This window comes from Gadus macrocephalus, chromosome 4 (assembly GCF_031168955.1).
Source record: "Gadus macrocephalus chromosome 4, ASM3116895v1".
Classification (NCBI taxonomy): Eukaryota; Metazoa; Chordata; class Actinopteri; order Gadiformes; family Gadidae; genus Gadus; species Gadus macrocephalus.
Genome location: NC_082385.1, coordinates 28,711,513 through 28,782,845, shown reverse-complemented (window position 1 = coordinate 28,782,845; position 71,333 = coordinate 28,711,513). Strand labels below are relative to the sequence as shown.

General features: G+C 43.9%; 4 protein-coding genes, 2 long non-coding RNA genes and 1 pseudogene across 7 annotated transcripts; 5 read left to right on the top strand and 2 right to left on the bottom strand.

Moving 5' to 3' along the window:
* The first annotated feature begins 2,009 nt into the window (after positions 1-2,009).
* Positions 2,010-5,149, top strand: LOC132455220 (tripartite motif-containing protein 16-like). The gene is made up of 3 exons (XM_060049045.1): positions 2,010-2,168; positions 2,258-3,327; positions 4,274-5,149. Exons 2-3 carry the CDS (start codon positions 2,259-2,261, stop codon positions 4,831-4,833), a joined length of 1,629 nt encoding a protein of 542 aa, XP_059905028.1. The 5' UTR covers positions 2,010-2,168; position 2,258; the 3' UTR covers positions 4,834-5,149.
* Positions 5,150-13,472: 8,323 nt separating this feature from the next.
* LOC132455299 (zinc finger protein 431-like) lies at positions 13,473-23,362 on the bottom strand. Its single transcript, XM_060049147.1, has 2 exons — positions 22,056-23,362; positions 13,473-14,283 (listed from the first exon to the last, which is right to left on the bottom strand). Exons 1-2 carry the CDS (start codon positions 23,269-23,271, stop codon positions 13,523-13,525), a joined length of 1,977 nt encoding a protein of 658 aa, XP_059905130.1. The 5' UTR covers positions 23,272-23,362; the 3' UTR covers positions 13,473-13,522.
* Positions 23,363-34,837: 11,475 nt separating this feature from the next.
* Positions 34,838-37,538, bottom strand: LOC132455481 (zinc finger protein 239-like; annotated as a pseudogene).
* Positions 37,539-38,415: 877 nt separating this feature from the next.
* Positions 38,416-40,704, top strand: LOC132455260 (E3 SUMO-protein ligase ZBED1-like). The gene is made up of 3 exons (XM_060049091.1): positions 38,416-39,265; positions 39,518-39,635; positions 39,941-40,704. The coding sequence occupies exons 1-3, from the start codon at positions 38,570-38,572 to the stop codon at positions 40,321-40,323; spliced, it is 1,197 nt and encodes a 398-aa protein (XP_059905074.1). The 5' UTR covers positions 38,416-38,569; the 3' UTR covers positions 40,324-40,704.
* A 3,999-nt stretch (positions 40,705-44,703) lies between these two features.
* Positions 44,704-45,558, top strand: LOC132455303 (uncharacterized). Its single transcript, XR_009525155.1, has 2 exons — positions 44,704-45,106; positions 45,182-45,558. It is a non-coding gene; the product is annotated as an uncharacterized LOC132455303 (long non-coding RNA).
* A 6,496-nt stretch (positions 45,559-52,054) lies between these two features.
* On the top strand, positions 52,055-56,314 carry LOC132455321 (uncharacterized). Of its 2 annotated transcripts, none has more exons than XR_009525186.1 (6): positions 52,055-52,343; positions 53,494-53,594; positions 53,929-54,060; positions 54,215-54,278; positions 55,279-55,389; positions 55,612-56,314. It is a non-coding gene; the product is annotated as an uncharacterized LOC132455321 (long non-coding RNA). The 2 variants fall into 2 exon arrangements; XR_009525185.1 differs by lacking the exons at positions 55,279-55,389; positions 55,612-56,314 and adding exons at positions 54,370-54,448; positions 54,522-54,596.
* A 3,593-nt stretch (positions 56,315-59,907) lies between these two features.
* LOC132455480 (NLR family CARD domain-containing protein 3-like) lies at positions 59,908-65,883 on the top strand. Its single transcript, XM_060049343.1, has 5 exons — positions 59,908-60,038; positions 60,487-60,553; positions 60,726-60,948; positions 61,724-63,443; positions 65,874-65,883. Exons 1-5 carry the CDS (start codon positions 59,977-59,979, stop codon positions 65,881-65,883), a joined length of 2,082 nt encoding a protein of 693 aa, XP_059905326.1. The 5' UTR covers positions 59,908-59,976.
* The last annotated feature ends 5,450 nt before the right edge of the window (positions 65,884-71,333 follow it).

The following is a 71,333-nucleotide window of genomic DNA, read 5'->3' as shown; positions in this document are numbered from 1 at the left end:
TATTTTAAAAGTGCATCTGAAGAGAGAAGAGAAGTATATGTGACGACTGCATGTTACATTTTAATTAAAAAACAGATGCTTGGTGTGCTATACATGGGACTAATATAGACTAATAATGAAAATGTGATGAGATTCATTCAACTTTATTGTCATTGCAATGCAATTCAGTCTAACCACAGTGCGAAAACCAGTAAAGTGCAGTGAAATGAATATATATGTATAGATAGCCTATGAATGATATGTGAAAGCTAAGGTATGCAATATTAACAGTAATACACTTTAACTGCACTTTAACACTGATGTAAACTTTAACAAACATAAACTGTGACACATAAAACCAAATGCTTACAACCACCCTATTACAAAGGGGATGGACAACTAAAAGCATTTTAACTGACACACAAGCAGGAAAGACACCTTTAAATAACACCTGAACAGGCCTAACGTTAAGTTTCCAAACGTCCCTGATGAATTTAAGGTGGAGTAACATTAACACACGTCGACTCGGCTATTTATTGATCATTAAACAATGTTGCTATCGTCCGAAGTAAGCTAGCAAGCTAACACTCTGCTCCAACAACGGTAACTACGATACATTAAACTATTAATTTCATGCACTTCATCACATTGACATTACTGTACCTCTATCTTTTTCACGTTTTTCCTCCTCTTCTTTCCTTCTTTTCCTTCCTTGGGCGCCGGATGGCTTCAGTCTTTTGGACATAATTCCGATGCAGTGTCATTCATCTTTTTCTTCGTCTCGGGGTCAAGGTCCGGTCAGATTCAGGCGGCTGGCCTCTTGACCCCGCCCCCCTCCCAGAGGGCCGGTACAGAGCAACGAGCCAGGCAGGCACCCAGAAAAAAGGCTTCTCCATTATTTAATAGTCTTTGCTATGACTTTATGTTGCTCTGGGCTTAGATAATATTTCGAAATAATAGTAGTAATGGCACTGGTAAAAAAAAGAAGTCATATATATTGTGGCGACTCCTACCCCCGGGGAGTCGGGGTAGGAGTCGCCACAATATATATGACTTCTTTTTTTTACCAGTGCCATTACTACTATTATTTCGAAATATTATCTAAGCCCAGAGCAACATAAAGTCATAGCAAAGACTATTAAATAATGGAGAAGCCTTTTTTCTGGAGGTTTTATTGTCTTTGGATAACTTGTTCTATTATTAGGTTAAGTGGGGTTAACAGGTTTGGGTTCTTTATTGTTTGTGTGTTTATTGTGTGTAGTGTTGTCGGCAACCGTTACCCGGAGTCGTATGTCCGTCGGTCAGGTGTGCCGTGTTCTCTGTTATGTGTGTGTGTTAATATATATATATATATATATATATATATATATATATATATATATATATATATATATATATACCGGCTCGATGGCGATATGGTTGTTTATATGCAGCGTATCAACCTGCCATTTCCAAACAACCCGGGTAGATCAACGCCGATGATCCCAGTTACAGTTATAGTTTAGTTTAATTTAGTTAGTTTGTTACTGACTATTCTCCCTTCACACAACGGTAAAACAGCTTTTCCAATATGTGCTCCCTTTGTGTGGAACAAACTTCACAGTGTTCTGAACTTGCACTCTTTCTTTATTATCTGAAAACATCTCCAACAGAACAATGTCTTTAACATGCACATAAATTACTTTTAACGCTGATGTTTTATTTGTTCTGTGTTTAAGTTAGCCGTTGTGTGTTAGCTTTTTGTTTTATGTTCAGCCTTTTTTCTGAAAAATTCTATAACAATCATCTTGACCAGGACTCACTGGAAGAAGAGATTTTGTATCTCAATTGGACCTTCCTGGTAAAATGAAGGATACAAATAAATAAAACAGTCGCAAATCCCCAGTAAATCACCACGATGTCTTTCGTTTTGCACCGGTTCTCTTTGAACCCCAGAAAGATGAGAACACACATCAACGCATTTGAAGAGGCCACACAGTGCGCATTAATCCAGTGCACTCGTGTGCCGTGGTGTTAGGGGAGGAGCCAGGTGTTAGGGGAGGAGAGGAGAGGACGTCGTGTATTGCGGAAACAAAACTTAAGGTTCCGACAAACAAAAGCCACCAGACGTGGAAGCAGTTCTCTCTTTCAGAAGAAAATAAATCGAATTTTGGAAAAAAAATAGTCTGAAAGACAGAAACAACGACAAGGTGGGTAATCCAGCACAACTTTGCGGGAATAATTCGGTTATGGAATTATAATTATAATGGAATTGCTTTACCTTGTCTTCTGTGTTTAGGATGGCCTCTGTTAAACCTTCCTGGTCTGAAGAGAACTTTTCATGTCCCATCTGTCTGGATGAGTTCAGTAGCCCAGTCACCACACCATGTGGACACAACTTCTGCAGAACCTGCATTACTAAGTTCTGGGATGAAAACGTCCAGTGCAAATGTCCTGTTTGCAACGAGCTTTTCCATGCAAGACCTGATCTACGTGTCAATATACTCTTATTAGAGCTGGCAGCTCAGATTAAAAAGTCTGTACGAGTAAAAGAGCAGCCTTTTGTTGAATCAGCAGAAGTTCCCTGTGACGTCTGTACTGGGACCAAGCTGAAGGCCGTGAAGTTCTGCCTAGTGTGTTTAACCTCTTACTGCCAAACCCACCTGGAGCCACATCAGAGAGTCGCAGTCCTGAAGAGACATCAGCTGGTCGAGCCTATGGACCGCCTGGAAGAAAGGATGTGTAATAAACATCACCGACTTCTGAAACTCTTCTGCAAGACTGAACAGGAGTGTGTGTGTCAGTCCTGCACAGAGACAGACCACAAGTTCCATGCTGTTGTACCTCTAAAGGAGGCGTATGACGTGAAGACGGCCCAGCTGGGGAAGATAGAGGCTGAAGTTCAGCAGATGGTCCTGAGCAGAATACGAATGATTCAGGGGATTAAAGACACAGTAGAATTTAGCAAAAAAGACGCAGATAGAGAGATAGCCGATGGTGTGCAGGTCTTCACCGCTCTGAAGCGCCACATTGGAAAGTGCCAGGATGATTTCCATCGAGCGGTTAAAGAGAAACTCAATTCCACAGAGAAACAAGCTGAAGACTTCATCAAAGAGCTGGAACAGGAAATAAAAGACTTGACTAATAGAAGCTCAGAGGTGAAGCAGCTCTCACACACTAAAGACCACCTCCACTTCCTCCAGGCCTTCAGATCCCTGAAGAATACTCCACCCACCAGGGACTGGAAGACGGTGGAGGTCCGTCCTCCTTCATACGTAGGGACCTTGAGGAGATGCCTGGATCAGCTGGAGGAGACACTTAACATGGAGATGAAGAAGGTGCCTGACCTGAAACCAGGCATAAAGAAGTGTAAGTGTTTTTTTTTGGTTTGCCAACACACAACTATGGAAAGTCCGTACACAGCAGTAGGTGATTTCATTTAAATCCTACTGTGAGTCGACATCCTTCATCTTAGGTATATTGATATTGTTATCGATCGCAATCACAATTAATCCTACTTATTTTATTCATATTAAACATTTCATTATTTTAATATTTAAATTCTTATAATATGAAACAAGGAAACAAAAAACATGGGGCTATTATTATTATTAATAGCTGTGATGTGTTTTTTTAATTGAAAAATAACCCACATATTTTAATTGTTATTACTAGGCCTATTATAAATGTTTGTAAATAATAATTCGATTTGTCATTGTTTTAGTTTATAAATGATATAATTATGATTATTCATTGCTAACATTATTGTATAATGTTCCTATCATAGTAATTATGTGTATTTTATACTCAAAACATGACATAAAATGTATCTGGTTTATCGTCAAGTTTGCAGTAAATACATGACACATGGCCTGGTGATGTTGTTCATGGATAACTCCTGAGTGAGTGTGGAGATGGTTGGTTTAACCTGTGTCCACTGATAACCCAAAGGGAAAAGGTTCACGTGCAGCCTCACCAAGCCCCAGAGTCCAATCTGACTCTGCCAGGTGAGGCTGCTTAAACCAGCCATCATCCACACACTCCCACAATGTATTATTAGGAGTCCTACGAAAAACGTAGGAGCCCTATTGTATTCTTTAGAATTATTATTTATTTTTCTCGCCCGAAAAATTCGGCCATATCTCAAAAACGACATTGTTAAATAATAGATAAATCAAAATAAACTTGTACTGGTAAAATGGGTTACGGATGGCTGCTATTTCCACAAGGAAAGTGCAATATTCATGAAACTTTGTATACATGCAGGCATTTCTGTGTGGCTCAGCAGCCTAATCATGTCTTTATCTCCCGTCAGATGCTTGTGAACTCACGCTGGACCCGAACACAGCCCACAGACATCTCTCTCTGTCTGAGGATGACAGAGAGGCGACACAGCTTGGACGCAATCAAGGGTATCCTTTTCACCCAGGAAGATTTGACTACCGTAGACAGGTGTTGTGTAGAGAGGGTCTGACTGGCCGCTGTTACTGGGAGGTAGACTGGGAAGAAAGGGTGGATATAGGAGTGACATACAGGGGAATCACAAGGAGAGGAAGGGGGGATGACAGCTTGCTTGGAGAGAACAACATGTCTTGGTGTCTTCAATGTAATGATAATAATGGTGATGATTTTTACTCTGCCTACTTCAATGGTAGTGAAACCAAAATACCTTTTGCCTCTCACTATAACAGAGTAGGAGTGTATCTGGACCGGCCTGCTGGCATTCTGTCCTTCTACGAAGTGTCCCCAGATGTAGGAGGGACCTCAGACACACTGACACACATCCACACCTTCATGCCTACATTCACTCAGGACCTCTACCCTGGGTTTATGTTATATGATTATGGTTCCACAGTGTCTCTGTGTCAGCTATAGTCTCTTCCCTCCTTGCTGCATGGTGGGATTTTGGTCTCTATAGAGTGAGTGACTTTCAAACGGTTGTATCCTTTGTGTCTGTGTCCTTGTCAGTGTGTAAATACAGCGGGTCTAGGGAGTGTTTTGTGATCTTTGCAGCCAGCCAGCAATTGCTGGGCAGCATTTTTGTTTGGTCACAATGACAGAGATGACCAAACTCAGAGGTAGTGGGCCATGGTAGAGAACAGTCTGTCAAAAACATGGAATTGAAAATTAAAGACTATTTTTAAAACAAACAATTGTTTGTTAAGTCAGTAAAGGCCTAATGGGGGTTAAAGAGAAGGGGTCTTCTCTGACCAAGAGATCTACAGGTTGAAGAAAATCAGAGAACTGAATGATGATGGCGGTGAAAAGATAATCTGCATCCTAGTGAATTTTTATGGACGGGAATAACAAAATAAGAAGCAGACAGAAAATCTGTTTGAAAAATAATTTGTGTTCCTAAAACATGTGTATCTAAACATAGATATATCCATTGACATACAATAGCTTTATATTTCTATGTGTGATGAACCAATACCTTATAAAATATTGGCCATCATACATTATTAGATTCCACTATATTCTAAAATGTGTGTTTTCTCAGTTGCTATACAATTGCAAATGGTTGCAGTTAGAGCATGTTTGGAGTAGACCGTGTGGTAGAAATTAATGATTATATTCTATGGTAAACTATGATTATTATTAGGCCTGTATATCTTAATGGTAGAAATCACACGGTGCCTGGGAGTCTGGGGTCAGAGCATATGTTGGAAGGACCCATGATAGGGGCAGGAAGCTGCGGGGTTAATGTTTGCTGACCTCAGACTGGTGTCCTAAATTATTATTTTTGAAACCTTGAACAAAGAAACTGTTGTGTGTGTGTGGATAAAGAAGAAGCTGATCCGTTGACCACGAGTGACTCTGCAGACCCACACGGCTGTTATCGTCGTTGTTCTTCTTCACGATAAAGTCTTCTGTCAATACTTGCTCCGGACCCCTCGATTACTTTTACTCTCTCTCTTAAACTAGTCGAAGTGTTTTATATCTCGGTTAAAATCTACCACAACAGTTGTTTATCATAATAATCTTGACATTACTATAAATTAATATTTCACAATCATATACACTTTTCAGATTTCAATAAAATTTAATAAAAATTAATCTGTGTACCTATTTCTACTATTGTACTATTTCGGTTTGTTTTGCACATATTTGAAGACCTTTAACTCTTATATATATATATATAAGAGTTATAATATATATATATAATATTTATTTATATTTTTTGCTTTTGTGTGTGTGTGTGTGTGTGTGTGTGTGTGTGTGTGTGTGTGTGTGTGTGTGTGTGTGTGTGTGTGTGTGTGTGTGTGTGTGTGTGTGTGTGTGTCCGCATACAGCAGTGTCTGTGTGTGTCTGTGTATATCTATGTTTGCCTGTGTGTCTTTGTGTCCCCTAAGGGGGAGATAGGGTGATAATGTGTGTTCTTTAAAGGGGACATAATATGAAAACAACACTTTTCCTGGGATTTTGGGGGTTGTTTTGGGTCTCTGGTGCTCCCACACTCACACAAAGTGGAGTGGGATATGCATTTCTGAGAGTCCCCCGCCTACAGTTGCCAAACGAGCGAGTCAGTTTCGGCGCCCCCTCCTACGTAGGAAGGGGGCACATTGGAATATCACCTCCCACTTCCCCACCCCCCTCCAATCAGAGCATAGCTAACATTTTGTGGACCAGCGGACGAGCAGCCCCGGCGGGGGGAGCTCGGCAGCTCTGCTCCGGGAGTACAATCCCGAGCTCCCCCCGCCAGACTGCCGGCAGCTCCGGCGGGCGGAGCTCAGCGGCAGTCCGGCAGCTCAGTCCCCCAATTCTTCTCAACCATGGCCGAGATAACCCCCACTACGAGTCTTTACTTGTTGTGGAAGTACCAGAGACGTCAGACGCAGTCTTTATGATTCATAATATCATCCGAGGCGCTGATAGCTTTTGGCCGTGATTAGATATATCTATATATTATATACAATTATGATTATATAATTTAGAAATAGAGCTTCAGGAGTCCGCACACTCGTTGGTCAATGGGCAGCAGCTCATTTGCATTAAAGCTACAGACACCAGAAACAGCGCATTCTGAAGGGACTGAAACAGAGGGCAATAGCGGTAGGAGAGAATGTTTTTTCCCAAAAGCTATTTCTAGCAAACAACTTGAAAAACATGTTTTCTGGAACTCATATACTATGTTTACTTGTTGGGAAAACACCATTATATGTCTCCTTTAACCAAAGCTAGCTCCCTGAATGTGGAACTGAACAGTTTCTTTATTTAGTTCATGTTTCAGCTTTGTTTCTGTATGTTTTGTTTCTCTCACGGGGAACAAGGCACTGAACGGTGGTCACCGTTCCTCTGCATACAGTGTTTCTATTGGCTAATCTTATCCTCCACCTTTCTGTTAGGCATTATCCTTACTTTACCTGTTTTATTAAGTTGAATAAAGGCAAAAACCTATTGACCAACAAGGAATGTTGTCTGTGTATCCCGACGAATGTCCTCTCATGCTTGTGTGGAAGGGAAGGTAACAGTCCATCACTAGGACCCAGGCAAGGGGCGGGAGGCTCACCTGGGCCTCTCTCTGCCCTGAGACTCACCTGAGGGAGCAGCTGAGGCCCTGGTTGGCTGTTTGATTTGACTCTTCGTTTTAGGTGAGGGACTCACACTCGGAGTGATTACAGCCAAGAAGCAAGTCTAGCAAGATTTTAAACAACGTCAATATAAGAACCATCCACTGTTTTCCCCTTATTAGATGTTTGTGTGTCTTTAACTGATAACGAGTATGGGCCACTTTCAGTTATCTTTCTTGTGGGGCTGTCTGCTGTGTTAAAGGGGAGACAGATGGGCAGAATATCCCTCTTGCTTGTGTGATTGATTGTGTGGTTTGTTAGCTTACTGTGAGTAGGTACATTTCAGTGCTGAAGAACAGCGTTGATTTGCTTTGAATTGGTTCCTGTGTAATGGTGGTTTCATTTTGTCTACATATTTTAATGCATAACTACACTAACCTCCCCTGGTAATGCAGTCTAGACCTGTGCTGTTTATTTTCTTTGTCCATTCATCATTGATTTGATTTATGTCCTTACTGTACAATTGACTTCATCCCTCCTTTATTGCGGCCTCCATTCAGGCCTTCTACTGAAACTCCCTTGCTGCCGCCTAGATGAATGGAGTCTTTTATGTCATGCATTGTCAATAGAGCCTCTATACTTCTATCATAGCAGTCTCTGGCTCCAGTTTAATCTGGGTCTTGTCTATTGAACATCACTGGGTGGGTCACACTTGAGACGATGTTCATTATAGTGCTGCTGGTGTTTTTCACAAGTCTAGATAGATAGATAGATAGATAGATAGATAGATAGGACTTTATTGTCATTGCACATGTTACAGAGCAACGAAATTACCAGTTACATTCCGTCCAAGAAACATAAAAGACAGTGTGGGGAGACAGGACGGAGAGACTGTCAGGCGCTCGTTTGATAAGAAACATGCTGCCTTCTTTAGAAAAATAAAAATAAAAAAGCTAAACAAGAGGGTAACGAGGGAAAAAAAAATTAATACCTAAACTATGCTCCTCTAAGGGGGGCACAGTGTAGGGATTAGCAAAAACACCTCAACACATAAGCAATATATCAAAAACATCACAAACACATGTGGGAGGGGGGAAGGATATCGGGGAGGGGAGGTGTCACAGCTCAGACCCCGGGAGGAGGACGCAGCCAACGGGCGCATCGCATCACTCACGGCGTACTGTACTGTAACGAGGGACGGAGAGGGGGAGGGAGTCCAGTAGGCGGTGAGTCCAGGGGGTGTGTGTGTTATCCGTCTTGTGTGTGTGTGTGTGTGTGTGTGTGTGTGTGTGTGTGTGCGAGCCCAAGGACTCCATCTCCACCCAGACTCAACAGTGTCTCTCTCCCGTCTGATGCTGGTGACGAGGACACGACCGTCGCCGTGGAGACGACCACGAAGAGTTCTGAACCAGAGACAAAGTTCACGGGAAGTGGAGGATAGGGAGAGGGGTGGCAGGGCATCTGTCTGCATAACAACCAGGGGAGAGGAGAGATATCAGCCTTCCAAGGCCGAAGTGTGGGAGCCGAATAAAGATAACGATTGCTTTGGGTCAGGCCGACTCTGCAATTTTTCGCCAACCTTAAAGTCTCTCTGATACTCTCTGCAGTAATCCAAACTCCAGAATCCAGAATCCAAAAAGCTGAATTAGTCGAATTTCGGTGGCCCGTTTAAGCCCGATCCAACTTCACCAGAACGGTATCCAACTTGCGATTTTGTTCGCACATCGCATAAGTCTGACATGCTTTGACTGTGTGTGTGTGTGTGTGTGTGTGTGTGTGTGTGTGTGTGTGCGCGCCCAGTGGTGTAGTCTATTTTATTGTAGTGGGTACTATGATGATTCCCTCCAAGCCTCGTACAAACCCGTCCCACCGGTACGTGTACGTGTGTGGCGCTTATGGGGTGTCGCACCACACTCACCAACGCAGGGGTCTACAACCCGCTGATTTAAGAGTATAACAATTATCAACAATCATGGAAGGCTGAATAGGTTTATCAGTTTTAATAACAGTATGAACAAATAGAGCACAAAAATGACAAGTTGTCCTTTGTATATCTAGTAGCAATAGCACACACACACACACACACACACACACACACACACACACACACACACACACACACACACACACACACACACACACACACACACACACACACACACACACCAAACCCAGAGGGTCATCCAGACTGTTTCGCTGTCTGCTGCTCACAGCTCTGCTGCGCGTGTGTGAGCAGCTCGGGGTTGGATAAAAAGTATTCAACAACAATCGCCGGTGGGGAGAAGCCATTTTTCCATTGACTGGAAGCCTGCTTTATTTATTGTAGGTTACAAAAAATAAAGAAAATGGCGGCATTGTTGTTATCGATTTTGTATCAGTTCTCACCACACAACGACGTCTCATCTTTGCTGCTTAAATGTCGGTATGTAATGGTATGGAGTTATTGAAACTTACTACGTGTAAAAAAGACTAGAAATTGAATGTTTATTTTTAAGCCTCGAAAGTTGCACTGGGTGCCTTTAAAGCCAGGCTATATCGCCTCGAAACGTGTGTGCGGCAGCAAAGTCAGATCAGTCATACTAGTCAATAGCACTACAGGACTATTGTCCGCTGTATTAACACAGATATGTATTTTAAGGTGACAAGACATTGAGTTTGTACGGGGATCAACGTCTGATCAGTCATAGGCTACAATAGCACTACAGGACTATTGTCCGTGAGACAATTATCCTTCTTTATGTTTTTAAAACACTGTAATCGAAATTATTTCTGTGTGTCTATTTTATACAATAAAACATGCATTTTCTTACTATGCATTGTTTTCCCAGATTATAGATTTTTGAAGAATTTTTTTGTGTAAGAAACACGACCGACTTCGACCTGAAGGGGCTTTATAATTATTTTCGATTATGAGCAGCTACTTGCCAAACGAAAAAAAACCCTGACTTCACAAGGTGTCTTTTTATAATTTATTTGTTACCATGCGTAGTGTTGATCAGCAGAGAAATAGTTAGCCAAAGACGTTGACGTCGCTTAGCAGCCGAAGAAGCTGGCGTTGTTGTGAAGGTCCCATGCAAGTGAACGGAGCGTTCCACGGCATTGAGAAGAGCTGTGTCATAATAGCCCATATTTATGTCCTATATTCCCCCCCCCCCCCCCCCCCCGTCAAAATTCAGCGCAAGGCCGGTACGGTCTCCCCCCACCGTCAACAACTTTAAGAGACCCCCACAGAGATGGAATCATAACTTGAACCCTGCCTATAGCCAACTTCATCCTGCCCAACAATATGGGCAGGATCCAAGCTCTCCTAATCGGATCAGCAATAGCCGCGTTTGAATGATAATGTATGAATGGAACGTTGCATTTTTAATGTCTACAAATATTCTATACTAGAGAGCCAATCAATGCAAATTAGGCGGAATCAGAAAATCGGCTCTCTTACTGCGCAAAATAGGCCTATATGTTTAAAAAATCAGCACATTAAGATAGATGTAGTTGTCACACAAGCTATTTTGGATTTTTGGTAACATGGAATTAGTTCAGGGGGTGAAATGTCGTGAATAATGTCGTGAATAAATGTATGCATTAGGACTGATATGTCGGCCTAGGCTTAATCAATTGTGTTTTAATATCTTTAGCATTCTTATTATTGCAATCTATTCTTTACGTAGGCTACTCTGCGGTTGGCCTTGATGGGGAGGTATTTTAACCCTTTTTAACCCCATTTTCCTGCGACATTCCTGCGTCTCCCCCTGCGTCATAGCCCATTTCAGAACCATGTCAGTGGACAGGTAGAATCCTACGATCGTCGTGAGTGCAGCGAATGCGCGTTCACGTTAAGAGGAGTTTCTGGGAAACGCTCCAAAGAAATTATTGATGGTTCGAAAGATCCATCGGGAGAATGATCTTACGAGCAAACATCCATCGTTATCGGGAAACGGGGCCCTGGACCCAGTGTTTGAGATGCCAGATATATCAGGCTGAGGTTTGTGGAACCAAAAACAAGTGGGAACAAGGACTAAGAACAACAAAGCAAACATACAGTAAGTGAACAAGAACAGCAAAGTAGAGCCAGGGGGTATCAATAAATAAAACAATGTTAGTCATGTGTGCAACAAGAACAACAAATGTGTAAACAGGTGTGCGTGTATGTCTAACTTGTAAAACAAGAACAAAGTGAAGGAACAGGGAGGAATATTATAACTTATTAATAAACAAAGAAAATCCTCCACAAACATCAGGCTGAGGTTAAGGATAGTAAAGTGCATCAGGTCGAAAGGAAGGACAACAATCACAGCAGTCGCCGCCACCGCCACCACCAACAGCCGTCGCCAGCACAAGCCGCCACCACTAGCAGCAGAAGGCGACACCACCATCCTTCACCACCACCAGCCAGCTCAAGCAGCCATCGCCTCAAGCAGCAGCGACCTGCAGCAGCAGTGTTATCCGGCACCAGCCAGCTCAAGCAGCCATCGCCTCAAGCAGCAGCGACCTGCAGCAGCAGCCACCAGCATCCACCATCATCAGCATCCACCATCAGCAGCATCCACCATCAGCAGCATCCACCATCAGCAGCATTCACCTTCAGCCGCATACACATAACCGCTATGTCTGTGACACAATTAGGCCTAAGCATTTTTTATTTTACAAATTCATACTATAGCCGTGAGAATTGTTCAGAAACATCACCTCCATGGTCGCCCTGGAGTCACAGGCCGACAGTCTCCTGCAAGAATCAGGGAAACCTATTATAGGACATTCTGTCCAGAAATTAAACATTTAGAAGAGTACGTGACACTTTGCTTTGATAGTTATATACCTCTGATTGGAGATTGATTGTCGGCAGCTCCTCCAAACTAATGTTTGTACCTTCAACTAAAAATGACAATTAATTTACACTCAATCATTTCACAACAATTTGATTAGCAAGACCATTATTGATGTCCATTGCCAATACATGAATACATACTCATTACAAAGGCCTTGGAAGTCGAGGCAGTGGGGTCAGAGGACACCCCCCCTTCCACTCCTACCATCATCGGCCGACCTTCGTTATAGGCGAGAGCCAGCTCCTCCGAAGTGGTGAAGGGCGGTGGAGCGGTCCCCCTCCCAGTCGTATTATTGGTTTTATTTTTATTTGCTGCAGGTAATCAACATGTGACTAAAGGTTGGAGCCTAGGCCATTGCAAATCATAGGCTAGATTCACCTGAAATTATTCAAATGGATGCTTACAACTTACCACATTAAATATTATTTTAATATTTATTTTTTGACTTGGCCCCATGTTCGTAGGAGCGTGCTGGCACCACATATATGGGGGTAAAAGGCATGATGATACATGATAATTTTAGACAATATGCAGAATCTTTTCACTTACGAATTAACACGGATGGCTATTTTTTGCCAGCACGCTACCCTAGCCATATTATGGGCAACCGTGTTCCCCTTGGCTGTGATTTGGACTTTGAATTCCTCGTAGGAATTCATAATACACCACGCACGCTCGATTCACTTTGCATAAGGGGGAGTCAAATGACGTGATAAACACACCTTTTATGTGAACGCGCATTGAACCTAAAGCGGAAAACCAGGTTTGACTAATTTAATCTAATGTGAGTGTCGTGGAACCGTTTAACTTCGACTGCGAGTTGCGTCTCTGTCGAACCAGGTTTTCCCAAGAAAGCCTGGGTATGTTCAGCGAGGTTCGTGGTATACTCCCCTCACATGTTTCCTTTGTATTTACCAACGATGTGAACGTCTACTAATATTTTGCTGTAAGAAGAATCAGAGAAATAAGTTCTTAATCACAGACATAAATTACTAAAATGAAAACAAAGCAAAACAAAGCGAATCAAAAGCTGGAAAGTGTTTAATCCTGATGAAAAGAAAAACTAAAAGCAGTAATTTCGACAAATACCGGACAGAGGTCTCAATCAAAGCGCCCCGTTACCCTGTGTGAAAGCACCCCATTGCCCGTGTGCTTGAGCATGTGCACACTCAAATTGGATGGGTCGCTGTAGCTGGCGTTCCAATGCACCAACAGGCAGGGCTTCTAACCGGAGTGAGTCCTCATGTGGATCTTCAGGGCGCCTATCTGACTGAAGCGCATCGTGCATTGGTCACACTTGTAGGGCTTCTCCCCAGAGTGATTCCTCATGTGGATCTTCAGGTGGCCTTTCTGACTGAAGCGCATCGTGAGTTGGTCACACTTGTAGGGCTTCTCCCCAGAGTGAGTCCTCAGGTGGATCTTCAGGTGGCTTGTCCGACTGAAGAGCTTCGTGCATTGGTCACACTTGTAGGGCATCTCGCCGGAGTGAGTCATCATGTGGCTCTTCAGGTGGCTTGTCCGACTGAAGCGCTTCGTGCATTGGTCACACTTGTAGGGCTTCTCCCCGGAGTGAGTCCTCATGTGGATCTTCAGGGTGCCTTTCTGACTGAAGCGCATCGTGCATTGGTCACACTTGTCGGGCTTCTCGCCGGAGTGAGTCCTCATGTGGACGTTCAGGTCGCCATGCCGAGCGAAGCGCTTTTTGCAATGGTCACAGCTGTAGGGTTTCTCCCCGGTGTGAGTCTTCATGAGGCCCTTCAGGTGTTCACTTAGACTGAAGCGCTTCCTGCATTGGTCACACCTGTGGGGTTTCTCGCCGGTGTGGGTCCTCATGTGCATCGTGAGGGTGTAGCTATGACTGTAGTGCTTTGCGCATTGGTCACACCTGTAGGGCTTCTCCCCGGAGTGCGTACTCATGTGGATTTTCAGGTTGCCTTTCTGACTGAAGCTCTTCGTGCATTGGTCACACCCGTACGGCTTCTCGTCTGGTCGGGTCCTCATGTGTACGATCATATTGGCATTGTTGGGAGAAACCTTCCACCAACCATCCACCGCCAGTGGGCCCTCCCCTTGTCCGTAAACGCTCAGGATGCGCAGCTCCCCGTTGTGACTGGCCATGTGGGAGGAGCCAGGGGCGTCCACACGCAGAATCTCCGAGGTGGCGCCGCGCTGCGTGCTGCAGTCTCTAATGTCATTGACGTCTTCTTCAGAAAGGAAACAAAGGGAGAAAGTAATGGTATTAATTAATTATTTGCACATAAGGGATACAGCATCGTACTTTTACACACTGGTGTATTGGAAGAAGTATATTTTTTCTAACATCTTTTTGTTTATTATGCATTTTCCTTGTTCCCCTTGGGGGGGTCAAGGGTCAAAGGCATCAGCTGAGAAGGCACCACTACGTCTCCGCCTTTTAAGGATGTGGGGAGGTCATAAAGACACAACCCAGGTCATCTGTGGTTTCCGATCACCTGCTTTACCAATACTGTAGTTATACTGGGAATAAGAGCGGATTCAGCATTCCTGACATCTGTCATGAAGAAGATTTAAATCATTCTACTATAAACTGTATAGTAGTCCTTGTGTTTTAGCAGGGTGCCGGTCATGATGATTTTCAAAAGAGGACCAGCGCAGTTAGAATCGAGTACATTCTCAGTTGGTAGGTCAGTTTACGTGCATGGATGCAATGTGTATTACTAACCTATAGAGGGCTTGCCTCCACCAATATCCTCTTCAACCTTGATTGAAATGGTGTCTGGGGTCTCCGGCTTTCCACATAAAGAAGGAAACACATTTTCATTTCCTTTCATTTGCACAGAATAGTTGTTAATCCCCAATTACGATAGACTGGGTTCCCCCAACCTGCTCTGACGGCGATTTGAATTCGCCCTTCATAAGGGTCTGGAGAAGAGCAATTCTTATCTTTCTGCTTCCGATACGTTTTTGGAGAAGCTGAGACTGTTTTTTTAAACCAAAATTGTACCGGGGGCGAAACTTGTACCGCCTACGTAATCTGCGTTCGAAATTTCCAAACCTGCCTGGCAACGGACGAACAATGACGTAGGAAGGTTCATGAATATTCACAAACATTCGGGCTCATTCATTGAGCGTCGCAAGACGAAATAACATTAAGCAGATAACACTTATTTTACAAATGACATTTATTAGCGTTGCTAACTTTATAATTGCATTGTTTAATGGCATTTAGCTAGTAAACTGAGTGTATTAACACAAGCTAGCAAGACTATGATACACTTTAAAACACTCAGTTTACTAGCTAAATGCAATACAATACAAATATAAAGTAAAAAAAAGTGTTGTCTGTATTATGTTATTTCTTCTTTGGCAACATGAGCGCAAATGTTTTTTGAAACCTGCCAAGCAACGGACAATCGTGTCGAACGATGACGTAATGTTTCGAACCGAATTACGTATGTGGTACAATTTTCACCCCCGGTACAATTTTGGTGCGATAGCTCCAATCACCAAGTTGGCTTCTCCCTCTGGCACCCTATTGGCTGGTTTAACACAGGGACAGGGAAGCAAGCAGCCATTTGCGTATAGAGTCAGTTGAACTAGGCCCGTTGATCAAGCCTCTTGTGCTGAAGAAAATGACAGCAGCTTCCCTAGACCAACAAGTCTGGAAATAGCCAGGCTACACGTATGACTCATTAAATCCTAGAGGGGTGTGCTTTATAAGGGTGTGTGCTGGAGTTGTAACAGAGGAAGCCTCTCATTTGGATGCTGAATAAGAATTGATTTCCAACCTGCACACTCAGCTCCTCGTGGCAGACCAGCCGCTCGCCGCGCTCCAGGCTCTTGGCCACGCTGTGGTCCGCAGACAGCGAGTTCAGGGCCTCCACTTCTGACGCGGTGAAGAGGGTGTCATGGCCGTCCACCGCCAGTGGGCCCTCCCCTTTACCGTAGACGCTCAGGATCTTCAGCTGCCCGCTGTGACTGGACATGTGGGAGGAGCCAGGGGCGTCCACACCCAGACTCTCCGAGGTGGAGCCATGTCGCGTGCTACGGTCTCCAAAGGCTTCGCAGTCTTCTGCAGAGGGAGGAAAAAAATGGCCAGGGCCACCCCTGAAAGCTCATTGGCCACCCCTGTGGCCACCCCAGATCTGATAGGTAGTTGGTCAAGTTCGTCAACACAAGAAATAAGAGAAATACTGTCAATCAATGATGACAGCTGATCAACTGATTTAGGGTCAGTTTTACATTTTTAACTGACACAGTAATGGTCGTACTGAGGCTGTGAGAGCTGATTTCTGCTCGGCGGACATTTAGCTATGCAGGTCAGGTGACCCATGAGATGAGCGCGCTGCACATGCTGCTGGTCCGTGAAACAGGAGGACGACAACGGTCACAGTGACAACGTGAACAATATAAAAACGATAAAGACGCTGAAATCTGTCGTTGAGAGGTATGGTAATTTAATGTTTAGTTATATCGTAGTTCCCTCTGAATGTGTAGGAAAACTTTATCCAGCACTAAGTAGCAGCTAAAAGACGAACTACACTGCACTAGCTAGCTTAGCAGCCTGCAAACCAAGTTAAGCATGTAACGTTAGTGTTTTGGATACCGCCATGAAATATGAAAAGATGTTTTCTGGACTGAAGACTGATGGTGTTTTTTGCAGATGTGTGTGTTCAATAGAGCTAATGTTATATTTTTGGCCAACCAGTGTGTGAAACATAGTGTGACAGTCTAGATTTAAGTAGCTATAACACAAGAACAAGCTGTGTCTTATTTGTTGCATTCAAATGCCTCAAATGCTTGAGATGCAATATGTGTTAATTGTGTTATTAAAAGTGAGTTGTAAGAGTGGTAGTTATGTAAAAAATAAACCTTTAGATCCTATAAATAGACATAATTAGGCACATTGTTGACACCGCCTTTCTTTTTGACATTTTAATGGAGTCAAAGCTGTTATTTAAGGGGTTCCAAGTTATATTCGGTCTGGTGGCATTGCATTGGACTTTAAGTCTTGTCTTGTGGTCTTATGGCCTATGTGAAAGCATTTTGTAGCAGAATGAGCAAAAGCAAGAACTAGCTACCTCTATTGCACTTTGTTACTATTATTAGAATCCTCTATTGTTCATGAGAGTTTGAAGGTTTACATAACATTACTTTATAGTATATACTTTGGAGTTAAGATTTGTTTGGTTTATGTTACAATTGTTTATGTATATTTATCAAGTTAATTTGTGATTCTAAGGCTTAACTGTTTGATTTAAATAAACTTCATAATTTATGTTGAATCAAAGCCAACGTTTATACCTTCATCAGGGCCCTGGACATGAATACTGTCTGGGTTGAAAACCCACTTTTTGCACATTTTCATACATCACAAGGCATCCTATAGAATAACATTATTCAGTCATCAGGCCATCCTCTGTGTCACCTGTATTGTTACCTATGTTGGCTTTACTAATTTAGGTGCCATCTTGTGGTTAAATAAAAACACACCAAAGCAAAGAACAAACCAAACAAATCGAATTCCAGTATCTCCAACAAATTAGATAAATAATAACGTAAACTAAGCATGTAAAGAACAACAAATATTTCTGTTTTTTTCCTTACAAGCTTAATTTATCCTTTGCTTACAGATACACTTTTTAATAAGGTCTATCTTAAAGCATTTTGGTTTGTTCTGTTGCCTGGATTGCTGTGTTTTATGTAACCACAAGATGGCGCCTCAATTAGTAAAGCAAACCCAGGTAACAATACAGGTGACACAGATGATGAGCTGATTAATGTTATTATATAGGATGAGTTAAGAGCAGTTGAATTTTGCTACTCTAATTTAACTTGTGAAGAGATGAGGACTTTAATCCACTATAAGGAAATGGCTCTTAGAAAATGTGTACCCTATTCTGAACATAATTACTGATTAAAAATAGACATGTTAAAATAACCAGATATACTTGAGGACTGTGATAGGTGGAAATGGAATAAAAAAAGAAAAGTCATTTCACCAGCATAGACACCTTTATTTGACAGTTATGAGACAGGAAATCATGGGAGAGAGAGGGGATGCAACATGCAGCAAAGGACCTGGATTCGAACCGCAGTTGGCTGCGTACGTGTATGTATTAAACTTCTATGGCCACCCCACACTAGCTTTGTGTCCCATCTTGGCCACCCCAGTAAAAATGTCCTGGATACGCCACTGGCTGTAACGATATGCATATCGAAACCGGAATCACGACACTCAAAGCCACAAACCTTTAACGCGGCGCGAGAAGGCAGAAGCGCGATACGCCCTTTCTAACTCTCCGGTCAAATTGTCAGATGGAAATTTGCAAATAACCTGTCTAAATAATAGTCTGCCGACACCGCCCCCTCTTATCGATGCCGTAAGTCTGCGACGAGATGCCGTCTCTATGATGACAGCTCTCCGTGGCTACGGAGGATTGCATTTCTCCCCAGCCTGCGAAGTCCTCATATGCAATATCAACGACATTTATCCAGAGTGGGACGAATGCAAAAAAATTGCCTGTGTGATCCCTGCCTCTAGTGTTTTGTGTGCTTTGAACGGCAGTTGGTCTGCTTATAGGTCGGAATGAAGCGGCCACCGATTATTGACAGGATGGGTACTTTATTCTACCGGACACGTTTGTTTATTCACTAGACACACACACAAACACGGTACCGCTCGCTCTCCTCGCTCGCTGACGAGACACACACACACACACACACACACACACACACACACACACACACACACACACACACACACACACACACACACAGCCTCGTTATTGCGAATCAGAGAAAAAAAGGAAAAAGTAATTGTTTTGGTACATTATTTGCATAAAGGGAGGCATTGTGTATTTGTACACGTGAAAGAAACTCTTTAAATGTATGCAACATTGACGCAGAGGGTTTAAAATGTGTACTGCTGACAAAGATTCACAGTTTCGGGGAAAGACGTCTCCTCCAGCACCCTCCCCCCTAGACTCAAAGCTCAAGTGGTTGGCCAGGTTAAGGACACTCAACGAACACCAGCGCAAAGTGATCTGATCACAACATGGCATGCGAGACAAGCGCAATAATTATATTTTGACACTAAAAAGCAACGTGTCCTTCCCTCTAAGCTGATCAGCTAACATTCATGCATTATGAATTTATTGATGTTTGAGAATGATAAACCAGCTCATGTGGCATCTGTCTTGAAACCCTTCTGGACTCTTGACTGATTCCATCTTTGAAATGCAACTCCCAAGTTTGACTCGTGTTTTAGCAGGGCGCTGGTCATGATGCTTTTCCAAAGAGGACCAGGCCTTTTAGCGCAGGTAGAATCAAGTACATTCTCAGTTGATCATGGTTGTTTTCTTGCATAGATGCAATGTGTATTACTAACCTACGGCGGGCAAGCCTCCACCAATATCCTCTTCAACCTTGATTGAAATGGTGTCTGGGGTCTGCTGCTTTCCACATAAAGAAGGAAACACACACAGGACATATTCTTTCATTTTCACAGAATAGATGTCGAACCCCACTACTGACAGATTCGGCGTTTTTACACTGCTAAGCTGGTTCGGTCGTGGCTTGGCACGCCCTGCAATTTCAATGTCTTGCCTGTGTATTTTTTTTTATGGATTCAAGACCCTCGCATGCAAGAATGAGTTCACATCTGAGTGTAGGTTAAAACGCGATTAACTATTTACAAGTGCAAAAATGCCAAAATATTCTTTATTCTGCTAACCAGTAGTTCCTCGCTGTGACTGGACATGTGGGAGGAGCCAGGGGCGACCACCGCCAGAATCTTTGAGGTGGCGCCACGCTGAGTGCTACGGTCTCCAAAGGCATCGCAGTCTTCTGCAGAGGGAGAAAAAAAGGAAAAAGTAATTGTTTTGATATATTATTTGCATAAAGGGAGGCATTGTGTATCTGTACACAACAACAATAAATAAAACAATGTTAGTCATGTGTGCAACAAGAACAACAAATGTGTAAACAGGTGTGCGCGTAGGTCTAACTTTTAAAACAAGAACAAAGTGAATGAACAGGGAGGAACATTATAAGTTATTTATAAACAAAGAAAATACTCCACAAACATCAGGCTGAGGTTAAGGATAGTAAAGTGCATCAGGTTGAAAGGAAGGACAACAATCGCAGCAGTCGCCGCCGCCACCTCCACCACCACCAGCCGTCGCCAGCACAAGCCGCCACCACTAGCAGCAGAAGGCGACACCAACATCCTTTGCCACCACCAGCCAGCTCAAGCAGCCATCGCCTCAAGCAGCAGCGACCTGCAGCAGCAGCCATCAGCATCCACCTTCAGCAGCATCCACCATCAGCCGCATACACATAACCGCTAAGTCAGTGACACAATTAGGCCTAGGCATTTTTTTTTTTTCATACTATAGCTGTGAGAATTGTTCAGAAAAATCACCTCCACAGTCGTCCTGGAGTCACAGGCCGACAGTCACCTGCAAGAATCAGGGAAACCTTTATAGGACATTCTGTTCAGAAATTAAACATTTAGAAGAGTACGTGACACTTTGCTTTGATAGTTATATACCTCTGATTGGGGATTGATTGTCGGCAGCTCCTCCAAACTAATGTTTGTACCTTCAACTAAAAATGACAATTAATTTACACTCAATCATTTCACAACAATTTGATTAGCAAGACAATTATTGATGTCCATTGCCAATACATGAATACATACTCATTACAAAGGCCTTGGAAGTCGAGGCAGTGGGGGACACCCCCCCCTTCCACTCCTACCATCATCGGCCGACCGTCGTTATTGGCGAGAGCCAGCTCCTCCGAAGTGGTGCAGGGCGGTGGAGCGGTCCTCCTCCCAGTCGTATTATTGGTTTTCTTTATATTTGCTACAGGTAATCAACATGTGACTTAAGGTTGGAGCCTAGGCCATTGCAAATCATAGGCTAGATTCACCTGAAATTATTCAAATGGATGCTTACAACTTACCACTTTGAATATTATTTTAATATTTATTTTTGACTTGGCCCCATGTTAGTAGGTGCGTGCTGGCACCACATCTATGTGGGTAATAGGCTTGATGATACATGATATTTTTTAGACAATATGCAGAATCTTTTCACTTACGAATTAACACGGACGGATATTTTTTGCCAGCACGCTACCCTAGCCATAATATGGGCAACCGTGTTCCCCTTGGCTGTGATTTGGACTTTGAATTCCTCGTAGGACGCACGCACGATTCAATTTGCATAAGGGGGAGTCAAATGACGTGATAAACACACCTTTTATGTGAACGCGCATTGAACCTAAAGCGGAAAACCTGGTTCGACTAATTGAATCTAAAGTGAGTGTCGTGGAACCATTTAACTCTCACTGCGAGTTGCGTCTCTGTCGAACCAGGTTTTCCCAAGAAAGCCTGGGTATGTTCAGCGAGGTTCGTGGTATACTCCCCTCACATGTTTTTTTGTTGTATTTACCAACGATGTGAACGTTTCCTAATATTTTACTGTTAGAAGAGTCAGAGAAATAAGTTCTTTATCACACAGACATAAATTATTAAAATGAAAACAAAGCAAAACAAAGCGAATCAAAAAACTGGAAAGTGTTTAATCCTGATAAAAAGAAAAACTAAAAGCAGTAATTTCAACAAATACCGGACAGAGCTCTCAATCAAAGCGCCCCGTTACCCTGTGTGAAAGCACCCCATTGCCCGTGTGCTTGAGCATGTGCACACTCAAATTGCTTGGGTCGCTGTAGCTGGCGTTGCAATGCACTAACAGGCAGGGCTTCTAACCGGAGTGAGTCCTCATGTGGATCTTCAGGGTGCCTTTCTGACTGAAGCGCATCGTGCATTGGTCACACTTGTGGGGCTTCTCCCCGGTGTGAGTCCTCATGTGGATCTTCAGGTTGCTTGTCCGACTGCAGCGCTTACTGCATTGGTCACACTTGTAGGGCTTCTCCCCGGTGTGAGTCCTCATGTGGATCTTCAGGATGTTATTCTGACTGAAGCGCATCGGGCATTGGTCACACTTGTAGGGCTTCTCGCCGGAGTGAGTCCTCATGTGGATATTTAGGGCATCTCTCCGACTGAAGCACTTCATGCATTGGTCACACCTGTAGGGCTTCTCCCCAGAGTGAAGTCTCATGTGTTTATTCAGGGTGTCTTTCAGACTGAAGCACTTCATGCATTGGTCACACCTGTAGGGCTTCTCCCCAGAGTGAGTTCTCATGTGGATCTTCAGGGCGTAGCTATCACTGAAGCGCTTTGTGCATTGGTCACACTTGTAGGGCTTCTCGCCGGTGTGAGTCTTCATGTGGTTCTTCAGGCTTTCATTTCGACTGAAGCGCTTCGTGCATTGGTCACAGCTGTAGGGCTCCTCGTCGGTGTGAGTCTTCATGTGGTTCTTCAGGCTATCATTTCGACTGAAGCTCTTTGTGCATTGGTCACACCCGTAGGGCTTCTCGTCGGTGTGAGTCCTCATGTGGACGTACAGGCCGCTATGCTGAGCGAAGCGTTTTGTGCAATGGACGCAACTGTAGGGCTTTTCCCCAGTGTGAGTCTTCATGTGGTTCTTCAGGCGTTCACTTCGACTGAAGCTCTTCGTGCATTGGTCACACCTGTAGGGCTTCTCGCCGGTGTGAGTCCTCATGTGGCTCCTCAGGCGTTCACTTCGACTGAAGCTCTTCGTGCATTGGTCACAGCTGTAGGGCTTCGCCCCAGAGCAAGTCCTCATGTGGATCTTCTGGAAGTCTTCCCGTATGTAGCGCTTCTTGCATTGGTCGCACCCGTACGGCTTCTCGTCTGGTCGGGTCCTCATGTGCAGCTCCTCAAGGCGGACCAGCCGCACGCTGCAGTTCAGGCTCTTGGCCACGCTGCGGTCCACGGACAGCGAGCTCAAGGCCTCCACTTCTGACGCGGCGAAGAGGGTGTCATGGCCGTCCACCGCCAGTGGGCCCTCCCCTTTTCCGTAGACGCTTAGGATCTGCAGCTCCCTGTTGTGACTGGCCATGTGGGAGGAGCCAGGGGCGTCGACACGCAGACTCTCTGAGGTATCGCCGCGCTGCGTGCTGCGGTCTCTGATGTCATTGCCGTCTTCTTCAGAGAGGAAAACAAAGACAGAGAAAGTAATGGTTTGAATACATTATTTGCACAAAGGGATACAGCATGTACTTTTACACACTGATGTATTGGAAGAATTATATTTTGACATTCTTTCTAACTTCTATTTGTTGATTATGCATTTTCCTTGTTCCCTTGGGGGGGTCAAGGGTCAAAGGTTCCAGCTGAGAAGGCACCGCTACGTCTCCACCTTTTAAGGATGTGGGGAGGTCATAAAGACACAACCCAGGTCATCTGTTGTTTCCGATCACCTGCTTTACCAATACTGTAGTTATACTGGGAATCAGAGCGGATTCAGCATTCCTGACACCTGCCATGAAGAAGATGCAAATCATTCTACTATAAACTGTATAGTAATCCTTGTGTTTTAGGAGGGCTTTGGTCATGATGCTTTTCAAAAGAGGACCAAGCTTTTTAGCGCAGTTAGAATCGAGTACATACTCAGTTGGTAGGTCAGTTTGCTTGCATGGATGCAATGTGTATTACTAACCTACAGCGGGCATGCCTCCACCAATATCCTCTTCAACCTTGATTGAAATGGTGTCTGGGGTCTGCTGCTTTCCACATAAAGAAGGACACATTTTAATTTCCTTTCATTTGCACAGAATAGTTGTTAATCCCCATTTATGATAGACTGGGTGCCCCCAACCTGTTCTGACGGCGATTTGAATTCGCCCTTCATAAGGGTCAGGAGAAGAGCAATTCTTATCTTTCTGCTTCCGATACGTTTTTGGAGAAGCTGAGACTGTTTTTTGAGACCAAAATTGTATTGTAACAATGACGTAGGAAGGTTCATGAATATTCACAAACATTCGCGCTCATTCATTGAGCGTCACAAGACGAAATAACATTAAGCAGATAACACTTATTTTACAAATGACATTTATTAGCGTTCGTAACTTTATATTTGCATTGGATGTAATTGTTTAATGGCATTTAGCTACTAAACTGAGTGTATTAACACAAGCTAGCTAGACTATGATACACTTTAAAACACTCAATTTACTAGCTATATTCAATACAATACAAATATAAAGTAAAAAAAAGTTGTCTGTATTATTTACTGTATTATTATACTGTTATTTCTTCTTTGGCAACATCATTGAAATCTTTTTTGAAACCTGCCTAGCAACGGACAATCGTGATTTAAGCCCCCGGTACAATTTTGGTTCGACAGCGCCAATCACCAAGTTGGCTTCTCCCTCTGGCACCCTATTGGCTAGTTTAACACAATGTCGACAGGTAAGCGATGGCAAGCAGACATTTGGGTACAGAGTCAGTTGAACAAGTTGATCAAGCCTCTTGTGCTGAAGACCATGACAGCAGCTTCCCCAGACCAACGAGTCTGGCAATAGCCAGGCTACACGTACGGAACATTAATTCATAAAGGGGTGTGCTTTCTAGGGGTGTGTGCTGGAGTTGTAACAGAGGACGCCTCTCATTTGGATGCTGAATAAGAAGATGATTTCCAACCTGCACACTCAGCTCCTCGTGGCAGACCAGCCGCGCTCCAGGCTCTTAGCCGCGCTGTGGTCCGCAGACAGCGAGTTCAGGGCCTCCACTTCTGACGCGGTGAAGAGGGTGTCATGGCCGTCCGTCGCCAGTGGGCCCTCCCCTTTTCCGTAGACACTAAGAATCTTCAGTTCCTCGCTGTGACTGGACATGTGGGAGGAGCAAGGGGCGTCCTCACCCAGAATCTCTGAGGTGGCGCCACCCTGAGTGCTACGGTCTCCAAAGGCATCGCAGTCTTCTGCAGAGGGAGAAAGAAAAGGAAAAAGTATATTTACATTTAGATATTGCATAAAGGGATGCATTGTGTATTTGTACACGTGAAAGAAACTCTTTGTATGCAAGATTGACACAGAGGGTTTACAATGTGTACTGCTTGCTGACAAAGATTCACAGTTTTGGAGAGGGACGTCTCCTCCAGCACCCTCCTCCCTAGACTCAAAGCTCAAGTTGTTGGCCAGGTTGAGGACACTCAACGAACACCAGCGCAAAGTGATCTGATCACAACATGACATGCGAGGCAAGCACAATAATTATATTTGGACACTAAAAGGCAAAAACTTGTCATTCCCTCTAAGCTGATCAGCTAACATTCATACATTATGAATCCATTGATGTTTGAGAATGATAAACCAGCTCATGTGGCATCGGGCTTGAAACCATTCTGAGCTCTTGACTGATTCCAACTATGAAATGCAACTCCCAAGTTTGACTCGTGTTTTAGCAGGGCGCTGGTCATGATGCTTTTCCAACGAGGACCAGTCTTTTTAGCGCAGATAGAATCTAGCATCAGCCTAGAATCTATGCTGCCTAGAATCTACCAAATCAAAGAAAAAAAATACTCAATGAGTAATGTACACACCTTCACTTTTAAAATGGGGCTGCATAGACTTTAAGGATAGCTTTGTGCCTACAAATATGCGTTTCCAGGTTTTCTGTCTGGCAGGCAACATCCCTTGAGAGAAGCTGCTGAATGTAAGCACTTGATGAGCTGGCCTGCGTAGAGACAACAAAGAAAAATCAGTACTCAATTTTCTACCTTGTATGTATTCCAGGTGCAAGTTGTAAGAAGATATAAGAGAAGCATGTTTAGTGAATTGGGCCTAAAAAAAAAAATTGTTTGGTTCCGGTTTCCGACCGACCCTGTCAATTTATGTGCGACAGAAATTATTTTATGAGCTTTATAAAAAATAAAATAAAAAAAATAAAAATATATATAATTACGTTTTGGTACAGCACCTCTTCATTCTGTACAAGGATGAGCGAATTTTCTCGTTTTTAAATGAAAACAACCTACCTATCATTCGCTGCCGCTGGAAAAAATATAATAAAAAAATAAAATAAATTCCCTACCTACCCATGACCTCAACTGACAACCAACAGGAACCAACTTTTTTTTTTTTTTGGCCCTGCATTAGCCTAATACTTAAAATGTGTTCTATGAAATGATATTACATCCTTGATTTGTTTACATATTTTAAAGTTCATCTCATCAACTCAATACCATGACATCAAGCTCTGCAGAAATCTGCTAATAACCCTTTGATTTGAATCAGGTGTGAAGGGGAAAACATGCCTATAATAGTGTGTTCCAGGTACACTTCTTTGCCTGTATATAACCAGCTATAACTGGGAGTACAAGAGGGTAGAAGGGTGCGAAAACACGGGTTCCCAGGAACGCACCATATGTATTTAGGATGAGTTGAACAGGTCAATCTCCTCATCAGTAAAACGCTAGAACTACTGCGGTCCAGTGGCCGGTAGAATACAGTTGTATTCGTTTGTTGTCGTATGAGCAGACATTGTAAAACATTGCATTCCCTTGGTATCCAAGCAGTAGAGATCAGTGCCTGTAGCCCCTTTGTTGAATTGTGCCCATTCTCGTGTGATGCCCCATGCTTGTTTAGATGCACACTCAACTTACAGTGCGTGTATTTATAGGAATGAATGGGCGGCCATGTATTAAGGTGCGAACACACCAAGCGCGTACCTCGCGTACCATGTACGTGCGTAACGCAGCGAAAATGTTGCTTGACCATTTTGTGTCAAAAATGGTCAGATACGCGCGTATCTGACCATTTAAGGAGTCCGAGGATTAAGGAGTCCGAGGAAGGAAACCCAAACGCCGCCGTGTTTGGATGGATGATAGAGCTTGGATCGGGTTAGATTAAATAATCTCGGATATAAATAACAATAATCGGGTTAAATAACTTCACATGGTGTGTCTGGTGTGTTTCCAGCATTCGTAGTGTTGATCAGCAGAGAAATAGTCCGCCAAGACGTTGAGGTTGCTTAGCAATCAGAGACTCTGTCCATGCAAGTGAACGGAGCGTTCACTCTTCGTCATAACTATCAAACCAAACATCCTTCACATTCACCGAGCGAACATTATGAGAGTAAAATGCACATTTCTCGCTAGAAATGTTTCCATAAACGCATTTAATGGCGTAACTATGTTACTATTTCCACTCAGAATAAAGAAAGTTGCCGGCCGTGGCTGCCATGGACATGGCTGCTCTGGAGTCCGAGGTAGGAAACCCAAACGTCGCCGTGTTTGGGTGATAGAGTTTAGATCGGGTTAGATTAAATAATCTCGGATATAAATAACAATAAGCGGGTTAAATAACTTCACATGGTGTGTCTGGTGTGTTTCCAGCATTCGTAGTGTTGATCAGCAGAGAAATAGTCCGCCAAGACGTTGAGGTTGCTTAGCAATCAGAGACTCTGTCCATGCAAGTGAACGGAGCGTTCACTCTTCGTCATAACTATCAAACCAAACATCCTTCACATTCACCGAGCGAACATTATGAGAGTAAAATGCACATTTCTCGCTAGAAATGTTTCCATAAAAGCATTTAATGGCGTAACTATGTTACTATTTCCACACAGAATAAAGAAAGATGTCGGCCGTATGCTTCTGTCCAAGCTCACTACTCTCTGCCAGTGACGTCGGGTCAAGCTCAACGCTGATTGGCTATTGCGGCGCGTATGAGCATAAAGGTACGGCCACACCAAACGCGTCACCTGCGTACCACGCGTATAAAATCGGCAATTTTTCCATAGGGAAGCATTGGTGTACGCGCGTATGAGGTGCGTACAGCGTATCATGCGTACCAAGCAACATTTTACTCGCTGTAGGGGCGTATGAGGCGCGTACATATACGCGCGTGTATATACGCGCGCACATATACGCGCGTACATATACGCGCGTACATGTACGCGAGGAGTTCAAAAAATTGAACTTTTTATGCTCATACGCGCCGCAATAGCCAATCAGCGTTGAGCTTGACCCGACGTCACTGGCAGAGAGTAGTGAGCTTGGACAGAAGCATACGGCCGACATCTTTCTTTATTCTGTGTGGAAATAGTAACATAGTTACGCCATTAAATGCTTTTATGGAAACATTTTTAGCGAGAAATGTGCATTTTACTTTCATAATGTTCGCTCGGTGAATGTGAAGGATGTTTGGTTTGATAGTTATGACGAAGAGGGAACGCTCCGTTCACTTGCATGGACAGAGTCTCTGGTTACTAAAGCAACCTCAACGTCTTGGCGGACTATATATCTGCTGATCAACACTACGAATGCTGGAAACACACCAGACACACCATGTGAAGTTATTTAACCCGATTATTGTTATTTATATCCGAGATTACTTAATCTAACCCGATCTAAACTCTATCACCCAAACACGGCGACGTTTGGGTTTCCTACCTCGGACTCCAGAGCAGCCATGTCCATGGCAGCCACGGCCGGCAACTTTCTTTATTCTGAGTGGAAATAGTAACATAGTTACGCCATTAAATGCGTTTATGGAAACATTTCTAGCGAGAAATGTGCATTTTACTCTCATAATGTTCGCTCGGTGAATGTGAAGGATGTTTGGTTTGATAGTTATGACGAAGAGTGAACGCTCCGTTCACTTGCATGGACAGAGTCTCTGATTGCTAAGCAACCTCAACGTCTTGGCGGACTATTTCTCTGCTGATCAACACTACGAATGCTGGAAACACACCAGACACACCATGTGAAGTTATTTAACCCGCTTATTGTTATTTATATCCGAGATTATTTAATCTAACCCGATCTAAACTCTATCACCCAAACACGGCGACGTTTGGGTTTCCTACCTCGGACTCCAGAGCAGCCATGTCCATGGCAGCCACGGCCGGCAACTTTCTTTATTCTGAGTGGAAATAGTAACATAGTTACGCCATTAAATGCGTTTATGGAAACATTTCTAGCGAGAAATGTGCATTTTACTCTCATAATGTTCGCTCGGTGAATGTGAAGGATGTTTGGTTTGATAGTTATGACGAAGAGTGAACGCTCCGTTCACTTGCATGGACAGAGTCTCTGATTGCTAAGCAACCTCAACGTCTTGGCGGACTATTTCTCTGCTGATCAACACTACGAATGCTGGAAACACACCAGACACACCATGTGAAGTTATTTAACCCGATTATTGTTATTTATATCCGAGATTATTTAATCTAACCCGATCCAAGCTCTATCATCCATCCAAACACGGCGGCGTTTGGGTTTCCTTCCTCGGACTCCTTAATCCTCGGACTCCTTAAATGGTCAGATACGCGCGTATCTGACCATTTTTGACACAAAATGGTCAAGCAACATTTTCGCTGCGTTACGCACGTACATGGTACGCGAGGTACGCGCTTGGTGTGTTCGCACCTTAAAAAGTTCAATTTTTTGAACTCCTCGCGTACATGTACGCGCGTATATGTACGTGCGTATATGTGCGCGCGTATATACACGCGCGTATATGTACGCGCCTCATACGCCCCTACAGCGAGTAAAATGTTGCTTGGTACGCATGATACGCTGTACGCACCTCATACGCGCGTACACCAATGCTTCCCTATGGAAAAATTGCCGATTTTATACGCGTGGTACGCAGGTGACGCGTTTGGTGTGGCCGTACCTTTAGTCCACTGTCCTTTCTCTATAATAGGTCCATGGTATTTAAACACATAACTGATGCTATCTACCTTAACATTAGCGACAATAACTTGGCTGTTAACTGTAGCGCTAATGCTAAAGCAACATTATAATGCTAACAAGGTAACCATATACAGTAAAGCAACACAATGATGTGGCGTTAGTTAACTTACTTTTTCGAGGTTTGTAGCTGAGCCGAGGAGAGTTGGTACTGATCCAGATTTGATTTTCAGACGTTGAGCAAGTCCAGCTCTGTATTGGCCCAAGTTGAGGAAGCAGTAGTCAGTGAAATGTTTGGCGCTGCCGTGTTCTAGCAACGGGACGGCCATATGTTCCTGACCTCATCTGACTCCCGCGCTGCGTTTGTATCCAGTAGGCGTGGCCTATGACGTATTGGCTCCGGCTTCCTCATCTGTCTAAAGATGCTGCCAGATAGACATCTTAAGGTGCGAACACACCAAGCGCGTACCTCGCGTACCATGTACGTGCGTAACGCAGCGAAAATGTTGCTTGACCATTTTGTGTCAAAAATGGTCAGATACGCGCGTACGCATACGCGCGTAGATGAGACCGCCCAAAACCCCCCCCCCCCCCCCCCCCCAGCCTGTGGCTGCGCTGGATTTAGGAGTCCGAGGAAGGAAACCCAAACGCCGCCGTGTTTGGATGGATGATAGAGCTTGGATCGGGTTAGATTAAATAATCTCGGATATAAATAACAATAATCGGGTTAAATAACTTCACATGGTGTGTCTGGTGTGTTTCCAGCATACGTAGTGTTGATCAGCAGAGAAATAGTCCGCCAAGACGTTGAGGTTGCTTAGCAATCAGAGACTCTGTCCATGCAAGTGAACGGAGCGTTCACTCTTCGTCATAACTATCAAACCAAACATCCTTCACATTCACCGAGCGAACATTATGAGAGTAAAATACACATTTCTCGCTAGAAATGTTTCCATAAACGCATTTAATGGCGTAACTATGTTACTATTTCCACTCAGAATAAAGAAAGTTGCCGGCCGTGGCTGCCATGGACATGGCTGCTCTGGAGTCCGAGGTAGGAAACCCAAACGCCGCTGTGTTTGGGTGATAGAGTTTAGATCGGGTTAGATTAAATAATCTCGGATATAAATAACAATAATCGGGTTAAATAACTTCACATGGTGTGTCTGGTGTGTTTCCAGCATTCGTAGTGTTGATCAGCAGATATATAGTCCGCCAAGACGTTGAGGTTGCTTAGTAACCAGAGACTCTGTCCATGCAAGTGAACGGAGCGTTCCCTCTTCGTCATAACTATCAAACCAAACATCCTTCACATTCACCGAGCGAACATTATGAAAGTAAAATGCACATTTCTCGCTAAAAATGTTTCCATAAAAGCATTTAATGGCGTAACTATGTTACTATTTCCACACAGAATAAAGAAAGATGTCGGCCGTATGCTTCTGTCCAAGCTCACTACTCTCTGCCAGTGACGTCGGGTCAAGCTCAACGCTGATTGGCTATTGCGGCGCGTATGAGCGTAAAAAGTTAAATTTTTTGAACTCCTCGCGTACATGTACGCGCGTATATGTACGCGCGTATATGTGCGCTCGTATATATACGCGCGTATATGTACGTGCCTCATACGCCCCTACAGCGAGTAAAATGTTGCTTGGTACGCATGATACGCGTGTACGCACCTCATACGCGCGTAAACCAATGCTTCCCTATGGAAAAATTGCCGATTTTATACGCGTGGTACGCAGGTAACGCTTTTGGTGTGGCCGTACCTTAAGATAGACGGAGCATCGAATGCTACCGCCTACTGGCGCTGACGAGACGCGGGGCCGCCATCTTGCAGTGGTCATCCGCTCCACTAAGTGTAATCCGTTTGGCTGGAGCAATGAACTGTCAGCGCATTTAATTAATCATACCTCACTGAATACCACTGATTTTCATGCGTTTTTTTGTCATACGTGTAGCTATGATAAAGGCCACATGGTTTGGCGTGTTTTATTATTCGATACTAATTATACCAATAGTACGGTAATGTTAAATCTTGCTTGTGAAAAGTAATCCCCCGATTCCTATTATGGATTGTCCGCCGATTTGAGCAGGAATACGCTGAGGAATACAACAGCCCGGCATCCTGTTTCTGCTGCTGTTGCTGCTCCCGGTTGACCACTCCAAGATGGCAGCCGTATTTATCGCGTCCCAGCAGCCAATGCTCCGTCTATCTATAAGATGTCTATGGCCAGAGCCATAGAGAGAGAAGAGTTGCGACCATAGATATATATATTAACTAGATGCCCTACGGTGGCGTCTAGAATGAGGCATCTAGTTAATATATACGTCTATGGTTGCGACCTATGGTTGCGACACTCTCTGATCTCGCCGGCAGGGTGGTCACGTGGTTCATGTAAGCCTGTATAGTTCAAAAACAGGCCGCGCTGCCGTGTTCTTCAATGGGACTGCCAGCAGCGATTACAATATATAATGGTAAATATAAATTAAAAAACTCAAGTACTTTTCTGACCATTGTTGCATATTTGTAAACGTCAGTGTGACATTTGGAGTGGTAGGGTGACAACTGCAAGCTACTTAGATACGTTTAAGTTTGAGGGCAAGCTTCACGTTCGTGTTAGCAAAAGCATGGGTAGCACTAGGCTACTGACTTTAGTGGCTTAACCTTACTATATCTGTTCTGAAATCTGAATCAAAAGTATCACATATATTAAAGAATAACAAATGAAAGTATTTTTTTTATTAAACAATGGGTCAGACAACAAGAATGTGTGTGTGTGTGTGTGTGTGTGTGTGTGTGTGTGTGTGTGTGTGTGTGTGTGTGTGTGTGTGTGTGTGTGTGTGTGTGTGTGTGTGTGTGTGTGTGTGTGTGTGTCCAACTTGAAAAAAAACAACAACAAAGTGAAAGAACAGGGATGAATATTGTGTTAACAAGAGAGGAATACGCTGAGGAAAGGAGACAATTAAAAAAGCAATACAAGTAAAATGGACCACTGGTTATAAAACCCTGCAGCAAATGCAGATTCCACTGCCTAACATCTGCACTCTGCAAAAGAGAGTAGGCACCAAGTAAAGCCGGGCCCCGTTTCCCGAAAGCATCGTTAGCCTAAGTGGATCGCAGAGTGGGTCGTACGAGCATCGTACAGTTTTCACACCGTTTCCCGAAAGCATCGTTGGTAACGAATGTCTTGAAGCTAAGGTAACGAATGTCTCGTTAGCTACGCTCGTAGCTAACGAGTGCTCCAGGGTACTCGTAGGACGCTAAGAGCATCGTTAGCCTACTATAGAGTGAACTCATTATTGCATGCGGGTGTCTTCATTCATAAAAACAATAAAACATTCGGGAGTACGCAATAATACAAATTATTCTAAAGAGGACAGAGACTCCGTGCACAGCCCGCCTTCCCCAGTGAACCAAGAAACCCCGCGCCATGACGAATGGGGGATTTGACCCCCTCGGTTTTACACAGGAAACTTGAGATAAGGTGAAATCGCCGGGCGTGCCAGCAGCAGCCACCATCAGCATCCACCTTCAGCAGCATCCACCATCAGCAGCATTCACCTTCAGCAGCATCCACCATCAGCAGCATCCACCATCAGCAGCATTCACCTTCAGCAGCATCCACCATCAGCAGCATCCACCATCAGCCTCATACACATAACCGCTATGTCTGTGACACAATTAGGCCTAGGCATTTTTTATTCTACAAATTCATACTATAGCTGTGAGAATTGTTCAGAAAAATCACTATAGTCGCCCTGGAGTCACAGGGCGACAGTCTCCTGCAAGAATCAGGGAAACCTATTATAGGACATTCTGTCCAGAAATTAAACATTTAGAAGAATACGTGACACCTTGCTTTGATTGTTATATACCTCTGATTGGAGATTAATTGTCGGCAGCTCCTCCAAACTAATGTTTGTACCTTCAACTAAAAATGACAATTAATTTACACTCAATCATTTCACAACAATTTGATTAGCAAGACAATTATTGAAGTCCATTGCCAATACATGAATACATACTCATTACAAAGGCCTTGGAAGTCGAGGCAGTGGGGTCAGAGGACACCCCCCCCTTCCACTCCTACCATCATCGGCCGACCTTCGTTATTGGCGAGAGCCAGCTCCTCTGAAGTGGTGAAGGGCGGTGGAGCGGTCCCCCTCCCAGTCGTATTATTGGTTTTGGTTTTCTTTGCTACAGGTAATCAACATGTGACTAAAGGTTGGAGCCTAGGCCATTGCAAATCATACAGGCTAGATTCACCTGAAATTATTAAAATGGATGCTTACAACTTACCACATTGAATATTATTTTTTGACTTGTCCCCATGTTCGTGGGAGCGTGCTGGCACCACATATATGGGGGTAAAAGGCATGATGATAAATGATATTTTTAGACAATAAGCAGAATCTTTTCACTTATGAATTAACACGGACGGCTATTTTTTGCCAGCACGCCACCCTAGCCATATTATGGGCAACCCTGTTCCCCTTTGCTGTGATTTGGACTTTGAATTCCTCATAGGAATTCATAATAATACACCACGCACGCTCGATTCACTTTGCATAAGGGGGAGTCAAATGACGTGATAAACACACATTTTATGTGAACGCGCATTGAACCTAAAGCGGAAAACCTAGTTCGACTAATTTAATCTAAAGTGAGTGTCGTGGAACCATTTAACTCTGACTGCGAGTTGCGTCTCTGTCGAACCAGGTTTTCCCAAGAAAGCCTGGGTATGTTCAGCGAGGTTCGTGGTATACTCGCCTCACATGTTTCCTTTGTATTTACCAACGATGTGAACGTTTCCTAATATTTTGCTGTTAGAAGAGTCAGAGAAATAAGTTCTTTATCACACAGACATAAATTACTAAAATTAAAACAAAGCAAAACAAAGCGAATCAAAAAGCTGGAAAGTGTTTAATCCTGATAAAAAGAAAAACTAAAAGCAGTAATTTCGACAAATTCCGGACATAGGTCTCAATCAAAGCGCCCCGTTACCCTGTGTGAAAGCACCCCATTGCCCGTGTGCTTGAGCATGTGCACACTCAAATTGCTTGGGTCGCTGTAGCTGGCGTTGCAATGCACTAACAGGCAGGGCTTCTAACCGGAGTGAGTCCTCATGTGGATCTTCAGGGTCAGGGGCGTTGCTAGACCTAGAGTTTTACTGGGGCACAGGCCCCCAACTGCCAACACTTTCTTTTTTACGTGTGCACAATATGAAATAGATGGATACAGAAGGGTATGTACGAGCGTCAAAATCATTGTCACTGTCATACTGTAAGCTATATTAAAGCACTGGTAAAGGTAAAGATGCAAAGATGGATTCATGAGTACCGTACAATGATATTTATTTAAACACGTACACATCTCAAAGATTTACAAATAAGGTAACTGACAAATAAACAAAAAGTCTCTTTATGACCTTCACCTCTTTATCAGGAGAAGTCTACACATCTATATTTATTTAGAAGCTGTGTGGAAACAGCATAATTTTGCCAGAACGACATGTACTAAAAAGGCAAGAAACAAGGTTTAAAACTAATAGAATTTCAGACTTAAGGTGAGGTGGCTCATTACCACCAATCAACCTGGAAAATGTTATAGAACCATCAAAGCTCTTCAATTAAACTAAAAAAGGCCATACACTACTGCATAGAGCCTTTTCAAATGATAATTTTTTCACTATTAAGCTGTATCGCCGCGCCTTCATGGTGGCAAAGCGGTCAATAACTTGGCTTTGACTCACTTTGCATAGCCTTCCTTGCCCCATGGTTGACCTAAGCCAGGTGTGGAGCCTTCTCGACACACTGAAAGATCGCTCACAACTACAACTGTTTACAGGAATTGTGAGTGCAATCTGAATTATCTGTGTCAGTGTTGGGAACATTGTTGGATCCAGTATGTTAAAAACACCCTGTCTATCCATAATTTCCTTTTTTGTGTTAAGGAATTTTTTGTCCACTAAAACTTCCTCAAGTTTTGAAGACAGACAATTTTTCATTCATTATTCAATTTCCGCGTGTTTACCTGCGTGTGTGTGTGTGTGTGTGTGTGTGTGTGTGTGTGTGTGTGTGTGTGTGTGTGTGTGTGTGTGTGTGTGTGTGTGTGTGTGTGTGTGATAAAACTACAGGCTACAGACGCTCAGTATTGAAAAACTGGTGCTAATTAAGTGGGCAACATTCTCAAACAGCAATCAAGTCGTCATTGTTTGTGTCAAACAAGTTGTGAATTTGTTGTAACGTTAAAACAGGAGATGACTTACTCTGCGCTGTTTCCAGCTCCCGTGGTTTCCAACGAAACGATTCAGAAGAGTCACGTGGACGAATCCGGAAATAACTGATTTTTTTCATTGGTTGTTGCGTTAAATCTTACCCAGACACAGTAGGGCTATTTTCTGATTGGCTTTTATATAGCCCCTTTCGTTTTTTGATTGGCTGGTAAGTGGCAGGCTCGACTGAAGACTCCCGAGGCAGCAGGAGATGCACTTGATGAATCCTGCCGATTCCATAGCGAGAGCGGCGCTTCTGCAGATTAATTTAATAATGATCAATGGAATTTTACTGGGGCACTGGAGACTTTTACTGGGGCACGTGCCCCAGTAAAAAGGGTCTGACGACGCCTCTGTTCAGGGTGCCTTTCTGACTGAAGCGCATCGTGCATTGGTCACACTTGTAGGGCTTCTCGCCGGAGTGAGTCCTCATGTGGATCTTCAGGGTGCCTTTCTGACTGAAGCGCATCGTGCATTGGTCACACTTGTAGGGCTTCTTGCCGGAGTGAGTCCTCATGTGGATCTTCAGGTTGCCTTTCAGACTGAAGCCCTTTGTGAATCGGTCACACTTGTAGGGCTTCACCCCAGAGTGAGTCCTCATGTGGATCTTCAGGTTGCCTTTCACAATGAACCCTTCGTGCATTGGTCACACTTGTAGGGCTTCTCGCCGGTGTGAGTTCTCATGTGGATCTTCAGGGTGCATTTCAGACTGAAGCCCTTTGTGCATCGGTCACACTTGTAGGGCTTCACCCCGGAGTGAGTCCTCATGTGGATCTTCAGGGTGCATTTCAGACTGAAGCCCTTTGTGCATCGGTCACACTTGTAGGGCTTCACCCCGGAGTGAGTCCTCATGTGAAGATTCAGGCTGCCTTTCTGACTGAAGCACTTCGTGCATTGGTCACACCTGTAGGGTTTCTCCCCAGAGTGAGTCGACATGTGGAACTTCAGGGTGCCTTTCAGACTGAAGCACTTCGTGCATTGGTCACACCTGTAGGGCTTCTCGCCGGTGTGAGTTCTCATGTGGATCTTCAGGTTGCTTGTCTGACTGAAGCGCTTCGTACATTGGTCACACTTGTAGGACTTCTCCCCGGAGTGAGTCCTCATGTGGTTATTCAGGCTGCCTTTCTGACTGAAGCACTTCGTGCATTGGTCACACCTGTAGGGCTTCTCCCCGGAGTGAGTCCTCATGTGGTTCTTCAGGATGTAATTCTGACTGAAGCGCATCATGCATTGGTCACACTTGTAGGGCTTCTCGCCGGAGTGAATCATCATGTGGAATTTCAGGTGGCGTTTCTGTCTGAAGCGCATCTTGCATTGGTCACACCTGTAGGGCTTCTCCCCGGAGTGAGTCCTCATGTGGATATTCAGGTCGTTTGTCCGACTGAAGCGCTTTTTGCATTGGTCACACTTGTAGGGTAGGGTTGTGAACGATAAACCGATGCGACCGGATATTTGGTTTAATAAGTGAGAGATACGGCTGCATCGGTAGCAGCCTCCTTAATCGATAGGAATTAGCTGTGAATGTCTAGATTAATCGGTTGTAGAGTCATGGATCGGGTATCGCGACACTTAGAATCGGTTGTCGGCTTCACACACTTTCAGTTTGCGTCAGCGTCTCTAAAACAACGCGAGAGCTGAAGCTGCCCGTGAATGAGTGACAAGTGACAAGAAGGAAAATGGAGGGGGTTAAGGAGGTCAGCGGTGATAATGATGAAAAGATTTTCAATGCACCGGGGAAACAAAAATCCAAAGTGTGGACTGTTTTTGGGTTTTACAAGAAGGAAGGGAAGCTCGACAGAAGCCGTGCTGTTTGTAAGCTGTGTAGAGCATCCTTAACGTACACCGGCAGCACTACAAATCTCGACCAGCATGCTAGGAGGAGACACGGTCAGGAATACATCGGTGAGACCCGCACCAACGAGCAGGAGCGCACTGCAAGCAGTAGCACACAGCCGGTTATTTCTAACATGTTTGCGCAACTTGGTCAAAACTCAGCACGTGCCAAGGAAATCACAGCATCAATAACGCGTTTTATCGCTAAAGGATTATGTCCGTATAATATAGTTGAGTGGGAAGGATTTCAGGATTTGATCCATACATTAGAGCCCAGGTATAAGATACCCTCCCGAAATCATATCACCAACACGTGCATGCCAGCGTTGTATACACAAGTTAAGAGCCAAGTTGAAAAAGAACTGGCAAATGCAGAGCGAGTGGCAATAACAAGTGACGCTTGGACGTCATGTGCAACGGAGTCTTATGTGACGATCACAGCACACCACATCACTCCGGATTGGACGTTAAATGTTCATGTGTTGCAGACCAGGGCATTCAAAGGATCTCACACTGGAAAGAATATTGGTGCTCTACTGAAACAGGCATGTATTGACTGGAAACTTTTTGATAAAGAGCCAGCCCTGGTAACGGACAATGCTTCAAACATGGTTTTAGCTGACGTGGAAGCAGAGATGAGCCCTCACCTCATGTGCTTCGCACACACTATAAATCTGGCCACACAGAAAGCCTTCAAAGTGGACACAGTAGAAAGGTTGCTGGGAAGGGTGAGGAGAGTGGTTGGCTTTTTTCACCGCAGTGTCAGAGCAGCAGAAATTTTACAAGACAAACAGAAACAACTGGCCTTGCCTATCCACAAACTCATCCAAGATGTGTCCACCCGTTGGAACAGTTCCCATGACATGCTTGAACGCTTACTGGAACAACAGCCTGCCATTTCTGCTGCACTCATGTCCAGGGATCTCAGAAGAGGAGAAGAGGTTAACACTCTTAAGGACAAAGACTTCTGCGATGTTGTAGATATTGTGAAGCTGATGGCGCCGGTCAAACTTGTGACCACCAGCATGTGTGAAGACAAGCGGCCCACACTCTCAATGATTTGTCCTGTCAGAGCAAAGCTTAAAAAGAACTTTGAAGCATCAGATGAAGACTCAGCGGTAATCAGAGAGATGAAACAAGCATTCAGAAATGACTTGGAGAAGCGCTACACTGGCCTGGATGATCTGTTCTACACTGCAGCAGCTCTGGACCCCCGCTTCAAGTCTCTGCCCTTCCTGACTGACCATGATGCTGAGCGGACGTTCACAAGCATAACAGCAGAAGCTACATCCCTGCATAACAAGGTAAATCTCCCAACACACTGTTATCCCTTGAGTGTTCTTAACTTATTTACGCCGTGGATGTTCCTAAAGCCAAAATGTTTGTTAGGATAAACGTGGGATCAAAAAAAGTGGTTTTAAGGGGTTTCAATGGAACGTTTTAGGCTGGATTTTGTTAGCATAGCCATTTTAGGCTTAATTAAAGTATTGAGATTTCAACTTTTTATTCTGACTGCTGTTACTACACACTAACTGTCTTTTATATTTTATTTCAAGGCAACAGGGGATCCAATTCAGAGAGGCCCACTGCAGACAAATCCATGTCAGACTGAACCTGCCCTTGGAGATCTGGACATTAGCATTGATGCACCCCAGACCCAAGATGAGCCTAAAGGTTTGTGTATTTTATAACTTGTGACCAAGAAAGAGTTGACTTTGGCTTAAACTCATGCAGCCATAAAATATTAGCATACAACAACAGATTCAATGTAATGAGATAATCGGCATGCAAAGAAAAAGAGTATAATAATGATGATGATAATACAACTTTTACTGATGTGAACAAGAGTGCCAATATAAATTCATTCTGAACATCAGATGAAGGTTCATATATAAAATGGTAAAGACAGGTAGAAAAAAAGTGCCACTGAGTCATGACAAACAAAGCCAGTAATATACGGTAATTGTTTTCTATTTCAGATGATGACCCTCCTCTCAAAAAGAAGAAAATGTCAGCGTTGGACCAGCTGTTGGGAAAAGACTTTGAAGTGAGGATGGGAGCTAGATCTGTAAGAGACAAGGCCAACGAAGAAGTCAAGAGGTACAGAGAGCGTGATCTGTTGTCCCTGCAAAAAAACCCACTGCAGTGGTGGAAAGAGCAGCAGGACTTGCCACTGCTGTCGTCTCTGGCTAAAAAATACCTCTGTATCCCGGCCACCAGTGTGGCATCTGAGCGGGTGTTTAGTACTGCGGGAGATATTGTTTCCTCTAAACGCAGTCTACTCAAACCTGAGCACGTGGATCAATTGATATTCCTGAAGAAAAACCTGTCCCCCAAAAACAACAAGGATAGTGAGACTTGAATGAAGGAGATTTGTAAAAAAAAAAAGCAGCAGTTTGATTTATTTTATACATATGTTTATTGTTTAATAGATGTGTTAATGTTACATATGTTAATATGTTACATATTTATTTCCTTTAATCTTTTACATAATGCACTTGTCACTGTGTGTTAAGCATTGTTGAGATAAGAATGTGGTTGCTGCTTTGTTCTTCCCCCTCTGACACATTTTGAGATGTCATAAGGTTTTGGTTACATGGTTTGTTTATAGGTCACAGGTTCTGAACCCATTATCAATTCCTGCGGTGCCCTCAATCTGCTGCTGCTTACATTTTTCAGTTTGTAACTTGTAACTTGCACCTTTGTTTTCCAAACACTATGCTCAGGTTGTGATTTTTCTACCTCTTTGGTCCATGTCTAAAATGTGATTTTGTTGTTGTTAGTTTTATTTTAATTTTATTTTTACCAGTGCCATAAAGCAACAATGCTTGGGGATATGTGGTCTTTTACATATTTGAAAAGAAAATATTGTACTGTCATTTCACAGAATTGGCTTCTTTATTTTATAAAATATCTACAACAAATATTAACCGTAGAATCGAATCGAATCGTTCTTACACTTTATCGATTCGTATCGAATCGGTCTGTAATAAAAGGATATTGTTTTTGAATCGAATCGTAACCTGTGTATCTAGATGCGTATCTAATCGTTTATCACAGAGAGATGTGCAACCCTATTGTAGGGCTTCTCGCCGGATGAGTTCTCATGTGGATCTTCAGGTGGGAGCTATAACTGAAGCGCTTTGTGCATTGGTCACACCTGTAGGGCTTCTCCCCGGAGTGAGTCATCATGTGGACGATCATATTGGCATCGTTGGGAATAACCTTTCCACACAAGACACCGGGCCGGCCCTTGCGGCCGCCCTGATGCCCAGTCAGCTCCTCAAGGCGGACGAGCCTCACGCTGCAGTTCAGGCTCTTGGCCACACTGTGGTCAGCAGACAGCGAGCTCAAGGCCTCCAGTTCTGACGCGACAAAGAGGGTGTCATGGCCGTCCACCGCCAGAGGGCCCTCCCCTTGTCCGTAGACGCTCAGGTTGCGCAGCTCCCCGCTGTGACTTGACACGTGGGAGGAGCCAGGGGCGTCCACACGCAGACTCTCCGAGGTGGCGCCGCGCTGCGTGCTGCAGTCTCTGATGTCAATGCCGTCTTCTTCAGAGAGGAAAACAGAGAAAGAGAGAAAGTGATGTTTTTAATTAATCGTTTTCACAAAAGGTATACAGTATGTACTTTGTACACACTTGTGTGTACAATGCACAAAGCGCTTCAGTGTACTTTGTACACACTTGTGTGTTGGAAGAATTATATTTTATATTTTATTTATATTTTGACTTTCTAACTTCTATTTGTTGACATTCTCAGTTTATGAAGATTGTTTTCTTGCATAGATGCAATGTGTATTACTAACCTACGGCAGGCATGCCTCCAACAATATCCTCTTCAACCTTGATTGAAAAGGTGTCTGGGGTCTGCTGCTTTCCACATAAAGAAGGAAACGCACAAAAGACATTCTTTCAATTCACAGAATAGTTGTCAATCCCCACTAACGACAGATTAGGCATTTTTACACTGCCAATCTGGTTTGGTCGCGGCTTGGCACGCACTGCAATTTGCAACACTGCCAAGCTGATAAAATCCCCCTTCGTCTCGGAGCTGGCTTTCTTGGTTCACAGCAGAAGGCGGGGCTACACACTGGAGGACTTTATACAATGAATTGCAAAAAAAAGAAATTTGATTCAAGACCCTCGCATACAAGAATGAGTTCACATCAGAGCGTAGAGTAAAACGCGATTAACTATTCACAAGTGCAAAAATCCCAACGTATTCTTTATTTTGCTAACCACTCTGCTGACGAAGCATTGTAAGGAAAGTTTGCCTGGTACTTTCTCTTAGATCAACCATTTTTCGTCTTCTTTAAATGCGACTGCATCACCTTTTCTCCCGTGATGGTCAGCAGCATTGTGATATCGCTAAATCGTCTCTGTTGTAGAGACAATGCAGCAACACCTCTACCCAAGCCTCGCCCCTAGAACCGCAAAGCTGTCTTATCGCATTTACATCAAAATGAAACCGCCAATATGTGTAGGGTCAGAGAGGGTTAATCGGGGTGCGAAATAAAGCCTGTAAATTAATTCCGTCAGTGTAAACGCGCGGATCACACAGGGGAAAAGTTGGGCATAAGACGGGCATATTTGGCAGTGTAAAAAGGTTTACTGAATCATAAAGGTGTGGGCTTTCTATGGGTTTGTTTTAGAGTTGTAACAGAGGAAGCCTCTCTTTTGGATGGTGAATGAGAAGATGATTTCCAACCTGCACACTCAGCTCCTCAAGGCAGACCAGCCGCTCGCCGCGCTCCAGGCTCTTGGCCACGCTGTGGTCCCCAGACAGCGAGTTCAGGGCCTCCACTTCTGACGCGGTGGAGAGGGTGTCATGGCCGTCCACCGCCAGTGGGCCCTCCCCTTTACCGTAGACACTCAGAATCTTCAGTTCCTCGCTGTGGCTGGACCAGTGGGAGGAGCCAGGGGCGTCCACACCCAGACTCTCTGAGGTGGCGTTGCGCTGAGTGCTACGGTCTCCAAAGGCATCACAGTCTTCTGCAGAAGGAGGAAAAAAAGACCAAGTAATTGTTTTGATACACTGTTTGCATAAAAGGAGGAAGTGTGTATTTGTACACATGAAATACATTTTTTAAATGCATGTTTATTAGGGCTGTAACAATATGCATATCGAAACCGGAATCACGACACTCAAAACCACAAACCTGTCTCGCGGTGTGAGAAGGCAGAAGCACGATACGCCCTTTCTAACTCTCCGGTCAAATTGTCAAATTGAAATTTGCTAATAATCTGTCTAAATAATAGTCTGCTGACACCGCTCCTCTTATCGATGCCGTAAATCTGCGACAAGATGCCCTCTCTGTGATGACAGCTCTCCGTGGCTACGGAGGATTGCATTTCTCCACAGCCTGCAAAGTCCTCATATGCGATATGAACGACATTTATCCAGAGCGGGACAAATGCGAAAAAATAGCCTGTGTGATCCTGTCTCTAGTGTTTTGCGTGATTTGAACGGCAGTTGGTCTGCTTATAGGTCGGAATGAAGCGGCCACCCATTATTGACAGGATGGGTACTTTATTCTACCGGACTCGTTTGTTTCTTCACTAGACTCACACACGCTACCGCTCGCTCTCCTCGCTCGTCCACTCACTCGCTGACGTCACTCACACACACATACATACGCTACTCGTAACACTGCCTCGTTATCGCGAATCAGACGTTCATGTTTTTTCCCCATCTATTTGAAAGTTAGGCTATTAAACATGTTGCATTCTATACGGCCTGATTATGTCATTATTTAAGCTACATAGCCTAATAAGAATCCATAATAGGATATTTGACTAAACCACAAAACTAGTTGAGGGTTTTTGCCTACCTGCAAGCATCCTCCAACTGCAATTAGACTTTGGTTATTTATTTATTAATATAGCGATACATTAATAGTAGAGCTGTCAAGCGATTAAAATATTTAATCGTGATTAATCGCATTAATGTCATAGTTAACTCACATTAATCGCGATTAATCGCAAATTCGTTTTCGATGCTAGATATCCCTTGATTTCTTTGTCCCATTAATTCTTCTCATTTTAATTCTCTTATCAACATGGTGAAGTGCATCGGCTTGCCTTGTGCAAATGATTTTTTATTGATAACAACATTGGCATATACTGATCAAAACAGGAAGATACAAAAAAAGAGCCTATAGTGCAATTAAAATCTAAGCAGTCGTTTAGACTGCTTTGAACAAATGTCATTTGAACATAGCAGTCAGGCTACTGCTTCTTTGTTTTGAGCCAAAGAAAAATTGATTATTATTTTTTTTTTAATAAAAGATTTGCGTTAATTGCGTGATAAAAAATTTGACGCCGTTAAAATTGGTTTGCGTTAACGCCGTTAATAACGCGTTTAACTGACATCTCTAATTAATAGTATTCTTTCTGTTCCAATCTGATCAGTGTTCCAAAATATTTTTTATTAAAAGTTGCATTAAGTTTATTGTTACTTAAGTGTTGTTTAAATAAAAAGCTTTTTACATTAAAAAAATCGTGGGATGTATCGAACCGTGGGTCAAAAATCTTGATACAAACCGAATCGTGAGTTGGTTTATTGTTACAGCCCTAATGTTTATGCAACATTGAGACCGAGGGTTTAAAATGTGTACTGCAGACACAGATTAAGAGTTTTGGAGAGGGATGTCTCCTCCAGCCCCCTCCCCCCTAGACTCAAAGCTCAAGCGGAGGCCAGGAGGAGGACACTGAACGAACACCAGCGCAAAATGATCTGAGTGTGGCAGGTTGAGTGTTGCTCCTCCTCCACTCAGGTGATTTCTGGTGGGCAGATTGCAGAGTGGTTTCACCTGTATAAGTGCTGCGCCTTCTCTGGCGCGCACACTGCTGCCTGGCACTTGTGGCGAAGACTCGGTGTGGCGTCTGTTAGTTGTTGGTTTGTTGTCGGTTCGTGTGGCGTGCTTCAGTCACTTGAAGGTGAGTAGGCATGACGCTACTTTCGTGCAACTTTATGATGACAAGCAGGTGCCCAGTGATCGCGAGTGTTTTTGTAACTTTCCAGCGTTGTTGGCCGTGTTGTTCGGGGGCGGCATTGTGAAGAGTGAGGGGAGTGTGGCATCCGCTCCGTACTGTTGCCGCAGCCGGTGATCAGTTTCGGGGGCGTAAAGCTCTCTTCGTTCGGGTAAGCGTGCTCTTTTGTTAACCTGCTGGTTGTGTTAGCTTTGTGCTTAGCCGTCTGCTCTCTGTCCTGCTGTAGCTGTTGGAGCCGCAGCGGTGCTTTTGCTTTTCTTCCTCCTCCTGTGCTCTGGTGAAGCTGCCCTGCACGGCTCTGTGACGTAGCCTACACCTGGCGATCCCAAACGTAAACCATCCACGGCCTCCGGTCCTGGGGCGGCCGCTCCGTCTTCTCCATCCACTCCGTCTTCTCCATCCACTCCGTCGTCTTCATCATCTTCGGCTGCTCCGGCACCGTTGCCTTTTTCCACACAGTCCGATGTGGCGGTTGCATTCCCACGCAGCGCTAAGTTTTCAGTCCCACCACAACTCTTATCGGTTTGGTTAATTGTCTGCTTTTCCTTTCATCTTTTTGTGTTTGTGTTCTTTAGTTTATTTGTTTGGGTTAAATCCTATACATACATATATTTTTGTGTTGCGTTTTGTTGACCCATTTGGGATTAAGCATATCAATATTTTCTTATTTCTGATTTATTGCTTTGGGGTTCAACTGATTATTTCCTGTTTAGTTTAACATAGCTGTTGGGTTTGTGTATGTGTGTGTTTTATTATAGTCCTCTGTTTTAAATGATTGTCGTAACAACCTGAGTGTCTCGCCACAACAGTAGTGTAATTTTGTGTTTCTTTCTTGTGTTTCCAGGACAGGAGCTGGTGTAGCGGGCGGCAGGCTTTGATTTGGTTTGTAGTGGTTCTTTTGTGGTTTTGAGTTGATTTAGTCTGACCGCCTCGCTACAGCCTAGCTCTGTGCCTGTTGTATTTATTTCTACTTTGGGGTTTTGACTTGACACTTCAGTGGTTGTTGAGATCCCTGAGCTCTTTTAATTCTGCTTACCGTAGATAAATAAAATTATATCTTTTGTAAGTCCGTCTCTCGTCCTTTATACAAAACGTGCAACGAATCTGTGTGACCTCTGGTTGGCCAAAGTACAGGGCCAAGGTTGTATTTCCTGGGGTGCAATTCCCCAGGTGGCGTTGTCGAGCAACTCTCCCCCCCCTTCTCTCCATTCCGCCACAAGTTGGCGTCGGCAGGATGCACTGTTAGAGGACAGAGACGTGACTTTCATTTGTGTTATTAGTTTGAGTTTTTTTCTTTTCTTTTTTTTTGTTGGATTAAGTGGTGGTGTGTTGAGGCAGTGGTGAAGACGGAGCGGCAGCATATCTTTTGTTTCTTTCTTTCCTTTTTGCCAGTTGGTAAAATCAGGTCTCCATTTTGAGTTGGTGAGTGTGGTTTCTGCGGTTGCTATGGAGGAGGAACTGCAGCAGCTCAGAGAGCTAGTGGCACAGCTTAGAACAGATAACGAGCAGCTGTCTCGAGCGAGAGATGCTTCCCAGGCCGGTCCCAGTAGGGCTGACCCCGCTCCTGTTGCTCCGGCTGCTAGTGCCAGCTCCGGGGTCACTGAACGGCTGGTTGTCATACCTAGAGATCGTAGATGTCCCATGTTCAATGGCAGAACAGGTATAGGCTTAGCTGAGTGGAAAGAGGAGCTACAGGTGTGTATGCGTGCCCGCCACCTGTCTGTTCGTGATCAGGCTTTCTTCATCTTTGACCACCTAGAAGGGGAGGCCAGAGAAGAGATAAAGTATCGCCCCCGTGTGGAGAGGGAGGATCCTGACGAGGTTTTGACCATCTTGACTGAGCTTTATGGCTGTGTACATTCATATGTGACCCTGCAGCAATCTTTCTTCTCCAGGAAGCAGCTGGCGAAGACGGAGCGGCTGGCGAAGACAGAGCGGCCGCCCCAGGACCGGAGGCCGTGGATGGTTTACGTTTGGGATCGCCAGGTGTAGGCTACGTCACAGAGCCGTGCAGGGCAGCTTCACCAGAGCACAGGAGGAGGAAGAAAAGCAAAAGCACCGCTGCGGCTCCAACAGCTACAGCAGGACAGAGAGCAGACGGCTAAGCACAAAGCTAACACAACCAGCAGGTTAACAAAAGAGCACGCTTACCCGAACGAAGAGAGCTTCACGCCCCCGAAACTGATCACCGGCTGCGGCAACAGTACAGAGCGGATGCCACACTCCCCTCACTCTTCACAATGCCGCCCCCGAACAACACGGCCAACAACGCTGGAAAGTTACAAAAACACTCGCGATCACTGGGCACCTGCTTGTCATCATAAAGTTGCACGAAAGTAGCGTCATGCCTACTCACCTTCAAGTGACTGAAGCACGCCACACGAACCGACAACAAACCAACAGGTCCAAGCAGCTTCGCTGCTCGGACCCCTAATAAGGTACGTCCAACCTACCTTATTCTATAATTTAGGGAATTCACTTTAATTAATTTTACTCCGCAATAACTTGAATGGAACTTCAGATGCAGTCAGGTAGCTATTTAAAGCTATGATAAACCGCGTATTTCGTTTATTTAGATAAAGCATTATGAAAAAGTTTGCATGCACAATAAAGCATACAGATGAATTTGGCGCCCAGCATTTTCATTTTCCCTATGTTTATGAAACTTAGAAATCCCCATCCAAATATATTCTCTTGAGTAGAGGCAATAAAAATGCGATATACGTGGAAGAGAGACGGAGGAAGGAGAGGAGAAAATGATTAGAGGGGAGAAGGGTGTGTGTGTGCCTGTGTGCCTGTGTGCCTGTGTTGTGTGTGAATCTATATATGTGTGTGGTGGGCGATGACTCCAGTTTAACCAGTGAACGAGTCTCTCTGGTCTCTTTGATGAAAGCTTCCTTCTCACTCCTCAAAGGGCTGTTCAGGATCTGCCAAGTTACGGTTGCAATGGAGACGGTATCTCGCAGAGCGCGCAGAGAGCAGATGTTCTTGTGTGGTAACATCTCCCTCTGCTGTCCACATCCGCTCACTACACACAGGGACGCAAGATCACAGGTGACTTCCTTTTCACCAACTTGACATCTAACCACACACACACACACACACACACACACACACACACACACACACACACACACACACACACACACACACACACACACACACACACACACACACACACACACACACACACACACACACACACACACACACACACACACACACACACACACACACACACACACACACACACACAGTAAGGTGAATTGAATGAAGACCTTTTTCGTTTAGAAGTATGAATCTAAATCAGTCTCATCCCTTTAATTAACGGGACAGAAATACAGCCAAAGAGTGTATCATACATAAGGAAAGTGTGGAAATAGTTACATCTTATAAATATCTGGGTACCATTTTCGATGATCACCTTAAGTTTGATGTAAACACTGAGGCTATTGTGAAGCGAGGGCAACAGAGAATTCACCTTCTCCGCAAACTAAATTCCTTTTCTGTAAGTCCTGTCATCCTCTGTCGTTTTTATCAATCTTTTATTGAGTCTCCTGAGCTTTTCTTCAACTGCTGGTTTCACAGCCTGACAGTAAAAGACAAACAGCCTGAACAGCATTGTCAACATCTGTTCTAAGATCACCGGAGTTAAACAAAGGGACTTGAATTATTTTCGCAATCGGCAAATCATTAAGAAAGCAGCAGGTATGTTGGCTTCTTCTGGTCATGCTCTTAAAAGTGAATTCTCCGTGTTGCCATCAGGGGCGTCGCTACGCTTCACCTGCTTGCAGAACAAACCGCCAATCCAAGTCGTTCATCCCCTCTGCAATTCGACTACTAAACGCTCCGTAGTTGTGTAGGTGTATTTGTTGTTTGTATGTTACTGTGTCTGTATGCAAGCTGCTCAAACTAATTGCCCCTAGTGGGATAAATAAAGTTGTATTGTAAAATGAGGGCGGTCATTTAAGATCTAACACAGAGCTGAAATAGCCTCGCACTGTGTTACCAAGTGCGACCAGAGGGCACCAAACCTGCATTGAGTTTTTCTAATTAGCTCTCCTGCCGCAGCTCGCCTGCCAAGTGGTTTTCTTAATCAGTTAATTGGTTGCATCTGGTGCGTTTCACTTCAGAGGGAGCCGGACAGCACGTTGGAGTCCTCCACTGTTTGGCAAAAGTCTGTTGTGACTTATTTGACATCTCTTCCTGTTTCACAGGTTAAAGACTTTTTGAAGTAAAGAGGAGCATCTCATCTGAACCTGATGTGAGTAGAATTGTGTGGCCAAGCACAACTGACGTGACTTGTATGTTGAATATAATTCACTGATAATGTGTGAAGGAAATCTGGGATTGTGGTGGTTTAACTCATTTGAAATTTAAATAATGATTATACCTGGAAGTAACATTTTAGAGACTATACATTCAAACTTGTCAGAGTAGGAGGTAAATCACTCTTGACTAATGACAGTCAAATAATTAGTATAATTTATATTAAAAAGCTGGATTAGTTAATTATCTTAATCATTATTTAAAAGTTTGGTGATCCCAAAAGCCCTGCATTTGTATTGTCATTCATTTACCTGATTTAATGGAGATGGTAGATGTTGAACTGTGGGACAGTGCCCAAGTTTGGGGACCATAAGTAAACTGTTCCTTCCTTCAAAGTAGGGATGGGCGTGAGGAATCGATTACTCGAGTACTACTCGTTACAAATGAACTCGGTTGGTGGACAGGCAAACTCGAGTTTGCGTATACACACACAAACAAAGTTTTCTGAAGCAAATGTATCAATTTTCTGTCGGCGCCACTAACGCATGACGTGGGCACAAAGAAAATTAAATGCATCCATTTCCATGGCGCGTTCCGTGGCGTGTGCAGGCACGCCAGAATTAAAAAAGTTAAGAGATGGCGGTTAAAGCAAACCGCAGCGAAGAATTGAAATACTTTAAAGAAATAGGAGATCATAAGGTGAAATGTAAAATATGCCAAGCGAAATCGAGCTACCAGAAAGTACTATGCGGCAACATATGCTCCTGAAACACAATAGTGAGTTCGGGAAAGCAGACCCGCAGCAACGGTGAAAGTGAAAGTGTGTCGGCTATATTTTCACCGCCGCAAGACGCAGCTGTAATCCCGGGCGTGTAGAGAAGATCACAACGCTGAGTATTTCCATAGTCCATTTGCTGCCGTTTTATTTGCAGCTTTAAGCATTTATTTGCAATGGTTAGGCTACTTGTTTCTTTTTTTTAAACTGTTACAGGCCTTGGTTCGACGTGATTTAAATTGTGAGACGCATATTTATTTTTGTAAGGGAAATGTGTTTTGAACGTTTGCAAAAATAAATAATGAATACTCTGATAACTCTGACTGTTTTGATGGAGAATAAGCATTAGGCCTACATGTTTGGTTGGTAATATTGCCGTTCATCAGGCCTATTCCTGCTGCAGATGCGTTGCATTCTAAAAATAGATTTGATTTAACGAGTACTCGATTGATCCTCGAGGAATTCCTTCGATCACTCGAGTTTGGAATTTACTACTCGTGCCCATCCCTACTTCAAAGGTCTAGCATGGATATTTAACTGCAGTTCTGTGAGTATCCCAACTTATCCATGAAGATGAACTGCAAACTGTAAGTCATACGTTTCTCATTAATATTGGGCACATTGATGTATTTTGGCTTCCTGGTGAGTTAACCCGTTACCTGAAGGTTGATTTGAGTAGTGAGGATGTTTTATTGGTTCATGAGTTACTTAGGTGTTTGGTTTATATTGGTTTAAATGATTTGTTTAAAAGGTTACAGGCTCCAAATTATTGTTGTAAACTGGATTAATGGTCTGGGTTCTGATGTCTTCAGTCTTCTTTCCAGCTGCTCTCCTGAGCTCTGCATCTTCATCACATGAGCGTTGCTTTACTGATGAGGGTGTGATCTGAGTGAGCAGAGGTGCATACTGGGATACAGAGGAGGGGAAACCGAGAGTTTGAGAAACCGTCGTGACGTCAGTTACATGGACTGGAATGTTCTTTAAGATGGAGACAGGGATTCAGAAGGAGAAACACCAGGGGGAGATGAGGGGACTCCTCATCTCATGGTACATGGTTGTTTTGGTTCTTCGAACGTTTTTGAGTGATATAACTTGTACACACTGGGTGCATAATAATGTAAAGGTACACTGAATAGTAGTAATGACCAACAGCAACAAACGGATCTCCTCAAGGTAAGTCTGTTGGCTGTGTTTAATGAAGACCATCGCTGGACTTCCAGATCTTCCTCCGTTCAGCTCAAGGTGAGGCGCTGGTTCTGTTTTTTCCTTGGTTGGTTCCGGCCGGAATGTTCGGATTCCAGTCGGACGGTTTGTGTTTCCCACCGAGTGCGGTCACTTCAATTAGTCTCAATGGTTAGCATATAACGTTGTAGTCTTGACAACCATAAGGACCCAACTGGCAGTTAGTTGGATGTGAGTCCCCTGTGGGAATCTGGAACGTTCTGGATTGTATTTGCGTAACCTTTATGGTAGTTTCCATCGGGAATTGTTTCCCCTTATCTTAAACAACTTAAGTTTGATATTAAATACATACTGACGCGTACATCGTACAATATGTTAATTTCCGATGGTTGCGCCGTACCTTTAACCACGTTGACGTGTGACGGGACTCTCACTGCGTACAAAACAGCGTTCTTCTTGCGGGCCCATTTCTGACCAGTCAGTTAAGGCTGAAAATCATTTCAAGGTGGAAGACAATTGGACATTTCTTCAACGGAAGCCAGCACCTGAATATGGCTGAGTATGTTTGATTTAATATTGATGCTGTTTAGTATTGTTTGTTACTTCAGCTTTTGTACGTTCTAAATATCTGCTGTCATTAATTGCCACAGAAGTTAAACCCTACCAAATGGAATGACGTTAAACCACGACTTTGGTGCCGAGTTACCAACTGGATAATATCAAAGCTAAAATAATGGCTGTCCTTCCCACATGTTACAGTAGAAGATACTCTAGAACTGTACAAGGTTAAAAAGGTAACATGTAGTTTGTCCCAAGGTGTCTGCCTCCTCACCCAGAGCAAGACCTCCACCTCCTCACCCAGAGCCAGACCTCCACCTCCTCACCCCGAGCCAGACCTCCACCTCCTCACCCCGAGCCAGACCTCCACCTCCTCACCCAGAGCCAGACCTCCACCTCCTCACCCAGAGCCGGACCTCCACCTCCTCACCCAGAGCCGGACCTCCACCTCCTCACCCAGAGCCGGACCTCCACCTCCTCACCCAGAGCCGGACCTCCACCTCCTCACCCAGAGCCAGACCTCCACCTCCTCACCCAGAGCCGGACCTCCACCTCCTCACCCAGAGCCAGACCTCCACCTCCTGTCAGAAGTCCTCCAGAACAGGTCATTGCTCTGGTGTGTGAGTAGAGTCTTCTTCATGCATGGCCTGAACCACTTCTTTAATCTTGTGGACTGCTCTGTCTTTTTGATTGATTGTCTTTATTTCGAACATGCAAGCAATAAAAAACATGATTATTAATCAATTAATGATTATCAATTGATTATTAATAGATGAAATAAAAAACAAGAGACAACAAAAAAACACACAAAAGTAGTACAATTTAAAAAAAAACTTTCTACATGCTCGAAAGGGGGTAGGAGGAAGTAAAAAAACATATCTAGTCCTACCCCTTAATAGATCAATTTAGCTTGGATAGATGTCACCAACATGTCAGTATAATGCAAGCTATAATAATGCATACAAATATGAATACAGAATACAGAATAATTGTGTGTGTATATATATATCGACGCATATATCTACGTATATTTATAAATAGTCAATATAATCACACAAATATTGTAAACAATTATATATATATATACACACACACACACAATTTATATTACATTATAAATACCTATACATTGGCGGTTAACAGAGAGCAGCAGAGCAGCAGCGCTGCAGCGCTAACATCCACCTGGTTCCAGCAACAGCTAAACAGCACAGGCAGCCACCATCCACCTGGCTCCAGCACCATCCACCTGGCTCCAGCAGCAGCCACCATCCACCTGGCTCCAGCAGCAGCCACCATCCACCTGGCTCCAGCAGCAGCCACCATCCACCTGGCTCCAGCACCATCCACCTGGCTCCAGCAGCAGCCACCATCCACCTGGCTCCAGCAGCAGCCACCATCCACCTGGCTCCAGCAGCAGCCACCATCCACCTGGCTCCAGCAGCAGCCACCATCCACCTGGCTCCAGCACCATCCACCTGGCTCCAGCAGCAGCCACCATCCACCTGGCTCCAGCAGCAGCCACCATCCACCTGGCTCCAGCACCATCCACCTGGCTCCAGCAGCAGCCACCATCCACCTGGCTCCAGCAGCAGCCACCATCCTTCATTCCCAAAAACGGGATGCTCATGTCTGGTCTCAAGTCTTTTCTAGCCTTGAGTTATAAAATAATAGTTAAATTAATTGTGTAAATCTGATCTGGATGAGTCCATTAAGTTTATTGTTGGGCAAATGCTGATATAAACATCCTGCTGTAGCTGAAAGGCGAGGCTGAGAGGCTGGAGACCGGAGGCTTATTGTGCCAGGATGGACCGGAGACTGAGGCTGGAGACCAGGGGCCTGCAGCACCGGACCAGTGGTTAACCATCACCAAGCTCATATCAAACACTAAAATCCACGGTAGTTTAGGTCTGGTTTTGATCATCTTATGACTTTAAATCTGTGCCAAGCTGTGAGTTGAGTTAATTCATACAGGGGTTATGTAGGAGTCGTATGAGCCATTAATGTTACTAGTGCTGCTACGACCGTAGTGGATGAATTGCTGAACACGACAATCTGCAGACGTTGTCTAATTTAAGTGTTTAAATATGGTTAAATTTGACTTGCGTTTTACAAGTGAACCTAAGATGCAGGAGGTGGGGTGTGTTGCGTCCCCAGGTGATTTACTGCCGAGACCAACTGTTTGTAACCAGACCAGGAATCCATGGCTGAAGGAGCTGATGGAGGAGCCGTGCTGAAGGAGCTGATGGAGGAGCCGTGCTGAAGGCCCTGCCTGGTTGAGGATCTGGTGGAGGCCCTGCCTGGTGAAGGACGTCTGTCGTGGGGTAGTTGGAGCTTGACTCTGAAGTGATCATCACACTCTCTGCCACTTCTAGTAGAATACGGTTACCACAAACTACCGGCGTTTGTACCATATATACCAGACGGCTACATCTGTTTTACCACATGTTGAAGCAAGACTTCCGCTGTTTGTTCCAGACCACGACTCTGTCTGAGGAGAGCTGCTGGAGGACGACTAGGAATCGACCAACAAGGATTCCTCGTAAGTTTGTATTTACTTACATGGTTGACTTAAAGGGCAAAATACAGCTGTTACTTTGACATGCACAACTACCGCTGTGTTTTCTTACTAGAACGTGTTTCTGGAGCGGAGGCAAGTTGGTAGGGGAGCCGCAAATCTGGAGGATGACCATCACTCTACCAACAAGGATTGTAAGTTTGTATTAACCTAATAAAGTGGAAATAAAGGGCTTAAAAATAAGACTAACTACATGTTTGTTACCAGACGTTGGGGCCAGACTTGCACTGTTTGTTCCAGACCAGGACTCTGGCTGAGGAGAGCTGATGGAGGAGCCAAGACATCACTCTACCACCAAGTTTCCTCGTAAGTTTGCATAAAGTAAACAGAGTGGACTTGTTGTAAGTAACGCAGGATTAGTTTGTCCAGTATAAGTTTCGACATACTACTGTGGTTGTTTACCAGACAAACTAGCTTACATTAGAGCCCAACTACTACTGTGTTTGTTACCTTACATTAGCGACAAACTACTACTGTGTTTGTTACCTTTCATTAGAGACAAATTACTACTGTGTTTGTTACCTTTCATTAGAGACAAATTACTACTGTGTGTGTTACCTTTCATTAGAGCCCAACTACTCCTGTGTTTGTTACCTCACATTAGAGACAAACTACTACTGTGTTTGTTACCTTACATTAGAGACAAATTACTACTGTGTTTGTTACCTTTCATTAGCGACAAACTACTACTGTGTTTGTTACCTTTCATTAGAGACAAATTACTACTGTGTTTGTTACCTTACATTAGAGCCCAACTACTCCTGTGTTTGTTACCTCACATTAGAGACAAACTACTACTGTGTTTGTTACCTTACATTAGAGACAAATTACTACTGTGTTTGTTACCTTTCATTAGAGACAAATTACTACTGTGTTTGTTACCTTACATTAGAGCCCAACTACTCCTGTGTTTGTTACCTCACATTAGAGACAAATTACTACTGTGTTTGTTACCTCACATTAGAGACCAATTACGTTTGTAACCAGACCAGGAATCTGGAGGACTGATGGAGAAGCCGTACATCTGGAAGGCAAATCCTGAGGACGACCAAGACTCTACCATCAAGGATTCCTCGTAAGATTCCTTGCAAGATCTGGACATAGTGGACCAGGTAGGGGGCTGGGGGTTCAACTCTCAAACCAATGGTGCCGGGTTCAAGTCCTCAGAATACAGTGATGCGTCCTTGAGCAAGGCGCCCTAAAGCCTGCCTGCTCCTTAATGACTTATCTTTGGTTCAGAAAATGTTGCATCTTTTGAATATTGAACCTAATCAATGTCCTTGTTTGGTCCGGGCAGACACACCTGAGCTGAACCCGCCCTGATCCTGACATCCTGCTGGTCCCGTCTCCTCAGTTAATCTGAGCCTCGTCCTCCCGAAGACCTGCTGAGCTCAGCAGTCTGAGGCTGATGGATCAATGACCTCCAGTGGGAGTGATCTTCTTAACCCCACATGTAACCGTGTGCTTCCACACGCCTTTCCCTCACGTATGTCATTAACCTCACTACTTCACTACTCTCTACTGCTTCCTCTTCTTCTTCCTTCTCTGTCGTTCGAACCTTTACACGGAAGGCGCGTCTTCCTGCCCTCAGAGGGTTTAGCGTTAGGGTTGAGTGTCAGGGTTTAGAGTCAGGGACAGAGCTGGGCAGGGAGGACTGCTTTTACACAAACCTCACTTGCTTTCGGAATGGTGGTTACATTTTGAAAAGATTCATTCGGGAAAATGTTTTCATCTGCTTCCCTTTACAAAATTGTATTGAACTTCTGTCAAGTGTTTTTGTTTATATATTAAAATCCCACATTGACTTCTACATGTTTGGTGCGGTTCATTTATTTGTCCTTTAACTTGGTTAATGTCAAGCTAAACTCCTGCAATACATTTAATATACATGATTGTTATTCAGCAATGTTCACATAATCCATTTAGTAAAAATATGAAACCTCAATATTACTAAAAAATTCAAGCCTATTCATGTATTTAACAATGTACATACTGCCCTGTAGGCCATTCTCTGCTGCTACAACACGTTCAATCCACCAACCTGTCTCACATCAATCTATAGCTACGGAAAATACAACGGAAAATGTAGTTTGGTGTGAGACTGTTGTCCAGCAGAGGGAGCTGTCATACACCTTAATTATACAGGGATGTCTGTGTATTTACGTTTTAAAATGTTCATGTGCTGGTCTAGTTTGTCTGCAAATAACTCAAAGTGGATAAGCAGCACAGCAGTCAGGTAGCTATTTTATGCTAAAATAAACTGCATATTTTGTTGATTTATGTGAAGCATTATGATTTATTTTTTTGTTTTTTTCCTAATTCAGATAGCAGTCACGTTGGCGACATCTCCGATGTTTGCAATGCATCCTTTTTAATATTCCAATATGTTCCATAATGTTCGGCCTGCGCTGAGAAAGTCCTTCTTGCGTATTTTCCCTGGATATCCTCAAAACTGCATTACAGTGGTTTGCTGTGAGCGTGCGCATTAGGCACTAGGGAGTGGGCTGCTGGGCTCATTCAGCGACAAAATGTCAACTGATTCAGATTCAAAGGACTCAAAAGATTCGGATCTTTTTAGTGATTCACTCAAAGGACTATGAATCTTCTAAGTGAATCGAAATTCCCATCACTATGAGCCAGTATTCTGGGTACTTATACACATACTGAGCCAGTAACCTGTGTACTTATACTCATACTGAGCCACTAACCTTTGTACTTATACTCATACTGAGCCTGTATCCTGTGTACTTATACTCATACTGAGCCAGTAACCTGTGTACTTGTACTCATACTGAGCCAGTAACCTGTGTACTTGTACTCATACTGAGCCAGTAACCTGTGTACTTATACTCATACTGAGCCAGTATCCTGGGTACTTATGCTCATACTGAGCCACTAACCTGTGTACTTGTACTCATACTGAACCAGTATCCTGTGTACTTATACTCATACTGAGCCAGTATCCTGGGTACTTATACTCATACTTAGGCAGTGTCCTGTGTACTTATACTCGGTGGCGTCACAAGGCTGTTTTATTCGGGGCTAAAGCGCCGGATATTATTTAATTAGCCCTGAATATAATTCTTGGGTAAAATGAATAAAATAAAATATAAATAATATATGTATATATATAAATAAATTCTCTCTCTCTATGTATCTATATCTATATATGTATATGTATGTATGTATGTATATGTATATGTATGTATATATATGTATATATGTTTTACTCTGAAATAGATTGAATAGAACTTTAGATCTTTGGGGATAAGCAGCAAAGCAGTCAGGTAGCTATTTAAAGCTGTTTTTTTGTATGCCCAATGGGATACTTTTCTTTTCCCTCTGGGCTAAGTCCCGGATGTTTATGAAACCTAGAATCAGCTGCGTCTCTTGCGGCGACGCCTGCGTCTCTTGCGGAGGCTCAGGCGGCGCCGCCGCAAGAGACGCAGCAGCTGTACATGTGAGCAGTCTTTTAGTGCCTTGCGTCGGCTCCATACATGGCTCAGGAGGACCACAGGCCAAAGCAGACTCCAGCACCTAGCTGTGATGTCCATTGCGAAGGAGTTGCTTGAAAGAATTGAACACCAAAGGGTCATTGACAGGTTTGCCACCCTCAAAGTGCGGCGACATCGATTTTTTGGACTTTTTGGTTTGACCTTCTTTTTATTCTTTTTTTTTTGCTCTTGATGTGAAGCATGTATTATTATGAATTATTGATGACTTATATTGATTTATGAAAGTTCAGATAGGTGTGCAACCAAGTAGAATAGAGATGGCCATTCGTAAATAATTAACAGAAGATTTGTTGTCCAAGTCCCTTGTACCTAGTACTTTGTTCACTGACAATAAAGTTGAATCTAATCGAATGACTGTTGATACAAAAGGAGGCACTTGGAGTTAACGGTCAGGAAAACCAGCTGAGTGAAGCAGGTTTTGTGTTTGTTACAGGGGGCTGTCTGTGTGAACTGGCACAATAAAGCTGGTGTTCTGGAAAGGGCTAAAAAAAATAGAAATAATCCGTATTTTGGAGTTAGTTGAAATGAGTTAGTTAAAATGAAAGTTATTTTTTGACATATTTTCGTTTTTGTGTGGAAAAAATGGTGGGTGGTGGCAGTGGGGCTCATTGGGAGCTCAGCACCCCTAAAGCTCTGACCCTAGAATCACCCCTGCTTCTAGTCATTCTTGCTTTGCTTGAATTCTGGAATAATTTTGGGGGGGAGTGCATGAGGTTTGGTCAGAAGGCCTGATGTAGGCTAGATTGGATGGAATGCGTGTTGTGAATTGAGAACAGCCAGCTCATAAGGTGATACAGCGTTCAGCTGTGCAACAAATATATTTTTCTTTTTCAATCTTGACGACTTTTGTAGTGCTGTGTGTAGCCACACGTTTGGCCCTTCTGAACTTAAACACGCAGTTAATATCCTTTCATAACTCCTCTTGTTTATGTTGGTAGCTTAGCCATGTCATGTCACGTTGTCAACATTGGATACATGGAGCAGAACATAGTGGGTCATGTGTCCGATGCTTTTTGGAAACTTTTTCTTCATAAAGCGTGCCAGACAGATTTTACATTTCATTCCTTAGTAATTAGCTCCATGGGTATGCTGTCTTTCAGAACCTTTCATTACCGGCACTAAAGAGAAAAAAAAGAGTGCATCCTCATTGTACTCAGCACTTCTGAAAATGCAGTTCTGAATTCACCATGTCCCCGGCACATTTCAAACCAAACTGACGACCATGTGCTTTGCGACTTTATCATTTACACGCATCATTTTAAATGTATATTGTTTATACCTTATTTTTGGTTTGCCCCGTTTGTTCTGTTTGTCTTTACTTTATAATATAATCTATATAACTGACTTTCTATTTGGGTGGGGTTGATATTATAATATCTAACTATGACTGATTGTCGGTTTAGTGGGGTATTGTTATTTAGGAGTCTATGTTTAACTTGATTTATTCATATCGATGCATACACAAATGATCATATGCAATTATACTGAGCATATAAACTATATGTATACAGTGTCCATCGTTTTTTATCTTTATTTTCGGATCGGGGGGGCGGAGGGGGGAGATGTTATGGTGGTAAAAGGCTGTGATTGGCCGCGTCACACTGTAAGCAAGAGGTGCCAAATATCTTTGCACAAAGGTGACTCCGATCAGATGGATTTCTGGATTTCATCCAGAACAGCGGGAAAAGCACATATCACATGCAATCCGGTCCGGTCAATGATCTGATCTGGTTTGGGCCACTTTCATATGCTGTCCTAAATCAGATACAAGAGGGATCTCTCTCAATGCGACCTCAGGTTGAACAGTCGTCTTGTAATTCATGTGAATTTGACGTGATTCGTCATAAAGGCCACATTTAAAATGCAACGTGAACAGCCCAACCAGAGAAATAAATCTGAACTGAGCATTAAGGCTTCCCTGATATGAACACGGTTCTGTCTTAAGTAATAACATCTCAGTAAAAAGTTATAAGATCTTATCAAGATAATTAAGGATTAAAAGCTTGAAACAAGCGAAATGCTCTCACCTGAAAACTGCCTTGTGAGAAGAATTACCTTGTCTGCAGTCTGAGTAAAAGCTGTGTTTGTTGTGTTGAAGCCCAGAGCAGCAGGAGAGAGCAGGCTCCCCTGGACCCAGCTGTGTCTCCATGAAGAGTGGCCACTCTCAACCTCCTGACCTGAAAGATGGACACCCCTCCAGAGAGGAGAGGTAGGAGTTTCAAACAGACAATGAAAACAGACTGTGTCGTTGTTATCAGACTAAATCGATACTTATGATTACAAGTCGGGAAAAATGCAATTGATTGTGTGTGTGTGTGTGTGTGTGTGTGTGTGTGTGTGTGTGTGTGTGTGTGTGTGTGTGTGTGTGTGTGATAATAAGCAAAGAGCAAATGTAGATTCAGGATTCAGTTGATGAACTGTTCTTCGCACTGATTTCTCAAACTTCACTCAATAACTGCCTGGCTTGTAGCTGTTCCACCTTTGGTCTCAGGTAGCACACACTGTCATCTCCTTCTCCACCTCTAGAGGGAGCCCTGACACAAGGAGTCACACGCTTTACTAAATGCAGTGATATAAAGTGTGTTAACAGAAGATAAAAACGATATCTATATATTTATAAATATAATAGATCCTGTGTGTGCGTGTGTTCTCTACAGACACCAGGAGAGGTCAAAGGCTACCAGTGCTCAGTCTGAACAGCAGCATCAAACAGAGCTGATCAAGGTGTGTAAATGCCGCCCTTCAGCTCTACATGATCATTAGAAAGCATCTCTTGTGGTGCTCATCGTCTCCAGGCTTCCCTCTTTAGACCAGCGGATGTGAATCCAGGACAGATGCTTCTGATGTCCTCAGTGAGTTCAGAGTAAAGTTCTCCTTGATGTTTGGTCTGTTCCAGAGGGCTGAGGAAAACGCACATGCTTTCCTAGACAAGGAGATGAAGAAGCTCTGGAGGGATCTCTTCTCAGATTACCCACAATGCTCAGAGAGTCAGAGGGAGGAGGAGGAGGATGGTAAGAACGAGGAGCAGAGGAGGCGCGCCATAGAGGGAGTGGTGGACATCACAAAGCTCTGCCTGATGGAGATGAACCAGGAGGAACTGGCCGACACACTGTGGGGCGGTAAGGGACTCTTATTTTGCAGACAGAGGAGACTATTATTTTGAAGCGCGGAAGACTCTTATCTTAAACAGAATGAAAATGTATATTTAGAGTAGTATGAGACTCTTATTTGTTCTGTTTGGACTAAATTACATAATCTAATTTAGTGTTAAGAGATTTTGTCGTTTATAATTCATCAATGTGGAGATATCTTTCTTCTTGGGGGTTTAATGGTTTGATCCAGATATGAACGGTTATTGTGAGTTGATGATGTTAAATGGTTTGTTCCAGAAATGTAGGGTTATTGGGGGGGGATCAGGTTAAAAGGTTTGATCGGTATGTAGGGTTATTGTGGGGGTTTCATGTCAAATGGTGTGATCCACATATATAGGGATATTGTGGTTCGATCAAGTTGAATGGTTTGATCCAGATATGAAAGGTTATGGTGCGTCCATCAGGTTAAAGAATGTCAAACCATAAATGGCAAATCAACAGCAGAATAACTATAAGTGGAATAAGTGGAAGAGATGCAGCACTATCTTGTTATATCAGCATATCAAGTTAATTTCCACTGATTCACTATCATTGTTATTGTCATTGGACTAATGATTTAGCTGTGTACATAAAGAACAAAACAACAAAAAATATGTATTCATTCCTTGTCACGACCAGCTTCTCGAACCGCAAGTAATGACTCAGTAAATATTGTGATGTTGATCATTTTAGAGGAAATATTAACATGCTTCCACTGATTTCACCATCCACTATCTGATGTTTTCTGTTCATTCTCATGAAGGATCTGCTGCTGTTGAGTGCCAACATAAAATCAAGTCTCATTTGAAGAAGAAGTTCAAGTGTGTGTCTGAGGGAATCCCTAAAGCAGGAAATCCAACGGGTCTGAATGACTTCTACACAGAGCTCTTCATCACAGAGAGAGGCAGCGGAGAGGTCAACAAAGAACATGAGGTCAGACTGATTGAAACAGCTTCCAGGAAACCAGCCAAGGAAGAAACACCAATCAAATGTGAAGACATCTTTAAACCCTTACCTGGACGAGATCAACCAATCAGAACAAGAATGACAACTGGAGTGGCCGGCATTGGTAAAACCATCGTAACACAAAAGTTCACTCTGGACTGGGCTGAAGGCAAAGCCAACCACGACATACACTTCACATTTCTCTTAACTTTCAGAGAGCTGAATTTACTGAAAGAGAAAGAGTTTAGCTTTGTTGAACTTCTTCATCACTTCTTTATTGAGACCAAAGAAGCAGGAATCTGCAGATATGAACGGTTCAAAGTTCTCTTCATCTTGGATGGTCTGGATGAGTGTCGACTTCCTCTGGACTTCCAGAACAACCAGACCTGGACTGATGTCAAAGAGCCGTCCTCGGTGGACGTGCTGCTGACCAACCTCATCAGGGGCGACCTGCTTCCCTTCGCTCGCATCTGGATAACCACACGCCCTGCGGCAGCCAATCGGATCTCTGCTGAGTGTGTTGACATGGTGACAGAGGTGAGGGGGTTCACTGACCCACAGAAGGAGGAGTACTTCAGGAAGAGATTCAGAGATGAGGCACGGGCCAACACAATCATCTCCCACGTCAAGAAATCACAAAGCCTCCACATCATGTGTCACATCCCAGTCTTCTGTTGGATCACTGCTACAGTTCTGGAGGACATCTTAAAAAAATCCCAGATAGAAGAGATCCCCAAGACCGTGACTCAGATGTACAGCTACTTCCTTTGGGTTCAGTCGATACAGGGGGACAGGAAGTACCATGGGAGAGCTGAAACGGATCCATACTGGGGTCCAGAGAGCAGGAAGATTATTGTTTCTTTGGGAAAACTGGCTTTTAACCAGCTGGAGAAAGGCAACCTGATCTTCTACGAGGAAGACCTGGCAGAGTGTCACATCGATATCAAAGAAGCCTCAGTGTACTCAGGAGTGTTCACCAAGATCTTTAAAGAGGAGTGTGGGATGTACCAGGACAAGGTGTTCTGCTTTGTCCATCTGAGCCTCCAGGAGTTTCTGGCTGCCCTTTATGTCTTTCTGTTCTTCATCGACACTGGTATCAATCTGCTCTCAGAAGAACCACCCACTTCTGGGGAAGATAAACTCCTCCTCCTCTACCAGAATGGTGTGGGCAAGGCCTTACAGAGTGAGAACGGACACCTGGACTTATTCCTCCGCTTCCTCCTGGGCCTCTCTCTGGAGACCAATCAGATTGTCCTACGAGGTCTGCTGGGACAGACAGGAACTAGCTCACTGACCAATACAGAAACAGTGTCTTACATCAAGGAGAAGATAGATGGAGATCTCTCTCCAGAGAGAAGCATGAACCTGTTCCACTGTCTGAATGAGCTGAACGACCGTTCTCTAGTGAAGGAGATCGAACAGTACCTGACATCAGGAAGTCTCTCTGGAGAATCTCTCTCTCTTGCTCAACTGTCAGCTCTGGCCTTTATCCTACTGACATCAGAAGAGGGGCTGGACGTGTTTGGTCCAACTCTCAGGTCAGATTACTCAATGTGCAAACAGCTACAAATAAATGTTCAAAGTCAGAGTTATATAACTCATCTTATCTCAGTACCTGTGATGACCACATTCAAGACTTTCATATCATATAAAGGCTACCCCTTGTTGTTGAGGTGGATATTCTAATCCATCCATATGCTTGCAAATCTTTAATTATAAATATAAACCCAAAACTTAACGATAGTGTCCCCTGTATACAGGACGTTGTTGGTTGAGAGCAGGGTGAAATATAGGGGGTCTTGGGAGGGTCAAAGACCCCTTGTTGGATGCCTAAGACCTCCTGAAAGCCACAACAGCAACATTTTCATTAAAATGATTTGAAACCTGCAATAGTCAAACAAAACGTATTTTTTAAAAGCTTAATATGTCAAGTATTCATTAATAAACGCACAAAACATATATTCACACACATGAATAGGTTTCAGAAAGATATTTTGATATTGTGTAACCAGGGTGAAGAGACTAACTTATAAAAGATCTTTATGTACGTATACAATAAGTTATGTTGATATGTAGGATACATCAATAATTATCTTTTCATTATTAACATAAGTCAACTCACTATTCTTTTCAGTACATTTGGTTATAATGATGATATTTGGGTACAACCAATACGATTGGTTGATAACGAGACTGGGGAAGGGTGAGAGGTCACGAGTGAGCAGGAAAAAGGAGAGAGAGGGAAGAGACAAAGGAGGAGAGTACTTTATTCTCTCTAGAGATCGCCCAGCTAAATGGTGTTTAGACATTTACTTCTTAGTAGTTTGACAGCTAAAGGAGTACGGGAGAGAGTGTATGTGGGGCCGGTTTTATTGGTGTTTCTGTTTGTGTCTGGGATGTTTTGGACGGAAACCTCAGTCTTCTCCACTCCCTATAATGGTACCGGGACATTTTCTTGCACGTGCTAAGAGTGAATCACTGACAAAAGGTGCCAACAAACATGACTTTGTGTGGGCGAACAACTAACACATCCGTGCGAACAAATCTTTATTGTAAAGCCTTTAACTGCACTTGCGCTCAGTAGTTCTCTGATCGCGAGAGCAACAATAAAGCCTGTGAGGCAGAAATGATGCATTGAGCGTGCACGTAAAGTGAAGCAGAACTCAACTGACACACCTGCACCCACAAATGCTGTCTTTGCTCTCGTGCTCGCAAACTGTTTTCCTGCTCGCTCTGATATTTTTCTCCTCTCAACACAATGTACATAATATTGGATTAAAACTCCTCATACAAAACACCTAGATGCACTAATAACATGCATTACAATACAATGCACAATATACTACAATAAGTGTCATATTAATATACAAATGGCTTTTAAAACCCTACAAAACAACTATTAAATACCATACATTTTACACCAAATATACAATAAGATAAGGATCTAATGTATTGACTAATATATTTTTGTTAAGTCATTAAAACATCTCTGATAAAATATTTCAACAGAATTCTTTCATAATGTTAAAAGTAAATTGGTTATTTTTAACACAGTTTCTTGTTATTCTTGTATTTTAAACATGTTTATTTTGTTTGAAGGCTGAAAAGCTGTCATCTGTCAGAGGAATGCTGTGAAGCTCTGGCCTCAGTTCTCAGCTCCAACTCCTCTAGTCTGAAAGAGCTGGATCTGAGTACCAATGATCTGCAGGATTCAGGAGTGAAGCTGCTCTCTGCTGGACTGGGGAGTCCACACTGTACACTGGAAACTCTCAGGTCAGTTTTACCCAATGGTCAAACAATAACACCAAAAGGGTCAACATCAGAAGACATTTCACAGATTGACATCTAGAAAGGTTAGGTCATAAATACATTGTTTTCATAAGAATAACTCAACATATTTATAATTTTGTTGGCATGACAGTTTAGGTAGACATTATATTCTTAGTTTGTTTATGATGGTATAATGTGTATGTTGTATAACATTATTATTATGATTGTCATGTAGTCAGACAGTAAAGAGTGGTTTAGAGTTGTTTCATAAAGTTTAATAACAACCTATTAATAAAACTGTATGCTTCAGTGAAGTATAATGATAATTGTTGTTTGATAATTTAACATCTGTGTGAAATCTTTCTTAATATTTTAAGATCAAGGTTATACATAGTATTTATTATTTCATGTATTTAAAAAAACAGTTTATAATTCTCCTATAATTTAACTACAGTTCTTAACAGGTTGTGTTTATTTTGTGTGAAGGCTCAGTGGCTGTCATCTGTCAGAGGAATGCTGTGAAGCTCTGGCCTCAGTTCTCAGCTCCAACTCCTCTAGTCTGAGAGAGCTGGACCTGAGTACCAATGATCTGCAGGATTCAGGAGTGAAGCTGCTCTCTGCTGGACTGGGGAGTCCACACTGTACACTGGAAACTCTCAGGTCAGTTATCACCCTCTTCTTCAAACTGGTTATTCTAGCTTCCAGTAAGTGGTGCTCCTGGCTGATGCATTTCTGTTGCTCTTTCCCTGCTGACAAAACACTCCCTGGTTGTACACAATGTTAGAACCTGTGAAGAAACGGTCTTAGCGTACCAAACACAGCAGAATTCTCCTGACTCTAACTCAGTGGTTCTCAATCTTTTTTGACGCCCCCTTGACCTTACCCTGATCCTCTGGCGCCCCCCCCCCCCCCCCCCCCCCCCCCCCCCATAAGAAAATAAAAATAAACGAACAACCCCACTCACACTCGTGTCATGTTGCTTAAAGTTGTCAATGCATCGTTTTCATTGATTTTGCGTTGGTCACTAATAGCAATGAATGCCCTCTGAGTTGGAGAGGGAGAGGGAGGGAGAGAGAGGGAGAGGGAGAGAGAGAGAGAGAGGGAGAGAGAGAGGGAGAGAGAGGGACAGAGAGGGACAGAGAGGGAGGGAGAGGGAGGGAGAGGGAGAGGGAGAGAGAGAGGGGGAGAGAGAGAGGGAGAGGGAGAGGGAGGGGGAGAGGGGGAGAGAGAGAGCATTCATTCATTCATTCATTCATTGTGACCGCGGTGCGGGGCGACACCCGACCACCACGTCTCCCGTCGTGCCCCGGCCGCGGCACCCTGCGGCCCGGGCACTGTGACCTTGGGCACCGCGACTCCCGCTGTGCCCCGTGAACGAGTGAATGAATGGCCCGGGCACCGCGGCCCGGGCAATGCGGACACCGCAAAAACAGATTGCGCGCAGAGGCCTAATTAGGCCTATATATTTTGTGTTTGAAATGCAACAGTCTTTTCGTGGAGACTACGCTCAGAGCAGCTGGAACTGAACAACAGCAAGAGGAAGGGGGAATACGGTCTATGAAACTAAATTTGATATTTTTTTCTTGCTATCGGCCATGTTTGATTGTGTTGCGTTGGTTATTGAACTGTTAACCCGCGAACTTGGGTTACGTTAATCAGCGTCTATTCACCCAAAAATTTAATCACTGTCCCTGCGCCCCCCTAGGTTGTGCTGTCTGTGATGTCATCTCCCCACTTCCTTTTCCTGTTCTCAGACTCTCAGGGTGACACAGTTTTGTCTCCATGAAGTATCAATAAAGCTTATCCTCCAAATGTATTGAATACACTTTATAAATGTGGTTACTTTAGTACAAACTGCTCTCAACCAGATACAATAAATGGTGTGTGTGTGTGTGTGTGTGTGTGTGTGTGTGTGTGTGTGTGTGTGTGTGTGTGTGTGTGTGTGTGTGTGTGTGTGTGTGTGTGTGTGTGTGTGTGTGTGTGTGTTGTCTGGCTGGTCACACAGGAAGGCTGTGCTTCTCTGGCCTCAGCTCTGAGCTCCAACCCCTCCCATCTGAGAGAGCTGGACCTGAGCTACAATCACCCAGGAGACTCTGGAGCTGCGCTGCTCTCTGCTGGACTGGAGGATCCACGCTGGAGACTGGACACTCTCAGGTATGGAGAGGACAGCTCACCGCTCAGGGACAAAGTCTCCTACAAGGATTCATGCCGCTGCTAGATGAAGTGGTTTGAAGAGGCAGCTGTCACTCATGTTGTGTAGAACGTGATGAGACAGCAGATGATGAAGGTGAATGTTTCAACATGATGCTCTCACTTTGGTTCCCCCCCAGTGTGGAGCACGGTGGAGTGTGCAGGCTGAAACCAAATCTAAAGAAGTGTAAGTGTCTGTTTGATTCATCACATCACACACTCACTATTGAGATGGAAAGTCCATCCACACAGCAGGAAGTGAGGTCACATCCTACTGGGGATGAAGATGATGGCTGACATCATGTATCTTATGTGTATTAATACTGTCCACCATCACAGTTAAACCTGCTTGTATAAAACCCAGCAGGTTTTACATTGTTACATTGAGGGGGGGCGACCGGGCTGAGGGGGGGCTGAGGGGGAGGGGGGGTGACGGGGCTGAGGGGGGCGATGAGGGGGACGGGGAGGGTGTGGGGGGATGAAGGGGCTGAGGGGGGCGGGGAGGGGGAGGGGGGATGAAGGGGCTGAGGGGGAGGGGTGAGGGGGAGGGGGGATGAAGGGGCTGAGGGGGAGGGGGGTGATGGGGCTGAGGGGGAGGGGGGATGAAGGGGCTGAGGGGGAGGGGGGGGGCGGGGCTGAGGGGGAGGGGGGGCTGAAGAAGAAGAGAGAGCGATCACAAAAAGAGTCTGAAAGAGAATAAAAAGAAGAAGAGCGTAGGTGAACAGTACGAGTGATGATGATGATGATGATGATGAAGAGCGGTTCAGCAGCTCATCATGTCTGGTTCTCCCTCAGATGCCTGTGACCTCACACGGCCCACAGAGGACTCTCTCTGTCTGAGGACAACAGGAAGGTGACGTGGGTTGGAGTGGACCAGTCGTATCCGGATCACCCAGACAGATTTGACTCCTATCACCAGGTGTTGGGTAGAGAGGCTCTGACTGGCCGCTGTTACTGGGAGGTAGAGTGGGAAGGAGTGGTTGTTATAGGAGTGACATACAGAGGAATCACAAGGAGAGGAGGGGGTGGTGACAGCGGGCTTGGAGAGAACAACAAGTCCTGTAGTCTTCTTTGTTATGATGGTCATTACTCTGTCCGGCACAATGGTATAGGAACATTCCTCCCTCTTCGCCCCGCTGGCTCCACCAGAGTAGGAGTGTATCTGGACCGGCCTGCTGGCTCTCTGTCCTTCTACAGAGTGTCCCCAGGTGGAGGAGGGTCCTCAGACACACTGACACACCTCCGCACCTTCTGCTGCTCCTTCACCCAGGAGGACCTCCTCCCGGGGGTGAGGGTATGGACCAAGGGGAGCGCCTCCTCCGCCTCTCTGTGTCGGTTATAGACACAGAGAGGAGCACCTCCCTGGGTTCTGGGGGGTGTGTGTGTGTGTGTGTGTGTGTGTGTGTGTGTGTGTGTGTGTGTGTGTGTGTGTGTGTGTTAGCATGCGTGCAGGCGTAAGGCTGGGTTGCTGCTCGAAGCGGTTAGGTCCTTTTTGGGGTTCGTCTCCTCAGCGTCTCTGTGTCGGTTATAGACACACACAGGACCTCCTCCCTGGGCTCTGGGGGGGTCAGGGGTGTGTGTGTGTGTGTGTCAGTGTGGTTGTGTGTGTGTGTGTGTGTGTGTGCGTCAGCGTGGGTGTGGGTGTGTATGTGTGTCAGTGTGGGTGAGTGTGTGTGTGTGCGTGTCAGTGTGTGTCAGTGTGTGTGTGTGTGTGTGTCAGCGTGTGTGTGTATGTGTGTCAGTGTGTGTGTGTGTGTGTGTGTGTGTGTCTGTCTGTGTGTGAGTGTGTGTGTGTGTGTGTGATAGCATGACCTCCCTGTCAGGGGTGTGTGTGTGTCAGGGGTGTGTGTGTGTCAGTGTGGGTGTGTGTGTGTCAGTGTGGGTGTGGCTGTGTGTGTGTGTGTGTGTGTGTGTGTGTGTCAGATTGTGTGTGTGTGTGTGTCAGTGTGTGTGTGTTAGCATGCGTGCAGGCGTTATTCGATTGCCTGGTAACCATGGTTACTAATATTCATACTGGTTTCAATAATACATTTGATAGTATTTCCCATCTTTGCTGAGCAAGAGTTTTGTTCTAAAGTGATTGAAACAATAAAAGCCCGGGCTATGGAAGTGTTCCGGTACCACTGTCATGCACCTACCCGATGTCAAGTGGACCGGGTTGAATTCACTGCGGGTCTCTCTTCTTATATCCATCTCACCAAAGATATTTTATTACTGTCCTTCTCAACACTCTCTGATCTCACTAAAAGGCTGGCAGCACAAGACAGCAATAAAGACGAGATGCGCTGTGCGTAGAGAAGACAGTATACCGACGTTGAATTTCCAACATTTTGTAACAAATTATTCAAAATCTGCCCATAAATGGACATGCCAGAATGTTGTGGTTTCCACTCGCTGCAATGTTGCATCTGTGGCTGCTGGTAATTTAACCACAAAGAATTATACTCTACGGGGCTATTTTCATCATTATTATAATTATATATTTTTTTGACGGCACAGCGATCCGGGGCTATTCCCAAAAGATCCGGGGCTATAGCCTCGAATGCTGTAGCCTCGGATGGGTTCTTCAATCTGATTGCTAGTCACACTGGTAATTAGTTTTCCCCCCCTTTTTCGGGGATAATGTTCCCCGTTTTGATCTCGGACGTTTGGTTCACTTTTTTTCTACAACTTCTGTCCTCAGCGTATCTGTGTAAATTATAGTCTCTCTCTCTCTCGCTCTGAGTCTGATGACACACATGAACACAAACATGCATATGTGAACACACACACGCGTAGGCCTATATTACCACGCACACACATGCAAGCGCACACACGCATATTTGAATTAACATAAAGACACACGCATATAAACGTACCATACTATATATGAACACAAACACGCTGGCACACAAACACGTGTATGTGAACACAAACAAACACGTATATATGAACACACACACACATGCGCGTACATACGACAACGCGCCATGTACACACACACACACCATATTTATAAACACTCAAATATACACGCAGACACACGCATGCAAACGCGCGCACACATGCACACGCCGCACGCGCATCTATGAACACACACTTACTCAAGTTATGAACACACACACGCACGGACTACACACACATGTATATATAAACACACACATACACACTGGGTTTTGGTGATTTAAATTCAGGTGCACAACTGTAATCCAAATGCTACGTTTTCTTGGGCTTCTTAAAGTTGATGTTGAGATTGAGATTTTTAAAATCTTCCATCAAGTTAATTTAGCAGGTTTTACCAAGACTATATTTCTAATGTCAAATGTATTTTAATTATTGATTGATGGTAAATTTTAACATTTTTATACTACAATATTGTGTCTATTTTCAGACGTTAACAGTTTCATACTGCGGGGCTCTGATATCAGTTTATATTTTGATAAGCCTCACATGATGTAAAGCAGATTTTATATTATATTCATAATGCAAGCGCTCTATGGCGACTGCTTTGAACAAATGTAATTTAAACATAGCAGTCAGGCTACTGCTTCTTAGTTTTGAGCCAAAGAAAAAAAAAAAATATATATATTTTATTTTTAAATAAAATAATTGCGTTAATCGCGCAATACATTTTTTAACGCCGTTAAAATTGGTTTGCGTTAACGCCGTTAATAACGCGTTTAAATGACAGCTCTAGTTTATTGTGTTCATGTAAGGGACTGTTCTTCTATTGATTGATTCCTTGTGTTTATTGTGTTCATGTAAGGGACTGTTCTTCTATTGATTGAGTCCTTGTGTTTATTGTCTTCATGTAAGGGACTGTTCTTCTATTGTTTGACTCCTTGTGTTTATTGTGTTCATGTAAGGGACTGTTTTTCTGTTGTCCTGGTTAATAAAGCATAATGGTGATAAACAACTCAGAGGATCCACTGAATGTTCTCTTGTGTTCAGCAGAGGATCAGTTTACACTTTAAGGTCGGGGGTTCACT

Coding starts and splice junctions, on each gene's coding strand:
- LOC132455260 (XM_060049091.1), top strand. CDS start 38,570: ATGGTTTTAGCTGACGTGGAAGCAGAGATGAGCCCTCACCTCATGTGC. Junction 39,266..39,517: donor CTACATCCCTGCATAACAAG/GTAAATCTCCCA, acceptor TTTTATTTCAAG/GCAACAGGGGATCCAATTCA. Junction 39,636..39,940: donor GACCCAAGATGAGCCTAAAG/GTTTGTGTATTT, acceptor TTTCTATTTCAG/ATGATGACCCTCCTCTCAAA.
- LOC132455220 (XM_060049045.1), top strand. CDS start 2,259: ATGGCCTCTGTTAAACCTTCCTGGTCTGAAGAGAACTTTTCATGTCCC. Junction 3,328..4,273: donor GAAACCAGGCATAAAGAAGT/GTAAGTGTTTTT, acceptor ATCTCCCGTCAG/ATGCTTGTGAACTCACGCTG.
- LOC132455480 (XM_060049343.1), top strand. CDS start 59,977: ATGAAGAGTGGCCACTCTCAACCTCCTGACCTGAAAGATGGACACCCC. Junction 60,039..60,486: donor CACCCCTCCAGAGAGGAGAG/GTAGGAGTTTCA, acceptor TGTTCTCTACAG/ACACCAGGAGAGGTCAAAGG. Junction 60,554..60,725: donor ATCAAACAGAGCTGATCAAG/GTGTGTAAATGC, acceptor GGTCTGTTCCAG/AGGGCTGAGGAAAACGCACA.
- LOC132455299 (XM_060049147.1), bottom strand. CDS start 23,271: ATGGCCAGTCACAACAGGGAGCTGCAGATCCTAAGCGTCTACGGAAAA. Junction 14,284..22,055: donor CCACATGAGGACTCACTCCG/GTTAGAAGCCCT, acceptor GGACCCGACCAG/ACGAGAAGCCGTACGGGTGT.